The sequence below is a fragment of the Manihot esculenta genome, chromosome 6 (genome assembly GCF_001659605.2).
Source record: "Manihot esculenta cultivar AM560-2 chromosome 6, M.esculenta_v8, whole genome shotgun sequence".
NCBI lineage: Eukaryota > Viridiplantae > Streptophyta > Magnoliopsida > Malpighiales > Euphorbiaceae > Manihot > Manihot esculenta.
The window spans coordinates 19,682,468-19,743,415 of NC_035166.2; the positions used below are offsets into that span (position 1 = coordinate 19,682,468).

At 33.6% G+C, this 60,948-nt stretch overlaps 9 protein-coding genes across 10 annotated transcripts; 5 read left to right on the top strand and 4 right to left on the bottom strand.

Moving 5' to 3' along the window:
* Positions 1–4,232: 4,232 nt before the first annotated feature.
* LOC110616686 (repressor of RNA polymerase III transcription MAF1 homolog) lies at positions 4,233–7,717 on the top strand. 2 transcript variants are annotated; one of them, XM_021759144.2, is made up of 11 exons: positions 4,233–4,389; positions 4,573–4,650; positions 4,854–4,924; positions 5,017–5,066; positions 5,373–5,446; positions 5,542–5,604; positions 6,020–6,107; positions 6,724–6,786; positions 6,863–6,942; positions 7,113–7,184; positions 7,283–7,717. In XM_021759144.2, exons 2-11 carry the CDS (start codon positions 4,619–4,621, stop codon positions 7,362–7,364), a joined length of 675 nt encoding a protein of 224 aa, XP_021614836.1. In that variant the 5' UTR covers positions 4,233–4,389; positions 4,573–4,618; the 3' UTR covers positions 7,365–7,717. The 2 variants fall into 2 exon arrangements, with proteins under 2 accessions (XP_021614836.1, XP_021614835.1); XM_021759143.2 differs by having other exon boundaries at positions 4,254–4,437.
* A 3,127-nt stretch (positions 7,718–10,844) lies between these two features.
* LOC110616673 lies at positions 10,845–11,567 on the top strand. Its single transcript, XM_021759121.2, has 2 exons — positions 10,845–11,051; positions 11,130–11,567. The coding sequence occupies exons 1-2, from the start codon at positions 10,952–10,954 to the stop codon at positions 11,396–11,398; spliced, it is 369 nt and encodes a 122-aa protein (XP_021614813.1). The 5' UTR covers positions 10,845–10,951; the 3' UTR covers positions 11,399–11,567.
* A 2,189-nt stretch (positions 11,568–13,756) lies between these two features.
* On the bottom strand, positions 13,757–14,323 carry LOC110617886. Its single transcript, XM_021760890.1, has one exon. The coding sequence runs from the start codon at positions 14,321–14,323 to the stop codon at positions 13,757–13,759; it is 567 nt and encodes a 188-aa protein (XP_021616582.1).
* Positions 14,324–19,690: 5,367 nt separating this feature from the next.
* Positions 19,691–29,181, top strand: LOC110616500 (tetratricopeptide repeat protein 5). Its single transcript, XM_021758876.2, has 13 exons — positions 19,691–19,957; positions 20,498–20,607; positions 20,682–20,792; positions 20,929–20,986; positions 23,058–23,147; positions 23,727–23,821; positions 24,067–24,120; positions 24,852–24,989; positions 25,418–25,475; positions 25,578–25,692; positions 26,092–26,161; positions 27,305–27,376; positions 28,789–29,181. The coding sequence occupies exons 1-13, from the start codon at positions 19,780–19,782 to the stop codon at positions 28,903–28,905; spliced, it is 1,266 nt and encodes a 421-aa protein (XP_021614568.1). The 5' UTR covers positions 19,691–19,779; the 3' UTR covers positions 28,906–29,181.
* A 2,022-nt stretch (positions 29,182–31,203) lies between these two features.
* LOC110617413 (vacuolar-sorting protein BRO1) lies at positions 31,204–39,988 on the bottom strand. The gene is made up of 8 exons (XM_021760164.2): positions 39,157–39,988; positions 37,444–38,394; positions 37,059–37,148; positions 35,983–36,051; positions 34,045–34,185; positions 33,671–33,719; positions 32,323–32,426; positions 31,204–32,037 (listed from the first exon to the last, which is right to left on the bottom strand). The coding sequence occupies exons 1-8, from the start codon at positions 39,832–39,834 to the stop codon at positions 31,501–31,503; spliced, it is 2,619 nt and encodes an 872-aa protein (XP_021615856.1). The 5' UTR covers positions 39,835–39,988; the 3' UTR covers positions 31,204–31,500.
* A 1,046-nt stretch (positions 39,989–41,034) lies between these two features.
* LOC110617888 lies at positions 41,035–41,547 on the top strand. The gene has a single exon (XM_021760891.1). It carries the CDS (start codon positions 41,035–41,037, stop codon positions 41,545–41,547), a length of 513 nt encoding a protein of 170 aa, XP_021616583.1.
* A 1,124-nt stretch (positions 41,548–42,671) lies between these two features.
* On the top strand, positions 42,672–45,664 carry LOC110617125 (rubber cis-polyprenyltransferase HRT2). The gene is made up of 2 exons (XM_021759734.2): positions 42,672–43,010; positions 44,516–45,664. Exon 2 carries the CDS (start codon positions 44,551–44,553, stop codon positions 45,565–45,567), a length of 1,017 nt encoding a protein of 338 aa, XP_021615426.1. The 5' UTR covers positions 42,672–43,010; positions 44,516–44,550; the 3' UTR covers positions 45,568–45,664.
* Positions 45,665–47,065: 1,401 nt separating this feature from the next.
* On the bottom strand, positions 47,066–51,234 carry LOC110617342 (ATP synthase subunit beta, mitochondrial). The gene is made up of 9 exons (XM_021760071.2): positions 50,662–51,234; positions 49,790–49,865; positions 49,609–49,697; positions 49,305–49,422; positions 49,113–49,216; positions 48,876–49,034; positions 48,560–48,784; positions 48,155–48,466; positions 47,066–47,501 (listed from the first exon to the last, which is right to left on the bottom strand). Exons 1-9 carry the CDS (start codon positions 51,145–51,147, stop codon positions 47,388–47,390), a joined length of 1,683 nt encoding a protein of 560 aa, XP_021615763.1. The 5' UTR covers positions 51,148–51,234; the 3' UTR covers positions 47,066–47,387.
* A 3,458-nt stretch (positions 51,235–54,692) lies between these two features.
* Positions 54,693–56,931, bottom strand: LOC110618340 (protein DETOXIFICATION 14). Its single transcript, XM_021761507.2, has 7 exons — positions 56,689–56,931; positions 56,070–56,614; positions 55,882–55,968; positions 55,743–55,799; positions 55,302–55,540; positions 54,993–55,198; positions 54,693–54,916 (listed from the first exon to the last, which is right to left on the bottom strand). Exons 1-7 carry the CDS (start codon positions 56,929–56,931, stop codon positions 54,854–54,856), a joined length of 1,440 nt encoding a protein of 479 aa, XP_021617199.1. The 3' UTR covers positions 54,693–54,853.
* Between the last annotated feature and the right edge of the window lie 4,017 nt (positions 56,932–60,948).

Genomic DNA, 60,948 nt, shown 5'->3' on the forward strand with positions numbered 1-60,948 from the left:
GGACATGAACATGATGTAACGAGTATTTATGACCATGTAATGTAATGAATGATTTGATGATGTATTGAGGATTATAGTAGTGCTTGACCTAGAGGTGTGTGAATCCCCATTATGTACAGAGTGTTTAATGAGTAATGATGTTAATGACCATGATTATCCAAGCTGATATGTATGATGATGGTACCCCATTGGAGTATTTGATGAGGACTCCAGTGTGGGGTTTATGTATGATTTTGTGCATGCACAGGTTTTGCTTGGATAAGAGAAAAGAAAATTTTTACAGATCATGTATATGTTGTTATGTATGGGATTCCACAGGTTTACAGGAGGTATGTAGGCTTGCTACGGGTCCCGGCGGCCTTAAGCCGATCTGGATCCTAGCGCCGGTAACGGGTCGGATTTCCGGGTCGTTACAATGAGGATGATGTAATGTAATGACGAGTATTGAGGTTTAGAGATGTGCTTGACCCTAGTATGTTGTTAATCCCCTTTTGAGTACATGATCTTTTTATGAAATGAGTTAATGATATTTATGTAAACCAAACTTATCATATGTTATGTTACCCCATTGGAGTATTTGATGAGAGCTCCAGTGTGGGGTTTAATGTTTATGCTTATGAGTTGTGCATGCACAGGTTAAGTTTGGTAAATGAATGAGAAAGTTCAAAATTTTTAGGTATATGCTGATCATGTATGGGATTAAACAGGTGTACAGGTTGTATGTTAGGCTTACTACGGGTCCCGGCGGCCTTAAGCCGATCTGGATTCTAGCGCCGATAGCGGTCCGATTTTCGGGTCGCTACAGATGTCCTCAGCGTTCAAAATGTCGTTGTCAGGAGCAAATAACAGGGGTATCACAGGAACATCCTTCTTCTTCTCAAGAGGGGGGAGAGCTGGAGCAAATCCCTTGGAAGCTTCCTTTTTCTTTCCAATAGGGGGGAGAGCTAGAGCTGATCCCTTGGAAGCCCTGGATTTCTTCCGAGCAGGAGCTGGGGCGAACATTTCGGGGGAGACAGGACGCTTGTCCCCAGTCTTCTCTGTGACACCTCCGTCATTAACAGGGCCGGATCCAACATCTCTGGAAGGGGCCTCCTGGACATCCTCGTCTACAAGAATAACCTCCCTACTTTTCTCTGGAGCTTCCTCTTCAGTAATGGGGGCCTCGAGCCCCACCTTGGGGACCTCCTCCTCAGCAACAGCGGAGACTTCAAGCCCCACATCAGAAGCGTCCACAGGAGGAAGGGCGGGATCCGTCCTCGCTAGCCCGGCGTCCTCAGCCACTTCAGAAATAATTCTTAGAGTCTCTTCCGCCCTCTCAGTAGAAGAGCGGCGAGGCCGGGGGGCTTGAGAGGACTGGTGAGTCGAGCTCGATCTGCTGCGACTAGAGGGCCGAGACGACTTACTACGTCGGGAGCTTGGCCTAGGAGCTTGTGAGGAGACCGGAGGAGGAAGAGGTCGGGTAACCGATCTGGAAGAAATAACCTCGGCCACCCTTTGAGTAGCCTCCCTTACGGACTGCCCAGCCAGGAGGGTATCCAAAGCAGCGTCCATGCTCTCCCGGGACAGTATGAGATTCTTGGGAGGCTTGATCCGATCCATCTTCACCTCGGAAGCTGCAAAATTAAAAATCAGAACAAGTCAGTACAGTTCTCAGCAAAGATCACATAAGTAAAAGCTAGAGCAGGCAGATAGAATAAGATACCCGCGTCCTTAATATCCCTAAGGTTGGACGCGTACAAGCACTTTTCGACGTCATACTTCCTATCCACAGAAGTCAGTCGAAGGAATCCGACCTGCTCGGTAAGGCCCAACTGGGGCAGGTCGTTGCAACCCAGAGAGACATCCTCCCAGGTGAGATCGAGCTCCCAAGCCAACCCCGTATTCTTCTTCAACTCCACCACCAGAAACCCCTCTACCCAGCCCTTGATGGAGTCTTTATAACCCGTGAAAATGGACAACCCTCCGCGAGGGGCAAAGTAATAAAATTTCTGGCTTGCTTTGACTAGCCTGAAGAAGCTGACGAACAGGTGAACCGTGGGTGTAAACCCCCAGCTCAGACACACAGATTCAAAGCAAGACATGAAAAGAACGGAGTTAGGGGTTAGCATTCGAGGGGTGATCTCGAAATACTGGAAGACCTCTTTGAAGAAAGGAGAAAAGGGGAAGGACAGACCATACTCCCTCTGTTTGATGAAGAAGACTAGACTGACATCCCTTTGAGGGTCGATTAGGCCAGGGGGAGAAGGATCAGGAAGAACGATCCTCGCATTCCGGTAAGGAGCCCGGATGTGAAAAAGAGGGGTATCCAGGTATTCCCTAGAGATAAAACTCCTAATGTTAGACGGGGTGATGCTAAACTCCTGGTTGACAACATCGGGGAGACTAGAACTATCCATGGTAAAAGAAGAGGCATACCTGAAAAGCGATTAGGGCAAATGAGCAGAGGAAAGCAAAGAGAGTAGTAGAACAGAGAAGAGCCAACATTCTGGGGAGACTGATGGGAAATGAAATTTGAAACAATAAAGAGTTGAAAAGATGTTTTGAACAGTTTTGTCCTTGGGCGGCGCGGTCATGATGACTCTCGGTATTTACCCCCTCTTCAGTTGGACAATAACTAACGAGGAGGTAAAGGGGCAATTGATGACCGATGGATTTTGTCACCCCGGTTTGGGGCCGGGCCCATGACAATAGCCCATTATCTGGAGGCCTTCAAGTCTCCCACATGAACCAGGTCCGGTCCGCTCAGCTTTAAGACCGAGCTCCAGTTATCTTCATCAACCAGGCCGACCCAGTTCACACGGCCCATCAAACAGATCCTACCTGGGCTCAACTTTAACCCAATCTTTGGGTCCAGCTCAGAAGCAGGAAGGGGACCGACCCATCCGCCTTGTGGGTCCATCCACATGCGCGCCCAGGAGGAATTAGAGGCCGTTACGCATGGGGCAGGAATCTGATATCCTCGTACAATTATATCAATATGGCAGAGACAGGTGGCCCAATAGAAGCCGGGTCGTTACACGTCACTGACAGACAATGGAAACAGATAAAAGGAAGAAACATTCTCTTCTGGAGGGCTCTTCTTTTTAGCTAAGCCTACAAAACGCTTTGTAAATCCAATTTTCTGGATCTCAGATCATCAGCGATAATAGTATATTATTTTTAATAATATAAAGATATTATATTATATTAAAGTTAAAATATTTTAATTAAATTTTAAATATTTTAAAAAAAGTAAAAAATTTATTAAAAATTCAAATCGATCGAATCGAACCGAATTGAATCAAATCAAATCAGTTTAATTCAATTTTTGTCTAAAATCGATTCGGTTCGATTTTCATAAATATCAAAATTTCATTTTTCAATTTATTCAGTTCGGTTTGATTTTAAATCAAACTGACTGAATGTCCACCCTATTCTTAAATGTACATTTAAAAGACACCTATTCTTAAAATTTTAAAATTGAATTTTGATATAATAGTTAATAAAAGTAATAATTATAAAGCAACTGTAATAATATGTTAGAATACTTTTTTTGAAGTAAATATAGGAAAATTTTATTAAGGACAATCAAGTCTTAACAGAGGTAAAATATAAATAGGAGTAAAACAGTCAATTTCACTTCATCCATCAAAGAATTGATAAGCCTAGCCAATACATATTTTAGATCAAAAAATATAACGAATACTAATATTGTTCGACTCATCAATTGAACACTTACAATTATAAATAACTGAAATAAAATTGAAATTATATATGTCAAGTAATTTTAAATAGGTTATTAATCAGTGTTTGCAAACTTTTTTTCTAGTATTACAAATCTCTGATTTTGAAAAGTCTTGATTGTCGTAGAGCTGTTTCCTTGACTACTTTACAAGATTAGAACGATATTATTTTTAAAGGTGATTTTACTTCTATCATTCAAAATTTGCGGGTATCTCCTTATTTTTTGATATTTAGGAGCTATTAAAAAAATTTTAAAAGCTGTAATCATGCTGCTCATTCGCTGGTTTGAAAATTCTTCAAAGACTATTCTGTTAAACATAATCATGTAGTCTGGAGGGATTTCGTTTGTTATAATTTACCATTATAATAATATTAATTTTGCTTTTAGAAAAAAAAAACCACGAACAATGTATTTTGGACAATACTAATGAGTGACATGTACACTGAAAATAGATGTCAGTTTACGTCGGGCCATGAAGTCCGATCCAGCCCAACAACACTGGTCAATTCATCTGTTCAGCATCCACATCTCTACCAACCACAATTCAAAACTCTATACGCCATATCGAATATTCGAATTTAGGGTTCATTTCGGTTCCATATCCTTCGAAGGCCTTGTAATTTTATTCATTTTCTATCAAATCCTCCACCCAAATCGTCTACAAGGTACTCAAATCCATCCATTTCTAATCTTCCATTCAAATCGTCTGCTAGGTATTCTCATCCATACATTTCCCCCTTCTTTTTCCTCGTTTGCTAGGATGGAATTCGACTTGTTTAATTCTGTAATTAGCGTTAAACATAGATGCTTTGATGAATGTGGTCTTTTGTTCCTATTTCTTCTTTCAGGACTTTTCTAGAGGCGTTTTATCCATTTTTGAGAATTGTATTCACTATGAAGTTCTTGGAATACACACCTCTTGAAAGGTAATCTTTTCAAATTGCTACTTTAGAAATCGAATTTTACTCCATTTTCTTTTAATTCTTTGAATTTGGTGTTTTCTTTTAATATTTATGTGATTGTTCCATCAGGGAGATTTGAATATCAGGCTGTGCCTATTCTTAGATAGTCTCCTCTTTGATTTGATTTGTATATATGATATGTGCTCTATTTTATGTTCTTCCCACAGCATAAATGAGTTCTTAAGCAATTTAAATCTTGGAGAACGGACAATCAAGGGATGCCTTGAAGCTTACTCTTGTAAGTCCAAATTTAGAATTTAACTATCAAGTTTTGGAAATTTTGCTTTGGAATAGAATTGTGATTTCCCCCTCTTCTTGTGTTTCGCAAAGGTAAACACACTGGAACAGACAAAAAGCTTTCTCTCAGTTTGGAGCATGAGGTAACGTAATGAAATATAATAGTTGCTTCCTTTGCTTCAAATATTTGCTAGAAATAACTGCAAATAGAAAAAAACTATTTCTAATTTTAGATTGATTTTGTCTTCAATTGTATGCTACAGATTCATTCTGTTTAGTGTTCATTGTAGATAGCAAACTGAAAAATTACTTGTTTTCTTAATTTTGGTGTAGTTTTTGTGGATCTTTTTCTATTTGTTGATATTTGGTCTCATATATTTACAATCTTAACATTTGTTTTCGTGGTGTGAGGGTGGAAATTATTGGCTTTGGTAATCATTTTTCTACAGATCCTTGATTATCTTGGGAAATCTTCAGACACTGACTCATCCTCGCCGGCTGAATACTTATTAAGCAGATCCAGGTGGTTACTGGTTGCTTCATTGCCTAGATGGGTTTGGGAAACGCATAATTGTTTGTGATTTTTCTTTGACTGGTTTTCCCTTATGCTTATTCCAGCCGAAAGACATTGATTTATCTTGTTCTCACACTCTATCACATGTATCCAGATTATGACTTCAGGTAATGATGTACCTCTCTTTTGTATCTTATGTACATTTTTATTTAACTGATGGTGAAAGGAGGATTATGGGTAATGCCATTGTCAGCTTCTTGGGCGACCTGGCATCCCGCTATATAATCTTCTTTTAACTGTAATGGGAGTGTTGTCAAAAGGTTTGACAGACGGTTCACAGAACTGTTGCTCTAGGAGGAGCTGAGAGTTCGAGTCTCTCCATTTCCCAAATCTAATGTTGGCCATTAATGTGGTTTGCCTTTTTTGAGAAAGATGTACTTCACATGCTTTTATTTTCTCGCTCTAATTTCAATTATTTCATATTTATACCGTATGGGAATTATTACATTGATGCCTTAATGTATATTTGCTGTTGTACTTTCCTTATATTATGATATTGGCATGTATCTTTGTGAGTTTCAGTGCCATGAAAGCTCACCAGTTCTTCACAGAGGAAAGCTGGGACACTTTTAAGCAGATTTTTGATACGTACATGTTTGAAGCATCAAAGGTATTTAACTAATTGTTTTTCACTCATGTCAATTGAGCATTGCATGTTCATCAAAATTAAATGCCCCCTCCCTGAAAAGGGGGATTAATGTAGTGATGTTGTATTCTGATTTTTCTTTTGGTTAAATCCTTATGGCATTTATTCTTGGCAAAGAAAAAAAAATCGGCTAATTGCATTTGCATTTTATTGTATAATTCTAATCAAACTTCTTGTCCCTAGTGACCACTATTTTTCTCCATTTTTATATGTCCTATGTCTATCTGATTTCTTATCATTACTTTTCATTTGGCATAAGGATTGTTAATTGTTATGCCATTTTCTTTACATAGAGCAGTGCACTAGTCTGAACTACAGCATTCTGGTTGATTCTTGTGTGAATTGATGACTGGGATGGAAAACCTAGTTTGACCATTTTGACATGGTACCCGGTGTTTAGATGGGTTATTGCATGATTGGTAAAGAAATGATTGCTTGCATTTCTATTATTATTTGTGAGAGAGATGTTGCAGAGTCATCTTGTTTCCTTATCTTTTGTTGAGATAGTAATGCCAAATGACTTGACTTTACAAGTATGCTACTGTCATCTTAATTTTCTTTTTTTCCCTATTCAATGTAGGAATGGATCAAGGAAAATGAGGGTGGTTCCTTGCTTGAAACCTTGTTCAAGGCTCTGGACGAGGTGAGCATACATTAGTGACGTGAAGACAACTGGTAGAAAGAGGCAATTGTTGTGATATATTGAATTGGTGGTGCAGGTTGTAAAACTAGCAGAATGTGAAATCTACAGCTATAATCCAGATTCCGATGCAGATCCATTCCTAGAGAAAGGAGCAATGTGAGTATTTGTATTATCTTCACGACCTTACATAAGTTTTGTCATATAGCTACTGCTATGAAGTTGACGCATTCCTCTCTGCCTGCTACCCCATTCTTCCCCCTCCTAGAAAAAAGAAAAAAAAGAGAGGAACTTCTTATTTGTTATTTATTTTATTTTAATTTTTGCAGCTGGTCTTTCAGTTTCTTTTTCTACAATAGGAAACTCAAGCGTGTTGTGAGCTTCCGTTTTTGCTGTTTAAGGTGGGTTAATATGATTTATTGTTTTCTCTTTTACTTTTGAGATCTCCTTTGAAGTACCTTCCTTACATGTCGGCCTCATCATTGCTGTTTAATGGCAGTAACTTGGTTGTGGAGGGATATCTCGTGGACAATTCAAGCGACGAGGAAGATGGGGAAATCTTTGATGACATGGACATGTGAGTGCCAATAGCCAAGGACTATTAGCGTGATGTTCATATGAGAAGACCAATAACAATTATCTGTAGTTATGCTTCTGCCAATGCCACCACTTGTGGCACCAAAGTGGTAGGATTAGCTTTTTTATTTCTCAACCATGTAGTTATCCGTCTCTTGTAGTCAAGAAAAACGCTTCTAAAAGTATATGTGAAATCTAATGCTAGGTTGTGATTAGCTGTGAGGATTCAGATTTCTAGAAGACATTCTTGTCCCTCTTCTCAAGTAGTGCCATTTGTTGATTTTGCATGTACATATGGAACTTCATTTGGCTGATGTTCCAATAATTGAAGTTGAAAGTCGTGCGATGTTTTTTCTTCCCGGATGACATAAACATGATAATTATAGAGGAGACATTGGTGTTGCTTCGTAGTGATTTAGAATCCGGATCGGCTGCTGCCATAGCATCGGAGTCATTCAATTTAAAACATAATTTTTTGTTCTACAGTGACGTGAAATGCTTTTGGCTTTTCTTTTTTCTTTTTCTTTTTCTTCTTTTTTCCCAATCCAAAAAGAAGACACTATTATGATTGATGGGCTATACAACAAAAGACAGTCTTCAGGCAAACATTTTAGAATAAGTAGATGGAGAGTATCGAATTTGAAATTTCACTACTTTACACCATGAAGTGAAGGAATATCAATCAAGCTATTCCTTAATAGGTGAGATATTTATGGCTTTAACAGTGAATGACCAGCTAATCTAATCCACTTGGGAAAAAACTTTTTATCTTTCACAGTTATAAACTTGTGTGGGTTTTATTTTCAAGGCTTACGATATTTTGGCTGTAGTTTCCATCAAGAAAGTTAGGTGTGGATGCTGCCTTCAATCACATGTCTAGATGAGCTCTATAAGTCGGATGAAGTTTTGTTTATAAGCTCACAACACAACCGCTTGGGATGAAGATGGTGACCAGATCTTGGGCGAAGCTTTAGCTCAAATTAGAAAGTCCCCAAATTATCGAGATTTCCCTCTTCTATTCAAGTTTAGTTAAAAAATTAATTGTGGTAAATTATAAAATTCTTGATTATTAATTCAAATAGGGAAAGGAAATAGTAACTTAAAGAAGTAAAAGTGATAACTTCAATCATTGTAGCTCCTTAATCGGCTGTCTTCATCTGCCTACCTACATCACCATGCAACTTACAAAAAAAGGTGCATTAAGAAGGTTCAGCCAACAACCAACATCTGTCCTTCCGTCGCTTTCTTTTAGTGAATCAATCCATTCAATTTTAGTGGAAATAAAAGGTTTTCTTTTTTATTAAATAAATATCATATACTATAACCATTAATAATATTTTCTTAAGCACCACAATCATTTTCTAAAAGAACTAAAGTAAAAAAAAATTAGTAACCCACATTTTTACTTTTAAAATACAATTAAAATTGATACCTTTTTAAAAAGTGAGATTGAAAAAGTTAATTGAGAGATTAATATTTTATAAACAGTAAAGTAGATATGAAGAAATAAAATACATCATTTAGCCTAGTAATGGACACGCGATTTTAAGGATCTAATCGAACCGAGTCGAGTTGAGCCGAATTTTAAAAAATTTCAATTTAATTTTTTAAAATTCGAACTGAATTCGAATTTTACTCATTTCGAATTCGAATTTAAACAGGGTATTAATAAGTTTAAGTTTGACTCGTTTAACAAACAAGTTTAGATAAATCGAATTTTTATCAAGTTTAGTCTCAAATAATTTACGAGTAGTTTAATTTTTTTACATATATAATGAGTTTTAGTTTCAAACTAATAAGTTTAAAACTAAAATAATTTTAATTAAATAAGTATATTTATAAATTAATCCGTAAACTTATAAAAATGAGATTTTAAATTTTAACTATTCAAATATATACAAATTTAAAAGTGTAATTAAATCATATAGAGCTGATCTTTAAAAAATTTAGGTTTAACTCATGAAAATATATGTAGAGTTTGAGTTTATTTCTCTCATGATAATAATCTCAGCTTACTTAAAATGAGATTTTTCACGAGTATGTTCATGAATTCAAAAACGAGTCGAACTCACGAGTTTTAACGAACCGAATACTATAAAATTCAAATTTAACTCGTTTATTAACAACTCTAAAAATTAAGTTTGAGTTTATTTTATTTAAAAATTAAATCGAATTAATTTAAATTTTTATCAAATTAAATTTTGAGTAGCTTATTAATGATTTAATTTATTTAAACCCTAGGAGACTTATAAAGCATATAACTCGGAAGAACAATGAAAATGGCGGTGTATGTGCAGTTTGCAGAGTGTTCTATACAGTAAAGTGTATACATGTCAGCTGAAGGCATCAACTTGATAAAGAATCCCATTGATCAGAAATCTAAGTTTAGTCTAATTATTTTATTTACTGTAATATGTGAAAGGCAAAGCTTTGTCCCATGAGGCAGGGGTTCTTGTCTATCTGCATACGCCACTTGTTCTGCAAAAATTGGCAGTGTCAGATCTTCAATTTATCAAAACCTAACCACTTATTTAATTCATTATATAATACTCCTCCCCATTCTTTTTCATTGGGATTCTTTTTCTTCAAGCATCATCATAATGGTTGTCTCTATCTATGGCTAATTAATTAAATTTAATATTTAAATTTTGGTAATTTTTAAAAAAATAAATAAGCCAGTAGAAGGACAGGTGGCACTTTGTGAATTTCATTCCTTCCATTTTTTTATTGGGTTAGCAATTATCGACTTTTCTAGGTTTCGGTGTCTCACTTACGAAAAGTACGTATTTGGGTAGGTTTAACGTGTAATTATTATAATTTAATTTAGTGTCTAAGAATATTAATTTTGGTTTTTTATTATGTGAATTATTTATTAATACTATTTTAATATATAATTTAATATTTTTTTCTATATTTTGTATTTTAAATCACATCATAATAATTTTATTAATAGAAAAAAAAATTCTTCATTGATTGTATTTTTATTTCAAAATATTGAATAAAGTTGATATTTAATATGATATATGATTGCGAATTTATTTTTAATGTTTGGCTATACATATATTATATTGTTTTAATATTATTTTTTTGTTCCTTTTCATTTAGCATTCAAAACCCTTTGAAGAGAGATAATCGAAAAAATTTATTTAAATTAAATTCATAAAAATTTATAATATAAATATACGAGATTTATATTATTTTATTTTCATGTTATATTACGAATCTATATGGATTCGATTTGATTAAAAATTTTTCAATTGTAAAAAATAATAAGGGATCAACAAGACTTGATAATTATCTTTCTTGAAAATTTATTTTATTTTGTTTTTATAAATATATATCATGGTAGGTCCATTTATATATCATTGATAATACACCAAAGTCTAGTTAATATATGCAAGCCCAAACCCTAAACCTAATTTAAATAATACTTTATTGATAACAGTGATAGCCATTAGCTAGACCAAGCTGATATAAATTTATGCAAGAATCAAGATTTAATTGATCATTTCCATAGCTTCCCAAATTGAAGTTCTTGATTATTGATACCCATTACCCAACACCAGCTTCTATTCAGTAACTAAGACCATATATGGCTTCCTTCATTCCATCTTCTTGCAGCTTCAGCCATCTCTGCAGGCTCAAGGAACTCAAGCATCCCCAAGTGAAATCTCAAAGCTTTAAGGATGATGGTAATATATACAAGTCTCTTTTTCAAATTCTGATGCATTTTTCAGCATTGATTTGTTGAATGAGTTATGGTTTGGCAGGAACATCTGCAAATATTGTGGATGCAAACATGGGTGTTCTAAGAGAGAGAGTAGCAGAAATGAGGACAAAGGAGAGATTGGAGAAATGTTGCAGGCTCCAAAATGGGTGGAACTATGGATCTGCTTATGTTCAAAAGCACCAGAGATATGATAAGTTGTCTGAGTGTTTAGAGGCTGTGTTTTTAGCTGGTGGTGCACTTGGTTTTGTCTTTCTTTCTGGTTCTCTTTGCTTATGCCTTGTTTCTCTTCTTGTTCATTTCAAGTTCTAATTTTCGGTTTAAAAAAGATCTGCATATCTGCTTTTAGATTGAACAAACTTTAGAACACATATCCTTCGTTTCTAATAAAATATCTCGAGTCGAATTGTAATCGAATATAAATATTCAAAATTTAACAAAATATAATTATTTACTATATAAAAGTGAAACTATAGCTATGATCTTTTATTAGTAAATGGTAAGTAATTTTATTGTTAGTAACTCAAATACTTTTTCAATAATTTAATTGATAAATTTTATGGTTATTTTTTTTATTTTTTTGTAGTATGCTTTCTTCTGTTTTCTTTTCTATTATAATTTAATTGAAAATAAAATTCATAATTCTAAAAATAACTTCAGTAGATATTGAATCAAATCAGACCTATTACAAGATGAATGAGTTTTTAATCCAGGAATTAGTTTAATTAATTTCCATCCTTCTGTTCTGGTGCCATATTCAGGAATTGGGGATGCAGGTTTGGTTCCTCTCTTTGAAATTAGGGTTTGATTGATCAAATTAAAGTCTAATAAAATAAAACCATTTAAAGATTTATGGTAGCTGAATGCAAAAATCTAATGGGAAGATGCTCCAAGGGTACAGATGACAAGATGAGTATTGTTTATGGGGCAAGTTTGTAATAATTTCTTTCTTTTACTTGATAATTACATAACTTGTAGAGTTTGTCTATTTGTCTTTGGTTAATTTTCTGTCTTTTATATATTAATTTTAATTTAAATTATCCATAATGTTTCAATAATTATGTTTTTGTAGTGATTTTTTTTAAAAAAAATATTTGCCTTCTATTATTGCTTTATCTTTTAAAATTATTTTATTTATTTTACTATTAAATTAAACAATTCATTCAATAATAATGATTGATAAAAATAAATTATTTTATAGTATAATATAATTTTAAAAAAATTCACTTTTAAAAATTCATAAACATAATTTAAGTTTATATATATATATATATAATTTTTTTTATATATATAAAAATCTCCATCTCCATTAAAGAGGTTAAATTTGACCGTTGATCAGGCAGAAAAAGAAAAGTCAAATAATATATTACGAAGTCAATTTATGGAAAATAAAAAGTCAATTTCCAACTACGGCTGGTCCAAGATTCCTCCTCTGTTTATATTGTATTGTATACTATCATGAAAGATAATATTCATATTATTGAAAATAATTTATAACATAATTTCTGTGGTTTAGTAAAATATACGGTTTAATTTTTATTATTTTAATAATAAATAATTTAATTTTAAATTTTAATTTTAATTTTAATTGACGAAATAGTTATTCTATTAAAATATGTTGTTAAATTATAACTATTTATTATTTAAATTTTATTTTTTATAATAATTTAATCTTTTTAATAATTTAATTTTTATAATTTTTTTAATATTTATAATAATTGAGTTTCTTTAATTTGAATTGATTTTTTTAATTAACCGTCAATTTAATAGAATATATAATTATTTTATTAATAAAATAAAATTTTAAAATCTAAATTATTTATTATTAAATAAATACAGACTAAATTATAAACTTTATTAAATTTTAAATCTATATTATAAATTACTCTTAAAAAATACAAATAAAAGAGAAGAAGCTGCCTGCCACCTTCGTTAGTCTCCACAGTGGACAGTTATGAAGTTATTAATTATAAATATTTTACGTAATTTTTTAAAGTTTCTTTTAGAATAAATTATTTTCAATAAAAAGATTTAAATAAATTTTTATATATAATTAATACATAAATTTTATTTTTTAAATGAATTTTTTGTTTAAAATAATTAATTTTTTTATACATTCTAATAAAAAAATGAATTTATCAATTATAAACCTGCCTAATAAGGGATAAAATATAACAAAAGATAATAATAAAAAAATCTTCTAATTTTATCAGTTTTTAAAAAATATATAATTTAATTTATTTTAAAATAAAATTTTGTAGTGTTGTGTTGTTAATAAATAATAATAATTTTTAAATACTGTCATAAATGTATTATTTTATTATAAATTAAATTACAAACTTTAATCGTGAAAGTGAGAGAAATTATAAGTTATTTTTTAATTTTTTTTATTTGAAATTATATGTTGTTTGCTATAAACAAATTTATATGAATGATTACATTTTTAATAAGATCAAACAACAACCTATGAGTGCTTCCACAATTTCTTTTTTTTTTTTTTTAAAGAAAAAAGAAGAACTTTTACTCTTTAGTCTCTACATCAATTAGCAGTTCTCATACCCACCAAACAGAATCAATCAAACCTATATCAAATATCTAAGAAATCTCTGCAAAAAATGAGAGAAAGATTGTCAAGAGTCACTTAATTCTCTTACATGAAGAAAATAATTCTCATCTTGAACGAACTGGTTCTTCTTTAATAGTTTCCAACATGGGCTTCTTCGACCTACACACAGATAACCTGTAATTGAACTCTGGCCTTGGAAACCCTTCAATCTCCTCTTCACAACTACTCAATCTCGAGCCTCCATCTTCACTGCCCTGCAGAGAACTTCCTTCCACCGGAACATCGCTGCAGGTTTCCGGCAAGACCCTGACCTTGTTACTATTATTATTATTTTTCCCACCAGTTATTCGCTTAGCTGCAGAATTTGCAGCCATGAAAAGAGCAGCCATATCAGCTGCAGTGGCAACAGAATTCACTCTCTTCATCGGAAACATGATGTATACGTTACCAAATTCGACCTCCTCATCAGCAGAAAGAGCAGAGAACCGCCTGCCAATGTGAAGAGATTGTGAGTTTACCAAGAAGAAATTTGGACACTCTAGCATGAGCTCTGCTGCTTTGATGGGCTGGTGGCGAAACTGCCTAACTTCGCCGGTGGGAAGGACAACCCTCGCCGCCTTGGAATTCTTGATCAAAGGGGTGGCTAGAGTGCAAGATACGTAATTGCCCATGATGAGAAACAAAAGAAAGGAGGAAAAAAGGAGAGGTTTCTGCAGGATTTGGCTGTTGTCGTAAAGAAAAAGGAAATTGCTTAAATGTTTGGTGAGAAAGAATGAGAAGGATATTGTGGGGGAATATGTAGTGAATGACTTGTCAATGGCAGGCTTAGTCTTTTGTTTACTTCTTCTGTTTTTTTTCTTTTTTAATTATTATTATTTTTTAATAATTATTTTTTTAATTATTACTTTTTCTGTCTGTAATTAATTTTATAGTTATTAAATTATTTTTATATTAATTTTAATTATAAATAAATATTATATTTATAAATTTAATCTATTAATAAGTTGATCCGAATAAATTTAAAAAAATTTCTGAACTACCGCTCCAATATGGAATATTCTGTTAAAAAAAAAAAAAAAAACTATAAATAAGTGTCTAAAAAGAGCGTGGAGGCTTGTCTGCGATTTATGTTATGATATTCAGAAGACGCGTTAGGCTTAATGGCAAGTTGAGGAAAAGTAAGAGAAGTTGCTCAGTTTTCTCTTCTCTGTTTGGCTAGCTGTTATTTGCGTGTGGGACCGTTTTGCTTCTCTGCAACTGCAATGCAATCTGTTAGTTGTTTGCATGAAATATATTCTTAATTAATAAAATCATTTTATATTACGTCATAATTTAAAAATAGTAAATTATCAATTATATGTAAACCTAAATTTTATTAAAAAATAATCACGCATCTATCCAAATTATATTAATATGTAAAAAATTTTATTAATTAATGTATAAATGATATAATAAACTAAATTTATCTAAAAATTCTTTACATTAATTTTTTTATGATAATTAATATCATAATATATGAGAGTTTTTTTTAAGGTAGAGAATATAAGAGAGTGAAAATTTAAATTTAAATTTTTAAAAAATTATATATTTATAGCATTCGGGTGATTTAATTTAAAATTGAATCGAATTAAATTAAATAAATAAAAATAAAAATTTTAATATTTATAAAAATCGAATGAAATAGAATCGAATCAATTAAATTAAATTAAATTTTTTGTGAAACTATTGATTTTAATCATAATGATACTCTTAGTTTGGTAGGGAAAATAATGCAAGAGCTCATAATAAGCAACTTCACCTGTGATTTTTTTTTTTTTTTAAAGGGCGTTACACATTTTAGTGTTGTTTTAAGTGTAAATAAGAAGTTTCCTCTCTCTTTTTAGCCTTTCATAAAGAGACAAGTGTTCTAAAATTGTGAATTTTGAAAAGTTAATTGAAATAAAATAATTAAAGAAAACCTATAAATGTCACTGTTTTTGAATTTTATATATTCATTTTGTAGCATTCTCGCATTGACCCATCATATTTTTATAAGGGTTAAGTACTAAAAATGAAAAAGTTAAAAGAGTAAATGATTTATTCACATTTTAAATTTAGTAAAATGTTAAAGATCAAGAATTAAATTATATTTAACTTTTATTATTATTATTTTATTTTATTTGAAAATTTTTAATAATTTATACGTGAGAAATGAAAAAAAAAAAGAAAGAGTATCTTTGTCAAATTATCTTATACAGGGATTTAGACAGAGACTTAGAGAAATATTTTTATCAAATTATCTTATATAAGGTTTAATTTTGAATAATTATAAATTTTTATTAAATTCTAAAACTGATATTTCTTATAGATGAATTCATCGTAATATTATTCTAACTGCTTATATTTTAATTAGAGAAATTATCAGGTATCGTCTCTCTATTTGGGATGATATCGCTACTTATTTAATAAAATTTTATTAATACAATTAATAGATTTACTTTTAAAAAATATATATATATGAAAATATATAATTAATTTTTTTAGACTTTTATTAATTTATTCCCCACCTTATTAAAACTTGAATAATTCATTTTATTGAATTATTATTAAAATTAATTTAAAATATTCATAAATTCGAATTTCGTTAGAAAGCATAACCATTCTATCTATTTTTATTTTAAGTCTATTAAATGAAATAAAAATTTCAGTTGAAAATGTTATAAAATTTGTTTAATATATTAATTAAGTAGAGAAATATAAAAGATAATTATCTTTATAAAAGAGATAGAAAATGAATATAAATTTAACTTAAAAAATTCTCATTATTAAAAAAATAATAATTTAAATCACTACTTAAAAAGTATTTGGCGGAGCTTATAAGTTGATTTCACCAGCTTATTATAAGCTCTAAAACTTAATTAATCAATTAATATTTAATTTAATCCTAATAAAATAAATAAATGTCGACTAATCCAAAATTAATAAACCTTAAATAATAAGTTCAATATAAATATACAAAATTATAAAATTATCCTTAAAGTCACACATTGTCAAAGAGCATCCATTAATGCATGCTTTCATTTTTCTCAAATATAATTTTCATTTCATAGACTTTACTTTAACCTAAAATAATTTAATTTTTTTCATGATTTGAAAATGGGTTACGGATTGGATGTAATGTGCTTCCAGAATACCCTAGGTTTTTGTGCTTCCAATCGTTAAAAAAGTAAAGCCATGTGTACACCTATCATCTCCTCCCTTCCCATAAACATGTTAATAATAAAACTTTCTTCAAAAAATTTTGCATTATTAATATCAAACTAATAACGATTCACGTAAACTAAATTTTTTAATAAAAAATTTAGCACAAAAAATTATAATTTAGTTAAGTTTAAGACGATTTATTTTTTAATAATAATCATATTAACAATTGATAACCTCCTGCATTTCCTAGCCCAGGAATAAGGACGGATCCAAGAGAAAGCCACAAGTCCAAAACCCGTCAGACCATACGCTTGAAAGACGGCCCAACTTCACAAGCCCGAGACTAGCAACCCGGAGCAATCTGAATCAGATATGAGCACAAGCCCAATAGGGGAGTGGGCTCAATCACTCACCAACCCTGTTCGCATGCGTACCAGGGTGAATTAATTGACCGCCTGGCGTGGAGAATTGGTCTGACATGTCCGTATGTACGGACCTGAAGGATACAGACAGGTAACACTATAAACATGGGGAGACAGGAAAAAAGGGATTCTCTCTTCTCTTCCTCTTCTTCTTCTTCCGGGCCTCGCTATTTCTTCTCTGAAACTCTGGCCTATCCAGGAAACATTGTATCACAAACCTGACTTGGGCGTCGAAGGGTCTCCACCGGGGGCATTCCCGGTAGACCCCTGACCGTTTTTCCCTGTTTTGCAGGTCTTTTCATCAAACAGAGCATTCAGAGACCCATTTGACGGATCTATGGGATGAAGCAAGAAGGTCCCTAGACCCATTAGGGAGCCCAGGAAGGAACCAGATCTATAAGTAGGGAGCCCAGAAAGATTTAGAGTTATCAACAATAAAAAAATGAACATAGTTTTCTCTAAACAAAAACTACGAAATAAAATGAAATAATAAAATAATAAGATAAAATCAATTCAGTTTAAACGATAAAATAAAATTGAAACAATGTGATAAAACTAAATGAAATAAGATGAAATTAAAAAGAGAAATTTATCTTTTAATCTTTGAATATTGTCATTATTAATAAGTCAGTGTTTGTATTTTTAAAAACCTATTAAAACATTTTTAACTTTTCTCTCCATCAATGAAATAGTTCTTTTATCATCTTTTCTGTTAAAAATAGATAAATGATGAGAGAGAATTTTTAAAATATAATTTTGTCCTTAAATAAAACCCTTTATTTATTTATTGGATATTATTATTATTAACAAGTCAGTTTCTATATTTTTAAAAATCTATTAAAATATTTTTATATTTTCTTATATCTATTAAAATATTCTTATCATTTCTATCCATTAACGAAATAGTACCTCCTTCTCCTCAAAAAAGAAAAAGAAAGAAGAAAAAGAAGATGATGACGATGAAAGAAAAGAAGAAGAAAAATAAGAAGAAAGAAGAAGAAAAAGAAAAAGAAAGAGAAGAAGAAAATGATGAAGAAGAAAAAGAATAAGAAAGAGAATAAGAAGACAATGACGAAGAAAAAAAAGAAGAAGAAAAATCTCCTCCGCCTCTTTAAAGGAGAAAAATAAAAAGAAAAATCGACGAAGAATCAAAGAAGAATAAGAAAATGAATAACAAAATAAAAGAAGAGGATTAAGGAGGAGGAGGAAAAGAAGGGGGTAATTTGGTCTTTTGCTATATCTTTAACGGCAGAAATAGATGAAAATTGAGTAATTTGGTTTTTCGCTATATTTTTAACGGCAGAAATAGATGGAAATGAGGTAATTTGGTCTTTTGCTATATATTTAATGGCAGAAATAAATAAAATGATTATTTTATTGACAAAAAAAATATTTTAATAGATTTTTGAAAATGTAGGAACTGACTTATTAATAATAGCAATATTTAAAAACTAAATTATAAATAGGAACTGACTTATTAATAATAGCAATACTTAAAAACTAAATTATAAATCTCCCAATTAAAAATAAATAATAAAATAAATAAATATAGATGGATCATGTTCTAATACCAACTGATATCGAATCATGTTCTAATACCAACTGATATAGAATTCAAAATCAACTTATGATTAAGAATTTCCAAGACATACTTGAAAATGAACGAAATTTAAATAAATTTTAGAGTTGCTCTATTATATATCTAACGAACTAATGTGATTATGGATATAGATAATCATGTGAAAATTTTTTAATTATAAAACGCTATAAAATTTTTTAATAAGTTAATAAAAAATATGAAGAAATACATAGTAATCATCTTTATAAAATATAAAAGATGAGTAACCATTAAATTTCATCACCCCTTAATGAGGTGTATTATTTGCTAAATCTCACTAAAAGTTATCCTAAAAAACTAGTTAGAGTCATATTCCAACTTTAGTTATTAATCTAATTTTAGTGAAATTATTATAATTCTCCTAAATAAAGATGGGCTAACCTAAAACACATTAATGAATTTAAATAAATTATAAATATAAAAAGTTATAAACTTGTCTTTGAAATCACACGGCGGGAGGAGCATCCATCATCTATGCATATTCACATATTTTTTAAATATAATTTTTATATGTCTAACTAAAATAATTTAATTTCACGTTATTTTAAATTATATTTTTGTAATATCATGTTTTTTTTAAATAACCTTTCATTTTTTTTAAAAATTTTTTTATTATAAACTTATCGCGATTTTTAAAGTACCTTAAATATTTAGGTCTTAAAAATAAAAGAATCTATTTGTGTATTTTAACACGTCTATGAATTATACTGTAAAATGCCTTAAATTAAATACTCAAAATCACAATCACAAAGGAAGCCTCACAGTCAGTGTTAGGTGAGACGACATCGTTTGCCTACATCCTTTAAGGAGAACAAAACGAATCGTTTCTGGATTCTGCCTCCACAGTCTGCTTGTCTCGGCGACCGTTTCTACGCACTACTCAGTAGTGGAGAGAGCGAGCGAAATGAGCACCACCGGCAGTAGACAAGAAGGAGAAGATTTATGGGCAGAAGTGGCAAGAGCAGCAGAAGATCTCTATAATCTTCGGGACACCTATTTCCCATCTAACCCACTTGACAAAATCTCCAAACTGCAAGCACAATCGGATCTCTCTCTCAACCTCCTCGATTCCATTCCTCTTGGTACTCTCTCTATCATCTTTTTTGAAGCATCAATCATTCAAATTGGCTGTTTCTTGTTTGTTATCATTAGCTAATGCATTTTTGTATCGTATATGATTTTCTTTTGGCTGTTTAGTTTGCAATGAAGTTAAACATTGAAAAAAAAAACTTTGGGAATTGGGATATTTTTTTGTAAACTGTTTGGATTGGAAACATACAATGAATTGAGAGTATTTCAATGTCCTGTTGCTTTCTGTGCATTGGATCTTGCATGTGCTTGTTGTTTTAGCGGAGTAACGAGTGGGTGTTGAACTAATGATGGTGATGATAAAGTTGGTTGCTTTGTTCTATTGGTCGAGTAACTAAGGTTTCTCAGTTTTCAAGAATGTGGCTACACTTACCACTTAATTGTCAATCATTGCTAGATGTTTGAAACTTAAGACAAAGTTGGAGCTGAGAATTCAGACTTTCAAAAGTTCATAATCCAAAGGAATTATTGGCCTTCATTATGCAACGAGATCTTATATCTCATTATTAAGTTCAAAATTTGTCATTTTGCAGAAGAAAGAAAATCATCCATTCAACGAGCAAAATACGAGTATCTAAGAGGAAAGATATTGGATGTATTACCTGACTATAAGAAAGAAGCAGAGGACCATCTCTCAAAAGCTGTAAGCAAAAGCAAATTATTTTCTTTAATCGTTTCACATGCTTTTGATCAGGAACTTACTATTTTATGCTCCAGGTCAAGTTGAATCCATCTCTTGCTGATGCTTGGCTGTGTTTGGGTAACTGCATTTGGAAAAAGGGGGATCTATCTGCAGCAAGGAATTGTTTCAATCTTGCACTAAGCAAGGTTATTTATCAGATAAAGAGTCTTCTTTTTAAAAATCTAGTCATTGTTTAATTACTGTGATTTTTTCCACTGTGCCCACTGTGATAGTGTTTACTAATGATTGGTAATTGGTACTTTTATCTTGTGTGTTATGCAGGGTCCAAACAAGAAGATACTTTCCTTGTTATCCATGCTTGAAAGAAGAATGGCACAAGGCAAGGATTTGTCTTTACTCTTTGTTTTTAATATCTGATGGAGACATGATAAGCTATGTATTTTTCGTCCATATAGTGGTCTATACTCGCAAACATAATATCTATCTAGTTTAAAACTTCCAGTTGTGAAGAAAATTAGAAAGAAAAGAGAGAGACCTAGTGCACAAAGAAAAGAGGGAAGAAAAAAAGAAAGAGTGGAAATACGTAGACTGGATGAGGCTTTTGCTTGTCCATTCCACACTTTTGGTGTTTAGCATTGTTGTCAGTAAATGACAAGTCTTCATCATCCTGTATAGCTATTTTGCCAAGCACTCTATGTCACATTGTTCTTGTTTTTCTTTTGTATATGCATTTTTAAAAATACTCTTTGTTCAAAGTTATAGGAAGTAAATATGTTAATATAGAAAGTAAATATTGATAGGTGGATCAGTTATTTAATCTTAGGATTGTATCATAGACTTGATTTTCCTTCCTATTTTAATACCGTCTCTCATGTATAAATAGGTTGGAATCTGAAATACAATAACAAATATTATCTTTCTATATGGTATCAGAATCTTATTTATAGAGATTTAAATTTTTTTAGATACTTAGGGTTATGTTCATTTGGGTACCTATAAAGGGTAACATTTGGAGACTTACGGTTCTGTTCATTTTGGTTATCCATAAAGGTTAATATTTGGAGACTTAGGGCTCTATTCATTTAGGTTATTCATAAAGGATAACATTTGAAAACTTAGGGCTCTGTTCATCGGGGTTACTCACAAAAGTTAATATTTGGAGACTTATAGCTCTGTTCATTTGGATTACCCTAAAGGGTAACATTTGGAGACATCGGACACTGTTCATCGGGTATTGTTCATCGGTTATTGTTCACGGGTTCTGTTCTTCTGATTTTTTGTTTATTTTGATTGTTTTGGGTTGATTGTTCGTATGGCTAAAATTGATTTTATATGTAACAAGTTGGGCATGATTAACATTTATGCTCCAACTTGAGGGGGAGTGATATAAGTTATAGGAAGTAAATATGTTAATATAGAAAGTAAATATTGATAGATGGATCAGTTATTTAATTTTAGGATTGTATCATAGATTTGATTTTCCTTCCTATTTAAATATCGTCTCTCATGTATAAATAGGTTGTAATCTCTACTGTGAAATACAATAACAAATATTATCTTTCTACACTCTCCATATTTTAACGTGTGAAATGCTAAGGATATGTTCATAGTCGAAATAATAATGTAATAATAGTTAATTTATGATTATGTTTTTTTTACTTTTTTGTTGGTTTTATTTTCACTTATTAAAAAAATTCATAATTCCATTATTTTTCTAATTATCTCATTAATTTTTCAACCTGTAATGAGATGTGATAGGTAATTGCAACGTTAATGCTCATTGTATTAACAGTTGCAATATTGTATGGCCGTGGCCCTGGCAGTAATTAACATGAGAAAATGCATAAGATTCATGTTGCGAAGAAATATGCCACAATGGTACTGTTAAAGCAGAAAAAATAGAAAGTTTTAATTATATTTTATTTCCCATGCATATTCTCTCAATATAAAGTCAAAAAAATGTTTTACTCCTGTGGTACTTTTATATTACCCTTTGAAATAATAGGTAATTGTTCACTCCATTCCATTACATTTTACTGGACAAAAAGTGGCACAACGAAACAAAATGATATTGCTCATATGGCCTCTGATGTTGTACAAGTTTCTATAATTTTATATTCCTTTTCTTATTAAATTGTATTTGAAGCATGTTGTTATTCAATGGCTCTAAGACCTTACTTCGAGGCACCGAATGTATTAGCTACTATGGTCATAAGTTAAAAGTTATCTTGATCTATTGGATGGGTTCAATGGGCAGAAGAAGCTCTGCTTTGCGGTTTGACCATAAAGACAACATTACTTGAGGTAGTTGACCGAAAATCAAGTACAAAAAGAATTAAAGTTGGATCTACAATGGCAATGTATTTTGTTACTTGCAAGGCAGAATTTAGAGTCTAGATCTTGGCATTCATGCATTGTTATGCTTATCAGAAAAATTTTCCCATCTGTAGGTGCAGAAAATCAGGCTACGCTTGTTGAGCAAAGCATTCAACACGCCAAGGATGCTATCTCTTTAGATGTGAAGGATGGGTACTCTTGGTGTAAGATACTAATTTTAAATTTTCACCCATTGAACATTCATATCTCCAATCTTATTGATTTTTCAAGATTTTTAAGCCATCTCAATTTTGGCTAGATCTTAATTTTTCTTAATGTAGTTCATAAAACTTTTCAGCACATGCTGCAAGTCTGCAATAGCTTGAAAATGTCGTTTCAAATTACAACAACAAAAAATGCTAAATATATTTAGTTTCAGCAACTGATCGACTATGGCTAGAAAATCATAATTTGTTTTCCATGTTGAGAGTGTTGCCTGAATGCCCGTATATGTAATTGGATTTATGTTGAAATATAAATTTGAGTGACTTTGCTAATTTGCTTATTTTAAAAAAGATGTACAGTTGATACTAAATGAAGTATGCTGATACATCATACATCCAACTCCGATACTGTGACACAAACCATTATTTAAAACCCTGACTGTGCATCCTCCATATATTATACCAATCAAATCATTGTCCTACTAACATTTGGTCAAACTGGCATGCATGCCATGATAAGATTTTGGAATTTTGACCTGAATAGCATCTTAACTTGACATCAGTTAATCTAATTGACAGACAACCTAGGGAATGCATTCTTGACAAGTTTTTTTGTGACTGGAGCATGGGATCACAGCAAGCTTCTACAAGCTTTAAAAGCATACCAGAATGCTGTAAGTCTGCAGATTGAGAACTTCCTTAGAAACCCATTTTCTGATTAGCACAAATTTCATTTTAAAAAATTATTTTTAAAAGCAGAGGTTACATGAGCTACTTTTTGATACAAATTGTGGATCTTAATTGTTTATGTTGCTTGTGTTGAACTTTTAGGTTTTCTGTAATCCTTTGTGGTAAAGAGATTGTTTCACTTTTGCGATTTAATTTGTATTGCACTAAATGTGCTGATATTATATTTCAGGAGAAAGATGAGAAAATGAAGTCCAATCCAGACCTTTATTTTAACTCAGCCACAGTAAGTTAAAAATTTTCACTTATTTATTCTTTTGAAACAACTTGTTTGGAGTTTGGACAATGAGACTTTTGAAATATTTTCTATAATTTCATCAGGTGAACATGTAGTATTATTCCAAGTGTATGGTTATCTTCTGCTTTTGTTACTTATTGGACTGGCAGTAAACTATACAATTAATGAGTATAAGTTTTAGCTCTCAGGGTTTGGATGAAAACGACAAACACTAATTTATTATACAGAGTTTTTATTTTTTATTTTTTATCAAAATTAGGAGTTGGAATAATGACTTCACGTGCTTGATGGTGGATTCGATTTAAATTTACAGCCATGTTGACTAATAAAATTCAAATATCATTTCTTTGGGCTAGTTCCTCCTACTGATTCAGGAGCTGAGTATTGTTTGCTCATGCATACATACTATAATACTCCCTCTGTCCTATAATTTTTATCCACCTTTCCTTTTTTTATTGTCTCAAAATTATTGTCCATTTTCCTTTTTTTACATTATAGTAATATAAATTGACTATTTAATTTTATCTTATTTTCAAAATAACCTTTCATTAAATGCTATTTTTCTAAGTGAATATTTAAAATATCTTTTAGTATTTAAAAAAAAATATAATTGGTAAATTTAATAAAAAAAATTGTATTTCTTAATACGTGTAAAAAGATAAAGTAGACAAAAATTATGGGACGGAGGGAGTATCATTTGATGATGGTTCCGTTTTCAGGTCAACAAATATTTAGAGAATTATGAGAGGGCCCTTAGTGGATTTGAAGCTGCTGCCTTAAAGGATCCTAGTCTCAATGCTAGTGAGGAGGTTCAAAAGATTGCTAATCTTCTGGATAAGTTAGAGAATTTGATGCGGGTAATTTTTTTTTCGTTAATCTATTCCAGGTGCTTTAAGTTGCTGCAGCAATGTATGTGTGTTCTATTCATAACAAAATGATTCAAATAATTTGTTTTGGTATGATAGTGATATAAATTTTAAAAACAATCAAGATAGGTTGGGGGAGGGTAGTTAATAGACAAAACAGTTAGGAGGAAGTTAGAGACTACTTATTTGGTGTATTTCCATTATGAGCATATCTAAATCTGAATTCTGAGAGTAAATATGATAGCTCCTTTTCTGTTCAGGCCTCCTATATACTTCTATGTAATGTTCTGTTTTAAGAGATTCAGCTAAATTTTTCTAGATTTCAATTTTCGGGGACAAGCCTCGGATATTCTATGCTTCTATATAATATTCAGTTTTAAGAGGATTCAACTAAAATTTTCTACGATTTCAATTTTCAGGGACAAGCTAGAGCTAAACGACTTGCATCTATGGCATCATCTTTGGTAGCCATTAATTGTAAGCTCTTAGGTTTTCAAGTTACTAGTCAACTTGAGTTCAGATTTTATCCTTGCAATCTTATAAGTGTACTAATGATTGTTCTTGCATTTTCATCTGTAGCAAATTCATCTCATAAAAGAGTCACTATTGATATGTTGTTGGATGGCCTCAACAAAGGCGTAGCAGTTGTAGGAAAAGTGCTTCTTTTTGTTAAGCATGATAATGTCACTCCCCTGTAAGTCCTTGGCTGAAAAACTTCTGGTTATTTTTTGGTTTATATACAAATATACACAATGCAAGCTCAAGCTACTTGTGCTTTCATCTTTTGTTGTTTGTCTATAAAACTTCTTTAGATTAGCTGTTGTAACATGTTGTGAACTCTCTTGCATGCCTGCGTGGTATGTAACAATAGTAGATTTGACGTCCACAGCTTTATTGCCAAAGGAATCATTACTTAGGGCTGGCTCATACTCATATTGCTGGTGTAGCACACTCACTTTGTGAGGAATAGCTCATTAAATAGTCTACATATTACAAACCTCTCATGCTATTCTTACTTTGTTCATCTTGGCAACGTAAATCTTGTTGAAATAAATAAATTGATATTCTCTTTTTCTTTTCATTTTCCCCCCAGATACTATTTGGTGTGTGATTCAAATCAAATATGCTTTGTTCTTTCTGTGTATGGAATAAGCAAAGATGCGGTAAGGGCTATTGATCCCTTTTATGTTCCCTTATTTTTTATGCTTTGCTGGGTTGGTGTTTTTCTTTTTTTCTCTTTTTTTTTTTCTCTTTTTTCCTTTTTTCTCTCCTTTATTTCTTTGTTCTGTTTTGAAGATGGAACATTATTTCTTTGTTCTGCTTTGAAGATGGAACATGATTATGCTTTTTATCTTGCAAGCTTATAATAAATAATAAGTAAAATAAGACAATAGACAGTGCGAGCTCGGCCAAGAACTGCTGGTACCATTCAATCATTCGAAAACTGAATGAGCAGTTTTATGACAGAACAAAGAATCCATCTCATATAATTTCCTTCTGCTTGTTGTCATTAAGTAAATTCCTGTTGTTATCAAGATTCTTTGTTTTCAGTTTTGCTTTCACAGTCCATATAAAAATTGTCTTAGGAATACAGTGTGGTTTGAGGAAATAATGAGTTTTCACCACTTTGTTAGGAGGTTTACAAAAATGGGAACAATTGTAAGATTGCCCTGTAAACTTGTTCCATGGTGTGAATATGCAATGTGGTTCACTTCTTATAGATGCCTTTGTCATTGTACATGTCAATTATGCAAGGAACTTATGGGAATATCTTCTAGATTTATTCTAGTCTCTAATAGGAACACTGTAAACATGCCTTGTAAACTTGTGTCATTGTGTGAATAATGCAATGTGTTCACGTCATTTAGATTGCTCTCATTGTTGCTCAGTTGCGAGTGCCAATTATGCAAGAAACATATGGGGATATCTTCTAATTTATTTTTCTATTCTCTAATAGGAACGTCGTCACTCATTTTGAAGATATATTGCTATTATTGATATCATTCTCCAGTAGGAAAGTTGTCTGACATATTGCATACATAAAATTCAATTTTTTGTATACATAGCATGTCGTGCGTAGTAAGCAGGTATTCCACATATGGCATATGCAATGTGTACAAAAATTAATTGTTAGATGTTGATTTTAACCTAAAATTGCACCAAAAAGGTTGGATAACAAATCCAAAATTGAAACATTTGAATTAAAATGCAAAAACAAGGAAACATTGTCTCTTTATTGTAATTAGCCTTTATAAAATTGGTTAACTCATACATTACCATTGATGTTCTGATTTTTTCCCTCATAGATTAAAGAAGGAGATCAGCTAACACTATTGGAGCCTCATTATCATTTTGTTGATTTTTCTTGGAAGGAAAAGGTAGCTTCTCTCTGGTCTATATGTGGACTCAAGAGCTTATATGCCTGAGCCATCTATTTTTCCTGCATGTTATCTACTCTTTTGTTGTACAGGCTAAATACTAGAACCAAAAAAAAAAAAAAGAAAAAAAATCCCATGCAGAAATTTAAGAACAACAGATTTTTTAGCATACTGCCAAAAGTAGATTGGACTTAGGAGTTAGGAGGCAGAATCAGATTTATAATGCAAAGATAAAAATTACATGCATTAACTGAGATATAAAGGAGCAAAAAGTTCTTTGTATTACTTAAGGCATAGTTAGTTGTTGTTGTGAGTGCAAACAAACACCAAATATATAATTCAATAAATGACAACTAAATCTAAAGTTTGCAATAAAGCAGAATCATGGTAATGCCTACTAATTGGTGTACAAGAGAGAACCACATGCTTGTTATGTGAAAAGACCATTCAAAAGTTTGTCTTCCTTTTTTTCATTGGGTCGTTGTTGGTTGTCAACATCACATGTTATATTCAGTGTTGTGTCCCATTTCATTTATTTGTTTTTTCTCTTTTCATTTGTTTGATCCATTTTTCCTTGCTGGGATATATTTAGATACTTGGAGCGAATAGGATGGTTAGGAGTTCATTATTTCCGCCTCTCTTCCCTTGGCGACTGTTTGTTTTTAGTCCAGTTCCAAAAGTAGGTTCTTTTTTCCTGATTTTGATGGTTCAATGCCAGCTCAACAAGTTTTATTGGTTTGTATTTGACTACTTATAGATCGGTGACCGAAGTGTGAGAGAGGCTATAGAACCTGAATTAAATAATATTACTAGATTCTGAGTCATTGGAGGAATTTTTTTTTTTTTTTTTGAAATTCTAGCTAGAGAGTTCGAATGACATTACTTTGGGCATCAAATGTTTGAATATCATTGGAAGGAAAAATGTCTATTTGGGTTTTCTGTTTCCAAGAAAAATAAATGACTTTGGGCTTTAATTTAGGAACTGAAGTGGAAATAGCTTGAAAAAAAAAATTAACTAGAATCAATTGCCAAATTAAATTAGAGCTCAAGTTTACAACATGATGGAGTTAGTCTGTAATTCTGGAAATTAATTTAGTTAGAAATGGGTTGAAAAAATTTAGAAGAGAGTTGCTTACCAAATTAGACCAGGAAACTCTGTCAAATGTGCAATTCTTTTTAGTCCTAACTTGGCATTTTAAACAAGTAGGCTGTCACTGAATATGGTCAAGCACCTGCATACAGTGGAACCTCATTTTAAAATAAATAAATAAATAAAAAAGAATAAAGCATGCCTTGCATCAGATGCCCAAGCAGCTAGTGACAGTGCTTTAACTTGTCTATTGTTTTTATAGCAGCATAATGGATTATGATGAAGATGTGAAACTTTGTTTTGTTTGTTTTGGTTGAACCAGCATTTCGATTTCAAATCAATTCGTGTGGATTTCATAGAGCAAGTTCTTGTGAATGGGAAGGCTCTGTTGCGGCAACATGCAGTTCGATCATCAATTTATGCTCAACATAAACCATGAAGAGTGGTTCCAAGTATAAATTTGTGAGTTGTGCTTAATTGGGATTTTCTTGATCTTTTCATTGATTCGTTTGATGTGTTGTTGTAAATAGATTAGTGGATAGAGAAGCAAAGAGAAATGCATGAGCATAGATTCTTGCTCATGTTAAATTCAAATTGTCTGATAAAGGAAAGATTAGAACATCTTATTGAGATGTTCATGCGTTTTATTGTTGTTGTGCTTACTGCATGGTAATTGAACATTCGTGCTTGATTGGCAGTTTGCTTATTTGTTCCACATTTAGTTGCAAATTTTTGATAGTCTGAAATCATCATATCAAATTACAAAAATAGGCTTTGTTAGCTTGAGTGACGTGTGGACGCATGAAATGAAATTGCTCTTCTAATTATCATTTTAATTAGGGTAAACTGTAATTTAGTCCCTCTGATTTAGTAAAATGCAACCTTTTGTCCCTCTGTTTTAAAAAATCTTCAATTTAGTCACTGTGATTTTTAAAAACTATGACATTAGTCCCTCCCGTTAGATTTTCAGTTAAATCACCGTTAATTTTAGTTAAAAAGACTAAAATACCCGTTCTCTCTTCTTCCTCTTCTTCTTCTTCTCTTTTCCGATCTCCTTCTTCATCCTCCTCTTCTTCTTCTTCTCCTTCCCGATCTACCTCCCGTTAGATTTTCAATTAACCCAAAAGAGACTATAACTATAACATCCACAACAAAAGTAATCATATTATTTTTTTACCGTTCATCTAAAATCCACAAATAGCATTTAAGTAATATATAGGCATAGGAATATTGTAAGAATTCAAGAAATCGTGAGAGGAAGAGATTCTTGTAGCATTTTCAGAGGGCCAAAATCAATGGCTAAACCTTTGACCTCTACATCAAATTATCCTTCTTTCACGTTTATGGTCTCAGTAGGGTTAATTTCTTCATTTTTGTTCTTCCACAATCTCATCACAGCAGAAAAAAGAAATCAAAATAACGGCAGTTAAATGTGTATCTGATTAAGCTGAAACCTATCAATGAAATTTTAAGTAACCAAACCAAAAGATATGTTGAATGAGATTACGATTAAAATAAAAAGAAAAAAAAAAAGGAAGGAAGAAAGAAACCCTTAGATCGAAAAGAGGATAAGAGAAAGCACCCGATAAGAGAAACTAGAGCAGTGTAGAAGAAGAAGAAGAAGAAGAAGAAGCAGAAGGAGATCGGGAAGGAAGAAGAGGAAGAGGAAGGAGAAAGAATGAGTATTTTAGTCTTTTTAACTAAAATTAACGGTGATTTAACTGAAAATCTAATGGGAGGGACTAATGTTATAGTTTTTAAAAATCACAGTGACTAAATTGAGGATTTTTTAAAACAGAGGGACAAAAGGTTGCATTTCACTAAACCAGAGGGACTAAATTACAGTTTACCCTTTTAATTATAATTATTTGGTATCAAGCATTATGTAGCTTATGTACTAAAAAATTTCAGTTTTCTGTTGTTATGAGACTCCTAATTTTGCAGTAAATTACAAAAAATATCTTTGAATGAAAACCTTACTTTTTTCTTGAATGAATTAAATGATAAGTAATATTTACATTACATTTGAGTTCTGCGTTAAAGTATCAAATGTTTTAGTTTCCAAGTTCTTTTCTTGAAAAACTTACTAGCTTTAGAATTTTCAAATGAAGTAATCTATTTATAAAATTAAAGAGGTGAAAGATCAAAAGGATACTATTTGATCTAAAAGGTGGGCAAATAACATAAAAAGATTAATTAAAAGGAGTTGCTGTTTTTAAAATTGTTTACAATCATTCATTCCAACTTTTTATGTTTATGTTGTAATTATTTGGAGACTGCTTCATGGTAAATTATGGACTCATGGTCATTGACATTGGAAGATGCAGACATCAAGTTGGGAATGTATTTAATTAGTCCTTCTCAGTAGCTTTGACACGTTGACAACTTTCAATATGTAATAAACACTATCAGAAAAGGCGTCTAGGGCCATTGGGTAAACAGCCATGGTGTAATAGTTATCAGAATGCATTGGAGAAAATTCACCATCTCAGCACGCTAACATGAATGATCCCAATCCCCAGTACTATATTTACAAGCTGGTAGTGGGCATGCGAGCTGAGTTCTAGTGGTCTCTGCAAAATTCAACTTCCTTGAAAAATTATGAAATTCTCAGATACTCGACTATGGCTACATGTAAATGCAAGAAGAAGGAGAGAGCTACTTGATTGTTCCATACTTCCTCGCCTGTTGAAATGATAAGAGTAGGCTTAAATAAATAAAAAAAAGTTGCGACCTCTTGAGAAAAAAAAAATCAATACATAAAGATTGTTGTATTTCACAAATCAACAAGCTATTATATGTTAAAACTTTGAAGAACTTAACTTTGAAGAACTTATGAATTCACATGAAAATATACAAAAAGGATTATGCAAATTTACAGATTGCTAATGAGCTACTCGAGATAGTTCGCTGTGCAGCCGAATGCATGATATGGCTGAATCCAATCTATTCCACCAAGGATAGAATAAAGAATAATATTGCATCACAACTTATCAAATTACTTGTCCATGTAGAAAAAAGACGGCCTACATAATCACTGCTTATAGTAGCTGCCTTGATGGGAAGGAGGGTATGCATTAGGAACAGTGTAAGGAGGTCGAGGAAGTGATCCAGGTTGCTGTGCATTAGCGTTGTAGTATGGGCCCTGCCACCCAGGATAGGCAGGTTGGCCATACTCCTGACTTGCTGGGGGTGGTTGCTGAACCTGTGGATGAGGATAAGGTGTACCAGGACCAGGGTGAATATGGTAAGGTGGTGGCTGCTGGGAAGCAGTATAAGGTGGAGGAGGATGAGCATATCCGGGCATTGTTGGCTGCTCAGGAGGCTGGTAGTAAGGTGTCTGGGGGCGAGGATGGGAAACATTTTGAGGATTAACTGGAGGCTGTGGACTTGATCTTGGAGCTTGATGGGTCTGGTTCACTGCAGCATAGTAGTAAGAACCTGTGTTCTTGCGATCCTGAAAACTCAATCCTGCCATTTGTCTCTGTACATCCTCAATCATTTCTTTGCACTGAATACTTCTGGTCATAACGAAATCACTGCATTGCTGCTTGACATTGTTGATGGCGTCCTGTTACAAATAGATACCATATATAAAACTATCCTTGTTTTGTAACTTAGAAATATTATTTAGACGACCAATAGAAAAGTTTTCAAATTATCCAAGCATTAGGGAAGATATTACTAGATGTGAAATTCAACAAAATGCACCAAAAAATATCCAACCGTAATCATTATTACAGTAGGCTGCTTAAATAGACAGCTAAAAGGAAATTGCAAAATATTAGACTCGCTACAAAAATAGGAATTTAAAACTTGAAAACTCCAGCTATAAGAAACAACTGCAATATTTTACCTGAAGAGTAACATAGAACTTCAATCCCTCGTTGATGTTCTCCTTTATTTCTCGATACTTGGCTATAGCAGCCTGTATCTGCTTATAACACTTCTCACGAGAGGCTGAAACAAAAATCGGAGTGTATGTCAAAAGAGGTGTATTTCTTTTTAAAATAAGAAGGTGCAAGATACGAAGGACCTCTGAGGAAAAAAAAAGCCATCAAACGTCCATGAAGGGAAATCAATTAAGGAAAATATTACAATAGAAAGTACACATGCAAATCAATCTGGCAAAGACAACATGTATAGTGAAAAAAAAAAAAAAAAAAAAAGGAACCATGGAGTGTGAAATACTACCTAATATGTATCTTAATTTCCCTAAAATAAAGTCTGTAGAGTGCACAAATAAAACTGAAATGAGTTTGAAATCTGGAAAACTTCTTGAAGCCACATTGCAAGAAATGGATAACAAGAAGAAACAAAAGGGTATATGTAAAACGCCTGCCTCCTTTGACAACATTATATAAACCCAACTGAAGAAAGATGACACTTATCCCACATCACTATCAATTTCCGAAAAAATTTTTGGGCTCAATATTTGTTGGATAGCTTTTCAACACAAATAAAAAGAAATTGTGTTACTGATGTCTCCAACTATGTCTCATGGACAAATTTTTACTGTAGAATATATAGGCCGCATCCCCCAGATTTTTTTTCCGAATCCCCCAGATTTTAGCTATTCCTTTAAACTGTCATTGTATTACAAGGATTTAGTGACATAAAAACCTCATATATACTTACCTCAAGTGTGTGTACCAAGTGACAAAAGTAGATAAATGAAGTGGACAAAGACCAAATCTTGGAACTAATACTCATCAGTCATCGCATCAACATTATGATTAAAATGTGAAACACGTACTCATACCCCACATAGGTGAGAAACAGGCAGACTAACACCAGATCATGAGATGGACACTTATCACACCAAAATCAAACAAAATGGACTATCTGAATCCAATCCATAGTTTGGTGCACAGAGACTCCATGCATCTGATAGGGCCTCATTCAAAGCCATCAAACTGGTATTTTCAGATCTGAACACTCCAGGTTATAATTTCATATATGAAACTAACAAATATATGTATTAAATTACAGCATTCGCATATGAACTCAGACTATTTATAAATTCCCAAATAGTGGTTATAAAGAATGCTGAACTTCAATTCTACTCTAAATCTAAATAAGCAGTATAGTAACCTCCTTGTGCATTTAAGTGAGAAACATTCACAAGTCAATCAAATGAATGCTGGATAAGAAACCTTACACAAGAGATATCATGTTGAAACAACAAGAGAAAAAAAAACTACCTTTATAATCTTCAAGATTGAAGACAGCAGAAAATTCCTCATTTTGAGCCTGTAGGCAAGGACAATTGCAATTTTAGGAAGGGTAAGTACTTCCATAACTTGCTAACAATCTGATAGAGATCTCCAATAATTGTGACCTTAATTTACCTAGAGGGTCATTCAATTCTAAAATGTAATGGAGTATTTCATTAATGACAAAACAAATCAGTTAACATGAGTTTTATAAATGGTGATTATGATGGTGTCCTGCCAAAGTAATTGTTAGTTCACCTATAATTTTTTTTCTTTTAAAAAAAGAAAAGAATTCCTAGCTATTAAAAAACAAAATATTAAAGCAGATCTTCAACTGACAATTGAAGAAGCAAGAAATAGACCTGAATTTGCAATAATACTTGTTCTTGTGCCTCAATATTTTGGCCAATATCCTCACAGATTTGGTCATATTTGGCTATTTCTTTCCTAAAAAGATCTTCATAGGAGCCAGTGGATGTCATCAACTTTGGTAGTATATCATCCTGAAATAATATAGAGATGACCTAAACATCAAATGAACAGAAAGCAGCACAAGAGAACACTGGGAAAGAGAAGGCTCAAGTATAAGTGATAAAGCCATTTACATCCAACCATAATGAAAATGTGAACCAGAGAGCAAATAACAACTATTTGATTCATGAGAAGAAAATGTGCAAGTACAACAGTTCTCCATCATTACGCATGGGAAAAAGGGGCGGGGGGGAGGGGGGCGGGACTCATCAACCAAACTGATTACGTTTGTAGATGATCTTTATTTTACAAACACAATGTTTAGCAAAACCAAGCCTATGTGTATAAAAATATAATCAATTTTCAACTACACAGAATTTATTCTTTCACTATAATATATAAATAATATAAAGATTAGTAAATTACAATATAATGACAAAATGTGCTTATGGGTGTACCATATAACAATAACAATAATAATAAGCACTTTAAAAAGTGAATTTTTGCCAGAAAATTACCACTGTAAAGGTTTTGCTAGTGAAACTTAAGTTTGAATTAATTATTGTACATTGAATAGGGTTCATTAACAAGAATATGGGTAGCCAATGAACCAAGATGATAAAAACTGATAAGAATGACCAACTGATGTTAATGGTCTGCCCTGACAGTGTTTGATAGTTTGGTTAGCCAAAACAAACACACACAAAAAGAAGGACATCGAACAAAGTAGCATGCACTAGGGCACCTTGGAGTGCTCAGTGTCGCCTAATTTGTTGCCCCACCCTCCCCAACCCCCCCCCCCCAAAAAAAAAAAAGCATTGTAGAACACAAAGCCCAGAAATGATGCATTTATGCACCTGAACATAGAAATTGCTGATCCAATTTTTGTTTCTTTAATACAGTGATTCCATCTACATAGGAAGTTAGCTAGTAATTTAACATGTTTAGTTACCCTAGAACTCCACATCCTTATCCACAAAGTTTACTTAATTAGGATAGATGCCTATCTAAGTTGCATACTACGATAACTTTTAAATTTTAAATTTGAACTTTACCCCTATGTATCACATGCGACCCACAAATGTCCAATGAACCAAAGCAAACTATGAATTCGGTAACACTCAACCAGCTAATGCAGTTTTATGGTATGTTGAAATAAGGAAAAATCCATAAGCCCAAGCAAATCTAGTTCATGAAGCCTAGTGGGTCAGGTAATTTATACTAGTCGTCCCTCAACTTTGGAAGTTATTATAATTTAGTCCCTCCTCTTCAATTTGTTAGCATAAAATCTCTCATCTTTAAAAGCGTTACACAAAATTCCCTCATCTTTAAGAATATTACATAAAAATCCCTCATCCTTAAAAATGTTATATAAGAAGCCCTTTCATTTCCAATAAAGCTAATGTGTGGCAGACTGGCAGTGCTACTATGTAAAAAAATTGCAAGTGTCACACAAAATATTAACAACATCCTCTCTCCTCACATACTATTTCTCTTTCTGCTAAGGTGTGTGTGAGCAGAGATAATGTTACGAACATCTTATGTAGTTATTTTTTTTATTTTTTAATTTTATTTACCCCATGGTACTAGTACATTTTTTATGTAATATCTTTAAATATAAAGGATTTTATGTAACAAATTGAAGATGAGAGACTGCAGTGTGACAACCTCCAAAGAGCAGGACGACTAATATAAATTACCTCTAACATTTCATAAATCATCCTAACTTTTGTAAATTCTTTAAAATTAAAAAAAAAGGGAGAAAAAGATAGGGAAAACAGTCAGCATGCAACAAATAAGTTTAACCACGAAGAGATACTACTACACACCTTCCTTTTCATCTCCTTGAGCATATCTTCAAGACCTGCTCTTTGTGTACCTAGAATCTCCAATTGCCTCTGCATAATTCAGCAGTTAAGACTGTCAATTGTGCATAAAAGTAGGTGCTACCACCAGAAATGGAATTTATCAAGGACCAAATGCATGTTTAGACCTTTAATCATTTTTAGGTTCCTTTGCCAATAAAGTATTACTACTTTATTATTCTGATATTCACATACAAAATTTTTAGTTTGCAATCACATCCTTCTGACTGTTCTTTATCACATTTGACACTTATTTATTGCACAATGACTAGGATTCAGATCACTTAACAAAATAAACATTTTATTGTTCCACTTGCTAATTGCAACAATTTTGTTATTTCACCAAAAAAAAAAAAAAATACAATACCACTTGAGATGTCAACTCTGTTTTGCTTCAAAGTAATATATGTTCTTCCTAAGGCCTATGTCATTAAATGGCCTATGTCATTAAATGCTCCAGGGAAAATAGCCATATCATATGCCATCCAGAGAAGAAGACAACATAAACAAACTTAACACTATGCATAGAAGTAGGTCAGAGGAGGATAAAGGGTGAAATGTAAATTTGAATTAGCATCTAACCTTGTTTGGAAGTTTATTTGAGGGTGTAAATGGAAGAGAAATATTTAACTTCAAAATATCCAATTTCTTAACCCTCAAATTGGGGACTAAAGGATGGATCATGGAATGTTAAGTATTTAAAACTTTTTATTTGTGAATTTCATGACCAAGGCAATTAACCTTTCTTCATATTCTACACCATTCTGTCCCTTCACATCCATTAAATTTCCCTCCCATCACCCTTAGAAAACCCATTGAAGGCATAAAAGGAAACAAAGAAAAGAAATGAAAGAGAACAAAGGAGATAGAAGCAGAATAAGAAGGATAAAAATTAATAAAAAAAAGAGCTTCAATGAGAATAAAGGCAATTAACCTAATTCATTTCTGTTCTTTCTTCTCTTTCCTCTTTCAGGGTCACACTTATCAGGACATTAATAAGAACAAAATTATCACAAAGTTTAGCAGAAAAGAAGATGTACCAAGCTCTGCTTCAGGGACCCCACTATAGCATCTTCATTGGCATCCAGAGACATTATTGGCCTAGCCAGAGTTGGCAGAGCAGATTCTATCTGATAAGAGAAAAAGCCAAATAAAATTACTAAACATTTAGTACTCCAGCAGAGTAGAATATTTTATCTTCTAAGAAGACAATCCTTTCTCAATTTAAAGAATATAATTTTTAATCCCAGAAATTGTTGTCTTTTGTCACAGATCAATCCAAGTCAAATATATCACATAAATATAGAGACTGGCACAGAATATCATGCAAATCCTGAAAACTTATCAGCAAAGAGGAAAACTAATAAAATATATTGTCTTCTGTGATATACATGATACACAATGCATGTTATTTGAAACACATACTGGTCGGTGATCAAGGATTGACATAAGCGCAGAATGATCCCTCACGGAACGCTCAATTCTGCCATCACTATCTGAAGCTTGCTTTAAGTTAGCAGCAAACCTATTCAACCTATCCTGCAAATTCTTTGTCAAAGTGCTGGATTGAGGCCTAGTCCAACGTGTACCAAATTGGCTTCTAAATTGAGCATCTTCTGTTGCTTCTTTCTGCAAAAGCTCCTCAATCTCGACCAGCAATTCTTGGTTCACCCTTCTCAAATCTCTAAGTTGTTGTAACTCAGCTTCTAAACCAGCAGGGCCCCCACTAATCTGCACTGCTTCCACATCTTCTTTTAGATCCGTTGGAAGTGTAAAATTACCTTCCAAAGCAAGAATTGAATCTGGCAGGTCCATTTCCTTGAGCCTCACTCGAGTCAGCTCACTGGCTTGCTGTAATTTCTCAGCTTGTATCCTGATGACATCATCAACCATTTCAGTATACCTTGAAAGAGCCTTTGCACTACTGTCTGGAACAAGACTTGCAAACATCTTTTCCTTGCTTGCATCTAGTACCTCATCCATTGACATTGGCTTCACCATTGAAAATGCTGGAAGAGCAGGTAAGGAACTTGGGGAAGGAACCCTCATGAGGTACACTCTATCATTTTCCTTCACAGCCCTCTCCAGGTTGGGGTTGATATTGGCTTCCAGCTTGCTGATTGCTTCCAGGAGCTGTGCTGCAGCCCCTTTCGAGTTTTTCTTTGCTTCAGCTAAGGCACTAAACCCACTCCTCAACCGAGCAATTTCTTCTGCAACTTCTTCTTTCTCGTGCAGCTCTAAACTATATCTATAACAAGCTTCAGCATAGAATAGAGCTGCCTTCAACTGGACATGAGCAATCCAAGGCTTGTCAAAGTGATCCTTCAGAGGTGCAACATTCAGCGCTGCTAAAGATTCCTCATAGTACAGCCCAACCTGCAATTTTCATCACAGAGAAATTTAAAACAAATCCAAACAACCATAAAATCAACAAGGAAAATGTCATTAGTCTTCATGTGACAGCTCAATCACACATTTAGAAATAATTAAGAAATACAACATCTCTGGCTCTCAAACACATAACGCAGTTGCTTTACATGGATGTTAAATCAGATGGGTTTATAAACTTTTTACCAATCATGGGAAAGCATAATTTTTTTTCCCACAACTTTCAGAATTCTATTTAAGAAAAAAAAAAAGCAAACTTAACAGCTTTGTGAAGCAACCATAGCAAACTGGCATCTATAAGGCATTGCTAAATGACAGAAATGGCAAAATTAACTTCACAAAAGCTTCTTATGGCATTGTGCCTACGACGCATTCACTAGGTGTTCCTTATGCAGTTATATGATTTAACCACTTCGACAATGAGAGTAAACACAAATGCAACCATTCAAAGAACATTCCAGCAGCTTCAATAATTTTTGGAGTTCTAAGAAACCATAACATTTCCTACAGCTTAGTGAGTACATTAGTCCAGTAAAAGTGATATGAAGAAATCACTTGTTCCCCGATCCTTCCTCATAATTCAGCTAAATTTAGCACTTTAAGACAAACCTCATGAGCTATTCATTGGTATCAGAAGACAGATTGTTAGAATTTCCAAAAGAAATAAAATCTAAAGCTTCCAAAATTCCAATCGTCACCATCCAGAAATGAAGCCAACAGTAACAAGAAAGAAAAAAAAAATCAACCAACCTGCCTCGCAATCTTCGCACAAACCCCTGGAGTACTCCCTTTGGCAATGGTATTCTCAAACACACACTCCTGCGCTTGAGCCAGTATCAGCCTCTCCAACATTCCCGCACACTCCACAGACACATCCACGGTGGTACTTGACCCCATCGATGCCTTGGTGGCCGCATTATCCCTCAGATAAGCAAACGACCCTGCAGCTGCGATAAACGCATGAATAGCCTGCCGTCTCCCTTCCACAGTGGCTCGATCAAACGAAAGCCCAATCTGACTATACACGGCACCCAAATTGAAAAGTACTGCAGCCTTCTCCAAATGGATATTCTGCTGCGACGCTTTCTGCTTCTGTTTAAACGCGTCGTACCACACAAACGTCACTGTATTGATGTGATCCTTATCAGGGGAGATGGGGAAGCGAGTCTCTACCAAGCAAAGGGCTTTGAAGTAATTCTGAAGGAGGTCACGGCGGGAGGTGGGTGAAGGGTCAGATTGGCGTTCAAGATCGGAGCGATACTGCTTAAGGGTGTCTAGGTCGTCATCGAGGTTCTGCGCCTCACGTTCGGAGTAGACCATGGAGATGTAGTTGCGGAGTGGACGGTAGAGGTCGAGGGAGGTGGTTTTCTTCTCGTAGATAGCAAGCATGATGTTGGTGGTGGCCGAAGCGGAGGATTGGGCGGCCATGGTCGGAGAATTGGATTGATAATTCACAGTACTGTAATGTTTTGATGGATTGATCGACTCCGTTAATTTCAAGTTTCGCACCTTTCCCTTTTCTTCTTAGCAAAGGAATGCAACGAAAAACCGACTGAAAATGCACGTAGGCTGTGGCTCTTTTTGTGGTATTTTCACAGTTTTGCTATGGGAGAATTACAATTTTAAAAAAATTTACTAATTATCTTTGTAATTTTTAATTTTAATTTTAAAAAATAACTCTTTTTTTTCACCTGTAAAGTAACCATGCATTTCAAGGCTCATGAAAATAAAAGCCTATAACAATGAGCCTACGAGAAGTTGAGAAAGCTCGACCGGTCCAAACAACTGCTCAACTTAATAGAAAAACAAGGCACAAAGAGAAAATGCGATAAAATTCGCGGAGCGATGATCACCGAAAAAATTGATGCGGTTTCAAAATATCATAGTCGATACGTGCAAACTCTCCCTCTAAATTAGAAAGAAACTTATCAAAATAGAGGACGAAAAAACCATCGAAGAAGAGACCATCACTGCAAAGTATGGCAAATCCCACCCAAACACAGATTCTGATTACAAACCTCATACCGAAAACACATACTTCTTTAGTTTAAAAAAAATAAAACTAAACAAACAAAAAACAACGGTCATAGAGGTGCCAAGGTAAAGCAACCCTCCATTGTCAGAGTCGCACTCCTTTTCCTTCTCTTTCTATCTACTCTTCCTTTTTTAAAAAAAATAATAATAACTAGTTAGTCCTTAGTATTTCATTAATAAATAAATAAATCATAATAAAATAAAGAGTTTTATGACAATTTATTAAAATATTAAATTTAAATTTAAAAAATATTTGCATTAGTGAACATTTTTACATATTTGGCATGTATTTTTAATATTTTCTCGATCTCACATAAAAACTTTTTTTTTTTCATTATTGATTTTAAGTTATAGGCTTTTTTTTAAAAAAAATAATTTATTAATATTTAATATGTATCAAAACAAACTTTAATTCTAAATTTTATTAGATAAAAATAATAAAATAATTACAATGTGAATTAATTATAAAAAACTATAAATTCATTTTCAATATATTTTCTTTTGCCATGTTTTCTGATATGTTAATCACTTTATAGATGTAGTTGTTAAATTTAGACATATTTTAACCATAAAATGCAATATTATGGTTCATCTATGGCTATCTGGAAGAGGTTGCGGCAATTGAAAGTTCCACCGAAAGTTAAACATATAGTTTGGCGAGCTCTATCTGATGTTCTTCCATGTCGATCTTCTCTCCGTGGGCGTAGAGTGTTGTTGGATGATTACAGTTCTTTCTACCTATCTGAAGTCGAGACCACGTTGCACGTTTTTGTGCAGTGTCAGTTTGCCAGAAGTGTGTGGTTATATTTTCCTCAAAGTGATAACAAGAAAGCAACTACTATTGTGATGACTTTATGGGCGTTGTGGGTGTCTCGAAATCTATTAGTTTGGAAAAACGTTCACCGCAATTCTTTGCAGGCGGTTTCTATGGTTACTAGGTTCTTAGATGAGTGGATTAGAGCTAATGTTTCTGCAATAGTAGCTAGTAATAGTAATAATGTCCACTCGTGGCAATCTCCACCTACTGGGTTTCTAAAGGTTAATGTTAATGCTTCTATTGGTTCAAGTACGAGATATATATTTAGGAATCGCTGCGGTGGTGCGTAAGGAGGATGGCAGGTTTGTGGCAGCAAAAGCTTGAAGATTTTTGGGTTTTTTTACCAAAAGTTGCTGAGGCAGTAACTATGAGGGAGATTTTATGTTGGATTAAAGAGAAGTAATGGTCTAATGTTGTTGTTAAATCTGATGCTAAAGTTGTGATACAAGCATTTGGTGGACGATCTTTAGCATATTCATCCTTTTTTGTTCTCATAATTCAAGATTGTAACTCACTCATTTATGAGATTGAATCAATTTCATGAGTTTTTGTGTATAAATCTGTGAATGTGGCGACTTATGTTCTAGTTGTAGGTGCACATTTTGAATCATGTTTTGGAGCGTGGGAGATTAGTCCACCTCCTCTTCGGTAATACAATCAATCTTTTTTTAAAAAATTAAAATAATAAAATGTGAAAAATATATAAAATATCGCGTAGAGCATGCAGATAAATTTAATCATTCATAGAAATAAATTTTAATATAATTATATTGATATTTATGTATAATTAAAATTATATATGTAACAAAAAAATTTTATGATTAAATTTTAAATTTTAAGAGAATTAAATTTAAAAATGAAAGTATTGATTTTTAAAAATAAAAATAATTAAAAATTTATTAAATACTTTGACTTTAATATATATTAGATAAATATATATTAGATACATGATGCACATGGTTAACCTAAAAATTTTCCATATATATATATATACACTGTACAAGCTGGTGTGCTTTCTCGCTCTTTTCCAGCAGTTAAGAACAGAATTGGAGGAGGAACATTACGTGTGGGCATTCACGTGACCTTCATTCCTAATGTATGAATTCTGAACCCCCACTATTTGTGTGATAACTTATTTTAATTTAAACTCAATCAAATTTGTTATTACTGTTATTTTATTATTATCATTTATTACTACTACCAGAAAGATTAAAGAGTCCTATATCTTGTTAACCTGCCAAAAATACTATTTAATTTTTACATTATGAAAATTTATTAATCAATTTAAAAAATACATTAAATATGTTTTAAAAATTTTATTCTTAAATATTTTATTATTTAATCTATTTAATTTAAAAAAACTCAATAAATGAGATTTTATAACTTTTTACGATATATAATGGCCGGAGGAACTGATAAGTTTCTTTATGATGTAAAGACAAAATTATTCACTTGTAACCTATGAAACAAAGCCACGTGGAAGTGGAGCCATAAATTTCTTTCATTTATAAATTTTGCTTCCTTCCGTCTTCGAATTGCTTCAATTTCCCACCCTTCTTGCTGTTTCTTTACATTTTCCTTTCTTGTCTCGCACGCTTTAATTAACTAGAACCTGCATTTCCATTCTGAGAAGAAGCACAGACGCCGCCTACCGAATCGGCTAATTCCTTAGCTTGAGAAGAGGAGATCGTCAAATCTATATCAATTTCTCTCTCTCTCGCTCCTGCATTTGAGCTGCTTTCATTTCGTAGAGGTTTTTTTTTTCCCCCTGAGCTGTGGTTTTGGTTTCAATTTGAGGCTTTGCACTTGTTGGTTTCATCTGTAATGCAAAATTTGGAATTTGAATTGTGATAAATTCTTTTATTTAAGTCGGAAATTTTAACCGGTGAAATCATTTATCAAAAGTAAGCATCAGATTCTGAGTCAATCTTAGCTTCATCATTAACCTTAGCTAGAGATTAGAGTATAAACCAACAAACTCTTTGCCTAAATAGAAAATGAAATGCCAAGCTTTTTATTAGGGATCGGGGAGTAAAGGAGTAACCGTCCAAGGTTTGTTTGGGCGGATGCCCAACTTTTTGTTTTTCTGGATTTTTTATCTGTATTAATGTAGACGCAGAACTTCAAATCTTTTATTTTTACAAAATATGCAGTTGTGTTCTTTAATTTCCAGATTCAGACGGTGTGTGTGTAGCCCTTAGAATTATTCTAGCATACCTAATCAAGATGATGGATCGGTGGCCTGCTCTATTTGTTTAATGTTTGTCGATTTTTTTCAAAAAACAAGTCCAAAATTGTATCAGGTACAAGCCCATACAATCAAATTAGGCCTCCAAATTTACGACCAAGGAAAAAAAAAATCAGTTCAATCAGATGCCCAATATCAAATAGAAACTCTAAAACCTAGTATCAAGAAAACTCAAATAAAACAAAGCTCGAGGATTCCCGTTCTAGAGAAATTTGGTCGACAATGTCGTCTAGCGCAAATGGAAAGAGAACTCTAGTTACAGCAGCCTCAAAGACTATGTTAACATATTGAGGATCGGGAGAAAAGAAAATAGGTGCACTAAAGTCCTCCAAAATCACACAGGAACGGAGCAAGTGACCAGCCAAACGCATGCAACCAAGAAAACGTCCTGGGAGGCAGAAGATAGAAGCTTCTCAATCAAGACAGAAACACCATCGCCTGGATCAGAGAAAAACAACCCCGTAACAGATAAAACCGGTAAGAGAGGGGAATGTGCTCTATAGTGACACTCGCACATTTAGACCTCAGCTCCATAAGCCACCATAACCATCCAACACCATAGCTCAACCTCTGAAACACATATCTAGGGAGCTTCAGAACTTCATAGAGAAACAACAATACAAAACAACGAAAAAAAAGAGAAAAGAAAACAAGCGGCCAAACTAAAAGGACCATCAACACCCACTAGCAGTGAGCAGGGCAGAACCACAGCCGGGTAGGGGAAAGGTACTCCTAACTGGAGGGTAGCGGAAAATTAACGGCGCGGTAGGTTGAAAGCCTGTGGCCAGAGAACGAAAGAAAACGAGAGAGAAGAGAGAAAATGCTATTCTCCGTTTCTATTTGGGTGCCTGCTATTTTAGCAATCCACATATTACTGTGTACAGTGAGTAATCACGTGGATCATTAACATAGAACGAGATAACCATCTCTTTTTATTAATTTCTCTACTAATTCGAAAACAATCAGCTTTATAGTGATTCCAACTGAGATCCCTCTTTCCTCTTGAGCAGGTTGGTTTGCATTTGCGATTTGGGTTGAAAGTGAAATGGACATATATGTTGCTAACAGGCCGAGTCTGCTTGCAATTTTGGGAAGTTCTATGAGAAAATGCATATTTCGCATTATATCCAAAGGTCCCATCCCCAGCCATCTTGCCTTCATATTGGATGGAAACCGCAGGTTTGCTAAGAAGGAGAATCTGGATGCAGGAGCTGGCTACAGAGCTGGATTTTCATCTCTTCTGTCCACGCTTAAGTACTGCTATGAGTTGGGAGTTAAGTATGTGACTATTTTTGCCTTTAGCATTGATAACTTTAGGAGGCGACCAGACGAAGTTCAGAAAGTAATGGATCTGGTACTGGAGAAGACTGAGGGGATCCTCAAGGAAGAAAGTCTGATCGATGCATATGGCATTGGAGTACGTTTCGTGGGTAACTTGAAGCTTTTAAGTGAGCCAGTCAGGGTTGCAGCAGAAAAAGCTATGAAGGCTACTGCCAAGAATACCAGGTGTGTGCTTTTCATTTGCGTAGCCTATACTTCAACTGATGAGATTGTGCATTCTGTTCAAGAATCTTGTAAAGATAAATCGAACAAAATTGATTCATCTAAAACCCACAAAGCATGCAATGGAATTGAAGGAGGGGAATGTGGTAAGGAGATAGACAATGGCATTACACTTGGTGTTCAAGAATATGCAACGAACAATGCTGTGACTAAGGGAGCTGAGGTGACTGGCAAATCAAATGGCGTAATTGTGAATTCCTTCAGAACTGAGAATGGTGTGATTTCAGTGGGAGGAATTGAGAAAATGCCGTCACCTCCATGCATAAAGAAGATGGACATTGAGAAACAAATGTACTTAGCGGCTCCTGAACCTGATATCTTGATTCGAACTTCGGGGGAGAATCGTCTGAGCAACTTCCTACTTTGGCAGACGAGTACTTGCCTATTGTATTCTCCGGCTGCACTATGGCCAGAGATCGGTCTTCGACACCTGGCTTGGGCGGTAATAAACTTCCAACGTACTCATTCTTATTTGGAGGAAAAAAAGAAATATCTGTAACCCATTCCTTTTTTTTTCCCACTTCTCCACTCTTATTTTGGCTGTTTAAGCATGTCATGCAACGGAAAACTAAATAAAATATCAATAATTTAAGAATTATGATTGATGATTAATCTTTTTCTTCATATTTATGATTGTACTTTCAGTTGAACAATAATTTAAAAAGATATTGACAGAAAAAACCAAATTTTTGCATGTGTTTTTGGTTATTTATTTTAAAATACTAATAATTTCGATTTTTTTTTAACATACAAAAGTTAATTTGTATTTAAAGGTTTATTGGGCCAAGAAGCATATACAAATTTAGAAGAAATCCAACATAAAATTCAACAAGCAGAGTCTAGCCTGAATCCAAACTCAGCCCACACACCGTTCTTTCCAACTCCAGCACCATCTAAAATTGCTGAGGAGCATCGAATTACTGTCGAAGACCACCGACATTGAAGATAGCTGGAAGAAGAGATGGCTGACGCAGAAAATCAACATGCACAAACAGATTCATATGAGATAAATCTAACAAAGTATGATCCAAAATATAGTACGCACCAAACAAATCTCAACTCAAACCGGAGCCACCACCAGATAAAGTCAAAATAAACAAAGTTTGGACCGCGCAGCACCACATGAAGGTAGGCGATGTGACAAATCTCATGAGAGCGGTGGTCGCCAGAAACATCGGCGTGATCACGACGTATCAACATCAACAAAGAGCTCTTCCTTGAAGTAGAAGTAAAATCAGCAGCCAGAGAGAAGATGCGAAATCCGCAACCCCTTAATGTCGGACACTAACCAAAACAGAGCAAAACAAGAATTAAAAAAATAAAATCCAAAACAAAATGGAACGAGCCTCTCTAAAATAAAATAAATTATATATTGCCTAAAAAAAAGATTTAGAAGCGAAAGCCTCTGCCCACCGGTGAAAACAAACTGATTTTCTATGCTCCTCTCACTCTCTGCGACTTTCTTCTCTTGGAAATACTTAATTTTCATACATCATTTTAATACTCTTCCAATAGGCAATAGCATATTATCATCGAAAAACATATAAAAAAAACAATCCCCCGAAACATACATGTCTTTCTTTATTTCAAAAATAAATAAATTATTATACGATCGTAAACATTTTAGTACTTTTTAACATACAAATTCATAAAAATAAAAATTAAATTCTAATTATTTTAAAAAATTAATTAAATTTAATTTTTATAAAAAAGAGATAATTATGCATAGAAAACAGGTAATTTCATACTTACATTTCGTAGTTTGGTACTAACCATTGATATTATTCTTACTGATAACCAATTGTTCTTTCAGTTTCTGTAATTTAAATTGTTTAAGAATATAATTAATAATAAATAAAATTATTTCCCATTTTATTTGAGAAGACTATAATTTAATAAATTTATAGCTTTAATACGTTTGATTTTAATTTAAACATTCAATGAACCAATCCCAAATAATTAAGGGTGTAAAATGGACCCAGCCAATAAAAAAATGGTGGATGTCAAAGTGATAATGCTCACATTTAATGTTCTCCAGTTAAAAAGGAAAAAATATACATTGTCCGCCTTTTCTTTTCTTTTCTTTTCTTTTCATTTTTCCTTATTAAAAAAAAAAAGGCTTTGGCAGGACAGTTCCCCGAGTTCTATTCCTCTTCCACACTCTGAAATAAACATTAAAAACAGAAATTCATAGTCCGACACGTTGAATCTCAAAAAATCAATATCCTGTTACCGGCATCACCAGCATCACCTTGATTATTTTTCATTTTCCTTTTGCAATTTTCAGGACAAGGGAAAGGATCCTTTTTTTTTTTTTGCCTAGGAAGCCGACTCCTTTGCAATCTTTTCGGCCTTGGCAATGACCTCCTCGATGCCTCCAACCATGTAAAATGACTGTTCAGGAAGGTCATCGTATTTTCCATCCAATACCCCCTGCCAATACCAAACCCACAGTCATTAACTAAATTAAAATCATGACAACCTCGACGCCATAAAACGAGATATCAAATATAATTGTCATATCCATAACGCAGCGAACAAAAAGCCACCATCTATAACAAATAGCAATTAAGAGGTTCAACCACAATGACTTATCCAAGCTCTATTTTAACGGAAAAGGGATAACATCAACCAGAACTACTCCAGCAACATGACATCAAACCAACCTTCGAATTATAATCCAACATTACAGGAATACATGTTTTATGTGCATTTTCATAGTTTGGCTCATAAGTCATAACATTGAATGATCACAAACACTACCATCGTAGGGGTTAACACAACCAACTCTAAAACCATGATCTATCAGGAAACCAGAAACAGATAGAAGTTGCTAAAACAGGGGGGAAAAGCTCTCCACACACAGGTTCACGCCTGTGTTCATCCCCATAAGTGATTTCCAGAAGTCCTTGATAGTTATCTAGTAAAAGGGTATTATAATTGGAGCCCAAAGAGATGTTTTCAAAACCACAGGTGCTACAAAGCAAATTGTTACAAAATATCCGCATGAAAACAAACAACATGCATTGATAAGGCTTGAGCTTTTGTGTGCCTGAAAGGGGGGAGAGAAAGGGATAGAGAGATACCTGGAAGCTGGTTATGCTTTCTTTTAACTCAACATACTTGCCAGGGGCACCCGTGAAGACTTCTGCAACATGGAAAGGCTGGCTCAAGAACCTCTGGATTTTACGAGCACGGGCAACGGTCAACTTGTCATCTTCACTAAGCTCATCCATTCCCAAAATGGCAATGATATCTTGCAGATTCTTGTAGTTCTGAAGGACCTTTTGAACTCCACGAGCAGTATTGTAGTGTTCCTCACCCAAAATATGGGGAGAAAGCATACGGGATGTAGAATCAAGGGGATCAACAGCGGGATAAATACCCAGCTCAGAAATCTGCTCCAAGCAAAAGCACAAAGATGAAATTCAAAGAAGATAAAAGTAACATGGATGCTAAGCCTTCTGCTCTAGATATCAACATAAGCATACCTGTCGCGACAACACAGTTGTGGCATCCAAGTGGGCAAAGGTAGTTGCAGGTGCTGGATCAGTCAAGTCATCAGCAGGCACATATATAGCTTGGACAGAAGTGATAGAACCTTTCTTGGTAGTTGTAATACGCTCTTGGAGGCCTCCAAGATCAGTAGCCAAAGTTGGTTGGTAACCCACAGCAGATGGGATTCGACCAAGCAAAGCAGACACCTCTGAGTTGGCCTATAGGTTGGTAAAACAAAAAGGTTTCCAACATCAGCAATTAGAATGCTGGAAAATGGTTAAAGCAAAAATCTATTGCCACAAAAATAACCTGGGTGAAGCGGAAAATATTATCAATGAACAGAAGCACATCTTGCCCTTCAGCATCACGGAAGTGTTCTGCCACAGTTAGTCCAGTTAGACCAACACGGGCACGAGCACCAGGGGGCTCATTCATTTGACCATAGACAAGTGCACATTTGCTGTCAGCCTATTATCACCAAAGAAAATAAAAAGTTATATGACAATTTGATATGGAGACATTATTTCAAATATGAATTGTATTGACCTGCTTATCCCCTAGCTTAATGACACCACTCTCAATCATTTCCCTGTATAGGTCATTACCCTCACGGGTGCGCTCTCCAACACCAGCAAACACTGAAAAACCACCTGATCACAAAAACGAAGTAAAATTCAACCAAAGCAGAACATAAGGCAAATGACACAATAGTTATAGAAAATGTAGATTATTCTTAACCATGAGCTTTTGCAACATTGTTGATAAGTTCCATAATGAGCACCGTTTTTCCTACACCAGCACCGCCAAACAGCCCAATCTTCCCTCCCCTTTGGTACGGTGCAAGAAGATCAACAACCTGAAGATAATACAGAGAAAAACGAATTATAGTCAATTTCCATCCACATATTAAATTTGAGATATTCATAACTAGATTATTCTGTAGATAACATGTATCCTTATTCCAGGGATGGAAAACAAAAAAGAACAAGCAGCAATCAAATGCTATTCCATCAAAAAAGGAAACTAGAAAAAAGGATAATACCTTGATACCAGTTACAAGTATCTGTTGCTCTGTGGCTTGGTCAACAAAAGCTGGAGCTTCTCTGTGAATGGGCAAGAAGTGGCTGGTCTCTATGGAACATCAAAATACAACATTTATAAATTTTACATCAAAATACCACACAATAAGTTGTACAAATAACAGAAGGTTTTGGATTCCTTACTAATATCACCCCTCTCGTCAATAGGCTCTCCAATAACATTGATGATACGACCAAGGGTGGCCCTACCCACAGGCACCTTAAGCATATTCAAATAAAGAAATCAGCTTCAAAGATCAGCATTAACAAGGAAAAAGCATAGAAACAGACATAACGCAGTAATCTCAAAGCCAAAAGAACATTTTACACAATGCCAAACACCATAACTGAATGCTACTCATAGGCAACCTTTAACCCATGAAGAAAACAAAGTCAATCACCACAGAGGAAACAACATCCTCGGCATATCATCTAAAACACAAACATATCTACATAACAAACACAGACAATATACAAATGCCTTTTCAAAATCAATCAGCATAAAGACCGCCCATCTCCCAAATAAAAAATTGATTGAGAGAAAAGGTAGCCCTAGCCAATAACATAATAACAGCATAACACACATCATGTCATAGCAGTATAATCACATATTTTAGGTTCACTTAAAGTATAGGGCAAACAAAGCCATTATTGATGATATGGACACAACGTTTATGTCGATTCCAAACGGGACACGTTATGAGGTAGAAAGCTATCTTTACTGTGATTCAGGCAAAAGAGGTGTTTTATTAAAAAGGCAAAAATAATCAATAGCACCGCCAAACTGCTGACAGCGGCTCCCCATCTTTTAAAAGTTATAAACTTCCAGCAAATTTTTTGCGACTCCATATTTCTCCGGAAATGAGTAATAAGATCTAAAAGCACAAGACAGATCACAAAATTCAAAAGACCGAACAGCATTAAAAAAATCAGAAATATCTCATCAAATATAATCAGATCAACACGTCCAACTAAGTATAAAACATATATAATTTAAACAAATGAGAGGTACACACTGTGATAGGTGATCCAGTATTGAGGACTCGCTGGCCTCTGACCAAACCTTCTGTCCCATCCATAGCAATGGTCCTAACCATACTCTCACCCAAGTGCTGAGCTACCTCAAGCACCAGCCGGATCGAGTGGTCCATCACCTCCAAAGCCGTCAGAATCGGAGGCAGCCCCTCATCGAACCTCACATCTACAACGGCACCAATCACCTGACAGACCTGGCCGACCGCACCCTTTCCGGTGAACTCATCGGTGATCTTTCCACCACCCTTGGCTCCCTCGGGTTTGGATGGAGGAGAGGCAGCAGCGGCGGCGGCGGAAGTCGCGTACTCAGCCGCGCGTGTGAGTAGGTAACCGTAAGGAGAAGCCCGGCGCGTGGAACATGGAGATGGGGAAGAAAGCTTGGGATTGGAGTTCGACAAGGGAGATTTGGAGACGGATCGACGAGTGGATGACCGGAGAAGAGAGGACAAAAGCCTGCGTGAAGCCATTGGTTAGGGCTTCAGAAAGAGAGAGAGTAAAAGCAATGTTAGGGTTTGAGACTGATGTCACACACACACTCACTTATGTTGTACGCAAAGCTCAGATGGCTCCTCTGATTTGCTGCCTTTCTTTTTTAACTGTGGCTAAAATTGGAATTTTGGTTTTTCTTTTTCTTTGCGGAGACGGTATATGACGCCGTTTTGAATGATATGCATTGGGAGTTGGTGCTTCCAATGCAGACACCTGGCTCCATCGGAATTGCAGCAGGTCCAACGGTGTCGTTTCCATGCAGGTGAGGCATGGAAAGACTAATATATCCTTGGTTAGATCTTCCGCTTAATTTGGAAACGAACACCCGCTCAAGACCAGGACTCCGAAGTGCCCTTTTCTCATGATTTGAATTAGTTTGGCCTTTTTTTCATGATTTTGATATTTGAATTAGTCAGGTTGAGAAATACTAGGCGCATAAGAAGATTTAGTTTAAGATTTTTTTAATTAAAAAAAAATAGTTTGAAAAATTTTTTGTAATTAAATACTAGACGGCTAATATATATATAAATATAATTTTCACATTTCTATTTCTATAAAAATAAAAAATAAGTTATAAGGGTAGTTGTAAATATAATTTAAATAAAATAAACTATATTTTAATTTCTGAATTTTAATATAATTAATAATTTTATTTTTATTTTTTTAAAATTAAATATTTATATGCATAAATTTTAATTTTATTCAACTCAAAGTTATCATATCTTATTTAATTTTTCATTAGTTTAATGTAAAATGATAAAAATATTCATCACTTTTTATTTTTTTTGTATTTGTCAAAAAAAATTACTAAAGGTTAAAATTAAAAATTTTATATTTCAAAAAATTCTCTCACCTTTTTCATTTTTATCTTTTGCAGCAAATCTTAGTGAGATTGTTTTAAAAAATTTTATTTAACATCGCACCTCCGTACACTAATAAAATCATTGTTTATTGTAAGCAAATTAATTATTTTTTAGGATTCAATCATTTTTTTACGTTATTAAGAGAGTAAATTTTATTTTAATTCTGTAGCTACAGTATATAAATCATGAATTTAATAACTTAAAAGATATTGCGAAGATTCTATATTTGAAATATAGTTTATTGATTTTTGCCATCTACAATTTGAATCCTTAGTTTCTATGTATAATTTTCATAAATTTTTTATTTTTATACTAATTTCACTAAATACCCATTTGAAGTGTGGTGTTTTGTCTTGTGAAAGTTGTTAATCCATAAGTTTGGGAAGTCAAAGTGTTAATCGATGAGTTGCGGTTTGCGGCTGAAAGAGAAAGGTTTTATTTTAGGGAGTCCTTTGATGGATTTATTATGTATGAGATGTAGGAGTTCCATAATTTCTAAGTCAGTTTGGTGATAAATTCAGTTTTCTTTAATGAGTTATTAAAATTTTAGATTTTTCCATGAAGAAAAAATAAAATTTTTAAAATCCAAAATTTTTAATTTTAATATTCAGATTACACAAGTAATTGAAAGTTTGCTTATAAGATAATGGGAAACGGGCATATTTTATAAAAAAAATTTTAATATTCTATAGCTTAATTCAGCAAATGCAAAAAATATCTAGAGGTGTTGGTTTATCAATTAATAATGTGTGCATTGAGATTAAGATTGAAAAAAATGATAATTTGAAGATAAAAAACCATAACTCACTATTGATTATATACACAAAAGAATTTTTGAGTTAAATAATCGTAAAATTTAAAAATTTAAGTATTTAATTTTATAAATATAAATATTGATTTGTTAATTATATAAAAATTTAAAGATAAAAATATAAATAATCCATTTAAATATTATATTTACAATTATAAGTAAATAAAAATCAGTTTTCACAACCCAACAATAATATCACTACTAGATTGAAGTAAGAACCCTCACGCTTATAAAATCGGCTATTTAGAAACGAAACCAAAATGAAATCCAACAGAAATGACAAACCCATAAATGTCGACAGCTACAAGTGGTGAGGAAAATTATGCTAAACTCTGACCAAAACTGTACATTCCATGAAAATTACTTTCCCCTAACTCACCCGGTAAAATCACTCAAAGTAAGAAAACATCTGAAAAAAGCCTCGATATCGGTTGCACTCCCCTGCTTCCTTGACTTTCTCCTTTCAACAATATTTGTCATGGACTCTTTCTCTGTTACCTCCTAATTTTACTCTTTTATTTACTTAGTTTGACTTATTCAAATTCTAAGTTTGCTGGGACATAACAGTGTTGGGATTCTTGATTCTCTATTACATCCTAATTATTACTTAATTTTTATAATATAAAAAAATTTCTTAATTAATTTTTTAATTTTAAAAAATATATTAAATATTTTTGATATTTTATAAAATCTACTAATTAATTTATTTATTAATTTTAACTGTTAAATATTATAAAAAAAAATTTAAAATACTGAAATTAATTAATAAATTTTTTAAAAATTTAAAAAATCAACTAATAAATTTTTCAAAATTATAAAAACTAAATAATAAAATACTTAGCGATAAAATTAACAAAAAAATTAAGTAGTAAATTTTTTAAAATATTAAGAATGTTTTAATATATTTTTAAAATTGAGTGTCTAATCAGTAAGTTTTTCTTATTATAAAAATTAAATAATAGTTTTTTATTAAAAAATATTTTTATTATTAAAAATTTATTATATTAAATGGAAACTTATTTAAACATTAAAATAAATGAACTTAGTAAAAAATTTATCTTAGAATTTATTTACTCGTTTAATAAAAATACAAAAATTTAATTAAACTTATATCAAATTAATTTTCTGTACTCCATTATATATATATATATATATAATATTTTATCCAAAAAAATGAGCTTAATTAATAAAAATTATTTTTCATATGAGCTGTTATTTTTTTAGTCCCTTCAAAAAAATTATTATTTAATTTTTATGATATAAAAAATTTATTAGTAAGTTTATAAAAAATTTATTAGTAAGTTTTTAGATTTTGAAAAATACATCACCGCATTCTAATATTTTTTTAAAAAGTCTATTAATTAATTTTTTCATAAATTTTATCATTAATGATTTTATTATTTAGTTTTTATGATTTTTAAAAAAATTATTAATTAATTCTTTAAATTTTTAAAAAATTTATTAATTAATCTCTCTTTTAGACTTTTTTATTTGATGGTTAAAATTAATAAAATAATTAACTAATAGATTTTTTAAAATATTTGGTATTTTTACTATATTTTTTAAAATTAAAAATTTTTTTCATACGATGTAATTTTTATTTATATTAATAACATAAGATGTAAGGCAAATCCATATTAACTTTATTTCATTGCGTTGCGTCTTTCTTTGCAAAAACTATTGCAAATTTGCAGTTAAATTCTTCAGTTAATCGCCAATTCAGTTGATTTCTTTTTTTCCAAGTTTCCTGGACAGGAACTTATTACCTGCAGTTCCCCTGCCTCATTTTTGGTTTCATCCTCTGGAGCTAGCATGAGCTCACTTCACAAAAAGAAATTCTCTTGCATAGTAAAAAAAATTCCAAAAATTCACACATTCTGGAAAAGGGTTCTAACATAAAAAATCAATTTTATAAGATAAACGAATTTATTTTAAACGAATTCTTAAAATAAATTCTAATTCTTTTGCTTTTAAGCATGTTCCCTGATGCACTTAGCTAGAACTATTCCTTCACTCTGATCCATCTTCAGATATCGATCTTCGCTCAAAGACCCTCTCCCTTGCCTTTCTTGCCTGCAACACAACCAGAATTCGTATGAAAGACCAGAACATAACCAAAAAAGATTGGTTACAATAGGCAAGATCAGACCTGTTCTTCCCAGTTCGTGCAGGATGTTATGATCACAAGCATAACATTTTGCAGAAAGGAACCAACTTGTATGCCAATCCAAAGGCCTTTTCCTCTGAACTTTAACCAAAATCCCAACACGGCTGCCACTGGAATTCCACAAATATAGTATGCCACTAGATTTACATAAGCTCCCAAGTTCTGCCACCCACATCCCCTAGCAACGCCTGCATTTTTTCACAAGTATTAACTGATAATCAATATAATGTTCAGGTTTTAAAGAATTCAATTAGCTGTATTACTCGTTGCTGGAGATTTATTATAATTAACCTGAAAGGGTCACTTGGAAGCTCTCCAAGATGACAGATATGGATACAAGAGGAGCCATGTCCGTGACATAATCCACGACTTCTTTCTCGTTGCTGAAAATGTAACCAAAGACATGCCTGCTGGCAAACAGGATTGAGCTTACTATTATTGACAGTGTGGTTGCGACAAACATCGAGCACCAGACAGCTACATAGGCCGCTCGTGCATTCCCAGCTCCCAATTCATTTGAAACTCTAGTGCTGTGACATGTTGCAGAGCAGCAATAGTAAAAGTTTGTATGTCTTGTACACAAAATTATTACATTCAACATTTGTATGTACAACAGTTACATAGTAACCATAGATTATGGAGACTCACGTGGGACCACTGTAATCAATAACTGTTGTATGTACAACTTTTATTATAAAATTTCTAGAGGGAAACATTTTAAAACAAACCAACCTTGCTGCAGCACCTAGTCCATCTGGTACAGTGTAAAGTGTTGAGATGGTTGCTAGACTGTTAAAAAAAATGATAAGTTCAGTATATTCAAAGGAGAAAGGAGGAGGATGAATCTTAGTAGCAGAAAAAAATAACATACCAAACAGAAAGAACAGAAGTTTCAAGCCTCGGATTCGGTAAAATCCCAGAAAGCATTGTAAGAAACTCAAATGACCACCATTCCAGGCTACAATCATCAACATGATAATGTTATGAAAACAGGAAAATACTTGCACATTTTCTTTTTCTGGGTGTAAATTATATCAAACCAGAAGAGAAATTTATTACCAAATCATTCCAGCAGATGGGATAGCTAAGCGAAAAAACTGTCCAACTCCTTGGAATAACTCCATGGAAACTGAGACACGAGTTTTTTCACAACTGGAAGAGAACCTCATGTATAATGCAAGTAAAATCCAATTAACCCAATATGAAATACCAATTGAAAATGCTGCACCAAGGTTACCAAGTCCAGAATTGAACACTAGAATCCAGCAGACGACTACGTGGAAACAAACAGCAAACAAGGAGCTTATAATCAAGGGAAATATCAAGCTCTGCATCTGAAAATATCGAACAACAGCTTGAAGGTTTGCGTAGCCAAAGAGTGCAGGAATAAGACAGGAAGAAAATTTAGCAGCTTGTTGTGAGATTAGAGTATCTTGGCCCATGAAAACTAGGATTTTCCCCATGTAAATCCACAAGACAGAGAGAGGGATACAAACAATATTGAGAGAAAATATAGCAGTGTAGATTTGAACTCCAAATTGTCGATATTGCTTGGCTCCATGAGCTTGTCCACATAGAGTTTCCAGTGCACTTGACATCCCAAACTGTCACCCATTAATTATCTCTGTAAAAAGTTCTCCTAAAACCAGGTGATTACAAAAAAGAGAAGAGAACTTACAAGGAGACTGAATCCAGTGACGCCGCAGAAGGAGATAGCTATGGCGGTGCTAGAAAGAGAGAGTTGGCCGAGATGACCAACCATCATTATGGAAATAATCTGCAAGAAATATTGTGATAAATTTACAGCCACCATAGGGCCAGCAATGTAAGCGGTCCTCTTGGCTTCCTGAGTCAAAACTCGCCATGATATCCTTTGAGGTTTCTCTTCTCCAGCTTCTCCCAGTAGAATTTGCTTCTCCATTTTGTTATGTTGTCGCGTTGCACCGAAACCGTTACCTTTAGTTTTATAGCAATGTTAGAACTGGGTCTTGGGTGTATCGAAAAAATAAATATATAATGTCTTGGTCCGCATCACACGGGAAACGTGGTGGGTTTCTCGTTTGAATTTATTTTCAATCTTCGAATAAATTAAATAAAAAAATAGCTGCATACAGTGTTATTTAGAATTATTTTTATTAAATAGTTAATTTAAAAACTAAGTATATTATTAATTATTAACAAAAAATTTGAAAATGATTTCTTCTTCTTATTATTAATTTTAAACTAATCGTATTTAATAATTTATTATATTAATATATTTATAAATATATTTCTCTTTTAATTAAAATAGATTATATTAAAATTTTATTTTTTTCATTTAATTGTTTTTAAATAAAAATTAGAGGTTAGGAGAATATAAACTAAATTTTTTCAAATTTATTTAAATACACTTATTATTATTAAATTAAGTATGTAAGTATATTTTTTCATTTAATTAAATTATTACTTTTCAAGTAATCATATATTTTAATATCCCTTTGTATACTATAACTCAAAACAACCACTACTCTCCTCTTCTATCCCTTTGTGTTGTGCAGGGCTTGTCAACTCAAATCATTGTTGCCAGAGGAAGTGAAGATCAATCCCATTATGCCATTCTTCTCTACATTTTTGTTATCTTTCCTTCTCTCACTAACAGTCGTCGCTCTTCTCTTTCCCCTCTTTGTGCAATTTCCTATCAACTTCTCACTCACTGTCGCCATCGTCCATTGCAGGTAGCTAATCTATTCATCTGGTGTAACAGCTCGGAAATCCGAACCGCTACCGGCGCTAGGATCCAGATCGGCGTAAGGCCGCCGGGACCCGTAGCAAGCCTGACATATAACCTGTAAACCTGAAAATCCCATACATGATCAAACAAACTCAAAAGAATCTGTAAACATTCTCATATATCAGCCAAGCTCGACCTGTATATTACATAATCATAAACATAAACCACCACTGGAGCCCTCATCAAATGCTCCAATGGGGTATCTCATCATACATTGAGCTTGGACCATCATGAACATCATAAACATATCTATAGATCATGTATCAAAAGGGACAACAATACCCATAGGGTCAAGCACAACTATAACCTCAATATATCTCATTACATAACATGCTATAATCTTTTACATTACATCATAGTACAATTGTCATGTCCACAACCTAACTATTACATAAACATCCTTCAAAACTCTGGCTAACCTCCTGGTCTACCCTGTACCTGCACATCTGGGGTTAGGGGAGAGGGGTGAGCTACAAAGCCCAGTGAGCAGAATAGAGAAAACATATTTTAAAATTTCATACTTACATGAAATGCAACACATCACAAACATATCACGTAAGGATGGTATTGTCACCTCTAGTCCTCTACATTCCAAAATGCCGGGACGTAGAATGGGTACAACCAGACTTCCTCTTACTATAACATAACATAACGTTCCAATATGCCAGGGACGTAGAATGGGTACAACCTGGTCTTTCTCTTACTCTGGCCGGGACGTAGAATGGGTACAACCGGCAACCATACCATAACATGCCTCATCATAACATATCAAGGACTAAAGGATCATTCAATGCCCATCCACAACATCATCAAGTATGCAATGCAACATATTCGTGGAATCTAATGCAAACAACCTAAAATATCACATGGCATTCATGATGCATGGTCATGCTCAAAATTCATATTTCATTGATTTAAACTTGAGGTTTATTCCACTCACCTCTGGCTAGCTCTGACAAACTCTATAGCAGCTGGCTCACTGCGGGGGTCCTCGGTTCCTCGGGTCCGAACCTACACAGGTGGACTCCAATGAGGGACCAATCATACATAAACATAACTCTAATATACTCCCCAAAAACCCCCTAAAACATCATGAAATAATCATAGAAATACATGCATGAAATGGCTGAACAGGACACTTTCGGCGGCAGGTTCGGCGGCCGAAAGTCCCTCCAGAGCCGAAAGTCAGGCACTTTCGGCGGCACCTTCGGCGGCCGAAAGTCCCAGACAGATTCGAAAGTCCTCTTTCGGGGGCAAGCTTCGGCAGCCGAATGCTGCCTCCACAAAGGGGGTTCGGCGGCCGAAAGTCCCTTCGGCGGCCGAACCTGAGCTTCTCCCGAATGGCAGAAACTCAGCTCTCCTATGCACATTTCGCCTCCCAAGCTCAAATCATGCATACCACTCAACCAAAACATGCATACAAGCTCCTAGGGGCCTCAAACAAACATATACCCCAACTACAACACTTCAAACATACTCAAACATGCCACATTGCTCACAAATCACATAAAACCTAACATAGCTCAACTAACTTAAACATGCATTTCTACCCCATAAAACTTCATAAAACTTACTTAAAACATACTATGAGCTTAAGATCGGCTCTTACCTCTTGAAGATCGAGAGAGAGACGACCTAAACTCGGAGATCCAATGTAACGACCCGAAAATCGGACCGCTACCGGCGCTAGGATCCGGGTCGACTTAAGGCCGCCGGGACCCGTAGCAAGCCTAACATGCATCCTGTGAACCTGCTTAATCCTATACATGATCAACAATATACATAAAAATTAAAACTTTTCTTTCCATACTCATCAACCAAACTCAACCTGAGCATAAACATAAACATAACTTTGATCCCTCTGTGGGATCTCATCTGTGCCCTCAATGGGTGACATAACATATGTTGAGTTGGTTTACATAAACATCATAAAAATCTCTAAGATCATGTAATAAAAAGGGATACAACATTCTATGGTCAAGCACACACTAACATCCATAAAACTCATTACATAACTATACTGTACTTTTACATTACAATTTGATCATGTCCATTACTAGCTATTATATAAGCATGACTTCTTTACTCTATCCGGACTCCCGCACTATACTGTACCTGCAAGCCTGGGGGTAAAGGGAGAGGGGTGAGCTAAAAGCCCAGTGAGTAGAGCTATTAAAACACATTAACACTATGCTCTATGAAATGCATCATAACACAAACAGTTCACATAAAGGTTGGGTGAACTTGTCACCAATTAGTCCAAGCTAACATAGTGCCAGGCCGTAGCATGGGGTCCTGGTCTTCCTGTCATACATACATTACTTACCATTATCCCAGGGCCTCCTCTAGGCTCCTGGTCTTAGAGTCCACAATCGTGCCAGGCCGTAGAATGGGGTCCTGGTCTTTCATTTCCGTGCCAGGCCGTAGAATGGGGTCCTGGTCTTCCTGTCATGGACTAATTGGGTCATCCAACATTCACCCACATCAATAATAATCAATGCAATGCGGCATATTCGTGAATACTAATGCAATCATCCTGTTACATAATCATGATGCATGAAACATGATAAAACATTTAATTTAAAAGATTGAGTTTAGTTCCACTCACCTCTGGCTGACTCTGACAACACCAAAGCAGCTGAACTCACTGCTGGGGTCCTCGGTTCCTCGGGTCCGAACCTACACAGGTGGACTCAAATGAGGGACCAAACATACCTGAACATAACTCTAAAATATTCCCCGAAAACCCCCTAAAACATCCTGAAAATATCACAAAGAGATATGCATGAAATGGCTGAACAGGGCACTTTCGGCGGCACCTTCGGCGGCCGAAAGTCCTGGACAGAGACGAAACTCAGGTAGGTTCGGCGGCACCTTCGGCGGCCGAACTTCCCAGACAGAGACGAAAGTCTCTTTTCGGGGGCAACTTCGGCAGCCGAAAGGCCTGCCTCCCCAGTCATGTTCGGCGGCCGAAAGTGCCTTCGGCTGCCGAACCTGGTTTCTGCCAAAGGGCAGAAACTTGGCTCCTTTGTGCATTTTCGCCTCCAAACTCACCAATCATGCATATATCTCAACCAAATCATGCATACAAGTTCCTAGGGGCCTCAAACATGCATATACCCCATCTACAACACTTCAATCACACACAATCAAGCTACATTGTTCAAA

Excerpts from the sequence above, each read along its gene's own strand:
- LOC110616686 (XM_021759144.2), top strand. The coding sequence starts at position 4,619 with ATGAAGTTCTTGGAATACACACCTCTTGAAAG. Across the intron at positions 4,651-4,853 it reads GAATACACACCTCTTGAAAG|CATAAATGAGTTCTTAAGCA; the intron begins GTAATCTTTTCA and ends TTCTTCCCACAG. Across the intron at positions 5,605-6,019 it reads TATCCAGATTATGACTTCAG|TGCCATGAAAGCTCACCAGT; the intron begins GTAATGATGTAC and ends TGTGAGTTTCAG.
- LOC110616673 (XM_021759121.2), top strand. The coding sequence starts at position 10,952 with ATGGCTTCCTTCATTCCATCTTCTTGCAGCTTCAGCCATCTCTGCAGG. Across the intron at positions 11,052-11,129 it reads TCAAAGCTTTAAGGATGATG|GAACATCTGCAAATATTGTG; the intron begins GTAATATATACA and ends ATGGTTTGGCAG.
- LOC110617886 (XM_021760890.1), bottom strand. The coding sequence starts at position 14,323 with ATGGGCAATTACGTATCTTGCACTCTAGCCACCCCTTTGATCAAGAAT.
- LOC110616500 (XM_021758876.2), top strand. The coding sequence starts at position 19,780 with ATGAGCACCACCGGCAGTAGACAAGAAGGAGAAGATTTATGGGCAGAA. Across the intron at positions 20,793-20,928 it reads TCAATCTTGCACTAAGCAAG|GGTCCAAACAAGAAGATACT; the intron begins GTTATTTATCAG and ends TGTGTTATGCAG. Across the intron at positions 23,822-24,066 it reads TAAAAGCATACCAGAATGCT|GAGAAAGATGAGAAAATGAA; the intron begins GTAAGTCTGCAG and ends ATTATATTTCAG.
- LOC110617413 (XM_021760164.2), bottom strand. The coding sequence starts at position 39,834 with ATGGCCGCCCAATCCTCCGCTTCGGCCACCACCAACATCATGCTTGCT. Across the intron at positions 37,149-37,443 it reads CAATCCTTGATCACCGACCA|ATAGAATCTGCTCTGCCAAC; the intron begins GTATGTGTTTCA and ends TTCTCTTATCAG. Across the intron at positions 32,038-32,322 it reads AGTTCTATGTTACTCTTCAG|GACGCCATCAACAATGTCAA; the intron begins GTAAAATATTGC and ends TATTTGTAACAG.
- LOC110617888 (XM_021760891.1), top strand. The coding sequence starts at position 41,035 with ATGGCTATCTGGAAGAGGTTGCGGCAATTGAAAGTTCCACCGAAAGTT.
- LOC110617125 (XM_021759734.2), top strand. The coding sequence starts at position 44,551 with ATGGACATATATGTTGCTAACAGGCCGAGTCTGCTTGCAATTTTGGGA.
- LOC110617342 (XM_021760071.2), bottom strand. The coding sequence starts at position 51,147 with ATGGCTTCACGCAGGCTTTTGTCCTCTCTTCTCCGGTCATCCACTCGT. Across the intron at positions 49,423-49,608 it reads TACTTGTAACTGGTATCAAG|GTTGTTGATCTTCTTGCACC; the intron begins GTATTATCCTTT and ends TATTATCTTCAG. Across the intron at positions 49,217-49,304 it reads CAATGTTGCAAAAGCTCATG|GTGGTTTTTCAGTGTTTGCT; the intron begins GTTAAGAATAAT and ends TTTTGTGATCAG.
- LOC110618340 (XM_021761507.2), bottom strand. The coding sequence starts at position 56,931 with ATGGAGAAGCAAATTCTACTGGGAGAAGCTGGAGAAGAGAAACCTCAA. Across the intron at positions 55,969-56,069 it reads CCATCTGCTGGAATGATTTG|CCTGGAATGGTGGTCATTTG; the intron begins GTAATAAATTTC and ends TGATGATTGTAG. Across the intron at positions 54,917-54,992 it reads GCACGAACTGGGAAGAACAG|GCAAGAAAGGCAAGGGAGAG; the intron begins GTCTGATCTTGC and ends GTTGTGTTGCAG.